This window comes from Carassius auratus, chromosome 21 (genome assembly GCF_003368295.1).
Source record: "Carassius auratus strain Wakin chromosome 21, ASM336829v1, whole genome shotgun sequence".
Classification (NCBI taxonomy): domain Eukaryota; kingdom Metazoa; phylum Chordata; class Actinopteri; order Cypriniformes; family Cyprinidae; genus Carassius; species Carassius auratus.
In genome coordinates this window covers 1642692-1710900 of record NC_039263.1, presented here as the reverse complement: position 1 = coordinate 1710900, position 68209 = coordinate 1642692, and the positions used below count along the sequence as shown (strand labels likewise).

Below are 68209 nucleotides of genomic sequence, written 5' to 3'. Positions count from 1 at the left end.
TTTTGACTTAGAAATGCATGACTGTTGCCAGAGAAACGCTATAGTGCATCCAGAACTGAGTGAGAAAGAGAAAGAAATTGGAGGAAGAGAAGAAAGGAAGAACAGAATGAGGTAGCTGGGTCACTGAGCCAATGTCATTTGTGACGCATGCGAGCAAACCTACTGCCTGCCCGCCTCTGAGTTAAGAAGTAAATGGGGTTCAATAGTCTAGTGTAAATGCTTAATTACATCTATCACTAGTCATTCAAGACTAAACCTCATGGTCCTTACAGAGACGTGGATCAAACCAGACCAGTTACTCCTGCAGCACTCTCCAATAAGTTCTCATTTCCCCAAACTCCCCTTCTGGCTGGAAGAGGTGGAGTACTGCTCTGTTTATCTCTAATGACTGGAAATGTGCTCCTTTACTTCTCTAAGTATTAGCATATTTGTCTAACTCTTACATGCTCTTTAAAACATTTTCCTCCCTCCTTTTTCCTCCTTCTCTCCTTTCTTCAGCAGCTATAAATGCTCAAAACCTTGCTATATTCTTCATTAATAAAATTAAAACCATCAGTTTCAAAATTTTACGCACCACAATCTCTCAACCACATCTTACCAGCAAGCATACACTTGTTCACATTTTCAGACTCATCCTTTCTAATCATCCTACAACTTGTCCGCTTGATCCTATTCCATCTCATCTCATTCAAGCCATTTCTCCTGCAGTTGTACCTGCACTCACTCATATCATTAACACATCCCTCGACACTGGTGTTTTCCCCTCAACATTTAGACAGGATCATATAACCCCACTACTTAAGAAAGCCACCTTTAACCCATCTCTTTCAGAGAACTACAGACTGGTTTCCCTTCTTCCTTTCATTGCAAAAACAATTGAATGAGCTGTTTTCAACCAAGTCTCTGCCTTTCTCACACAGAACAACTTCCTTGACAGCAACTAGTCTGGTTTCAGAAGTGGAAATTCAACCGAGACTGCCTTCCCACTAGATCCTCCTGTCAACCCTATTGTCAAAGGGCATCTCAGGACCAAACTCTAACATCTAACTACTGGGGTGCCTCAGGGCTCAGTTCTTGGACCACTTCTCTTCTTTGTCTACATTAGGTTCTGTCATTCAGAAACATGGCTTTTCATACCACTGCTATGCTGATGACACTCAACTCTACCTCTCATTCCATCCTGATGATACGACGGTAGCTGCTTGCATCTCAGCTCGTCGTATAGACCTTTCTTGCTGGATGAAGGACCATCGCAACTCAACCTTGCCAAGACAGAACAGCAACGTTTCATCACAATTTTAACTTTAGGCACATCATTTAGGCACATCAACCATAACTCCTTCAAAAACTGTCAGAAACCTTAGAGATATAATTGACGATCAGCTGACTTTTTCAGACCACCAGTCCTGCAGATTTTGCATTATTCAACATCAAGAAGACCAGGGCATTTCTTTCGGAACATGCTGCACAATCCTTGTTCCACCAGGCTGGAATATTGCAATGCTCTCTTGGCAGGTCTTCCATCCAGTTCTATCAAACCTTTACAGTAAATCCTGAACGTGGCAGCAAGATACATTTTTTATGAACCAAAAAATAATGCACATCACACCTCTGTTTATAAATTTGCACTGGCTACCAACAGCTGTTTGTATAAAATTCAAAGCATTGATGTTTGCCTACAAAACCACCAATTGCTCTGCTCTTGCGTTCTGCAAGTGAACGTCACTTTATCGTGCCATCTCAAAGAGGCTCAAAGTCACTTTCACTGAACTGAACTGAGCCTGCTCTATTTTTTCTTTTCTATCGGTTTTCTTTTTATTGTATGATTTAAAAAAAAACCTTGCTACATGTTTTGCATTAAGCTAACTGAGACTTTTATAGCACTTGCCTATCATTGCTCTTTTGATGATTTTTATTGCTTCCATTGTCCTCATTTGTAAGAAGCTTTGGATTAAAGTGTCTGCTAAATATCTAAATGTAAATGTACATTTATTAAGGTGATGCACAACAGACGAAGAGGTGCAGTTTCTAATGTTTATTTTGATAGTAAAATCAATAACAGAATTAGACTATCATGGTTACAAGCAGAACTGTGGTACCAACTCCTGGCTGATACAATACAGTGACATAATTAAGGATACTAGAAAAGAAATGAAATCAAATAATAAGAGTCACAATAACACAAACAGACACATTTTGAAGATCAATCACAACTGCTTTTAAGCCTACTTCACATCTGTACACTAACAAGGCTTGATAAACCAAGCTGTTCTCCAACTAGTTGTGCCATAGGAAAAAAAAGAAAGAAATAACAGTGAAAGAAAATGTTCTATGTATGTCGAAACCCAGCACAACACTGAAACATAAATAGAACAACTGTCAAGATATTGTATTTGAACAGGCATATATGTGAACTACAAATATAGACATTGCTAATAGGATCAAGTAACTGTTAGTTTCAGTAGGATACACTTCTGCAGAGTTTTGCTTAAGAATATCAACAAGAGATCTATGACAGAGCACTTAGCAATGAAATACAGCCTTCCTACTGTGACTAGAACCACAAAATAAAAATAAAAATAAAAAAAGGAAATACTTTACACTTGGGGAGTACACACACAGTACTAGCTACTTAAGAATCCCATGCTAAATTATCAAGTAGAATACCATACAACATTAGAAGCACAAATTCACGTATCGTGTATTTTTGTTTTCAAATAATTGACAATCATTGTAAATTGAATGTTGTATGCATTTTCGAAACCAAAAAGAATCGAAACAAAAAGGTTTCAGTGGCCCTGGGTTAAATTTTCGCAAACCCGCTTCCAATGTTGAAGGTCAATTTAGTCGCTTGATGGAAATTTGGCAAACGGTCAGAAGGGAATGTAAATCACTGCAGTGTAGAAAAATATGTGATCGGACAGGTGCGAGTGTTCCTCCACTACCTTTTTGATAACGTTGGATTCAGAATAGTGATTGGAGTGAGTCCGGTGCACTTCAGTGCAAGAGATCTGGGTCCAACAGTCCAAGTGACCCTACTAGCTCTCCATATCTTCCTCAATAGAAATAAAAATAAACAAACAAGCAAACAGACAATCAAAATAAGCTATCACCGCTACATTAGCACGGCCCTTTTCCCACCCCAACCACTGGTTCAGTCCAAGTCCAACATGAGTGCCCGGTGTGGGGTCAGGTCTTGGCACAGGTGTTGCAGTGGCTTGAGCAGATGTCGTAAGAGCAACTTTATTTCGGAACGGTTTCTAGCATAAGATCGGGGAAGGAGAAGAGTACACGGACCTGACAGCGCATGCCAAGTCACAGCTCTGAGAGTGTTCAAGTACGTATTTTGAAATTCAGCACCATGGGTGGTGAGACAGGACTCCTACCCAATGTCCAAGTTTTTTTGAACCCAATAAAACGAAGAGCTTCTTCCCCCACCCCCATCGCTGTAAAAGGAAGCCATACAGCGGAAACCACCAAAAGAAGACTCAACTTTTCTCTGAGGGAGTGATTGAGTGCAAGGAAAGCATCCCGACTGGGCGAACAGGGACGTCCGTTATCGGTTCGCTGGTCCACCAAGACTTGCCGACCGAATTCCGTCTCAGGACGATCTAGGCCGAGCAATGCGCACCTCTTTTTGTGTCATGGAAAAAACTTGTTTCTGTTCATTGGAGAACAACTGCTGAAGGCAATTTCAGTTCGTTGGTGAGTGACTCTGCTCCAGGTCATAGCCGGCGATCTGAGGAACAGTAGAACCAGAAGAATCGGGAGGCACAATAATCTTAAGCATTGGTGAAAGGACACAATGTTGACAAGGTTTGACATTGTCTTTCCAAAGCTTTTCGTCCTTCTTAACGGCTTCGGCAGAATCCACCACTGCGTATGTCCAACGTATATATAAAAGTTACAATGTATCATGTACAAATGGATTTACCTGCTTCTACCAAGGTCAAAACAAAGGCAGAGTCACAATTCCAACCAATAACATGAACAGAAGAAATCTCAAATGGTTTATATGTGATATAAACATTTAAAAAAAAAATGAGTCTATGATTGCAGCACTCTTTGGATAGTCTCTCAAACAAAACATATGGGACACAGTCTACGTTTAATCATATTGAACTCCACTGAAGGAAGACTACATTCATCTTTCAATGAAAAAACTGTATGAGGGCAAAGCAGCAACAGTTTCTCATCTGAAGCAAGCTTACTGCTCGACACAGCAGAAAAAAAAACAAAAAAAGAATAAGAGAGAATTTCAGAGGAAACTTGTGATTTCATTCTTGGCATAAAGGGGAAAATCTTGTTTCTGTAGAAAATGTCAATAGATCAAGTTTGGGTTTTCATGTCTGAATAAGGCACCTGATTTTGCAGGCATCATTTCAAAAATAACATCAGAAATTCTGTAAAACCAAGTGCAATGTGGGTCTTTTCAGCTGCGAGCTGGAGTGCAATGGAGATGATTTACACCGAAGTATCAAAATGTATTTTCCCCACTTGTGCTCATTGGTTTGAATTAAGACAGTGAGACCATTCTTACGTCTGTTGCAAAAGCTCCATGAATATCAATTTAGCAAGGTTAGCATGCACGATAGTCATGTGTATATACAAACATATCCATGGTTTCAAATATCATATCTAAAGGGATCGAGTGAAGCATACAGGTTTGTAAATGGAACATTAACAAACAGCTGGTATGCATGATATGTTGGAATGCATCTTCTGCAGCTAAACCCATCTAAAAAGCTTGAAGGTCTTTTCTACTTTTGAAGAACACACAAGTTGAAACGATTACCACAAGATACAGAGTAACAAAATGCACAGAATGGTAAAATTATTCATCATCAAGGTCCATTAAACAACAGCATAAAAGGAAATTGAACATACAAAAAAAAAAAAACATTCAACAGGTTAAATACATTGGAAAGAGCATGTTTATTTAGCAACAATAAGACAGGCCGCCTTCCGTGAAATGCTTATCAAATGCTTTGTCAGCTTATTCACCTTGTTGTTTACCATCGATAACCACTTTTACAATTCCAGATTCAATTATTAAAAAAATACAAGTAATGTAATCTTAAGCATCATCCTGTCTTTCTACAGAGTGAAACCTGCATAGTGCACCAATAAGAGTAATCTTTCTTTTATATAACAAACACATATCTACACAAACCATTACAAAGGAAAGGTGTAAATGCTAGTTTGAATGCTCTTGAGTATATACTGTAGCCATTTTAGAAGGATCCAAAGTATCCATTGAGATCGAACTGTGTTTGATGAATCCGCGATATAAATATAGTGGCATAAGATCCATCTCTCGATAAATAATCGTTTACAATATAAAAGTCATTGCTCATAGCTTGAATGTAACAGGGAATGATACTCTATACTACTTACAACATGATTTAGCAGCTTCGGTCCAAAATTATTGAATCATCAACAAAATGCAGACAATAAAAACAATCAATCAATCAAAGAATCGATGTAATAGCTAGCCTAATCTTTTTTTCAGGATATTTTCAGCATCTCACGATATGGGTGATAAAAATTTTTAAAAAAACCCAAGCAAACAAAAAAAAAAAGCACGCAAATTATTCAAAAACAGAAGGCTACAATATTTCCCTTTGAAAAAGTAATATGTTGCTAAATAACTGCAAAATATACTGTATTAAATGCGGCATAAACAATGAATTATATTTACTTTTTGTGAACTGGTATTTTTTTGTTTTCGATGCATATATCATTGTTTTTAGAGGCAGAAATAATTATAACATAATTATAATTAATTCTTATGTGACAGCCCATTGTGAATGTTAATATCGAATCACACTATGAAGCAAAAGAAACACACTTATACAAAAGTGAGTGTGAATACGTGTATGTGTGCTTTAAATATCTTTCTTTATATAAAAACAGAATAAGCAAAAAGAAAAGGAAGAAAGATCAAATACTGGCTTTTTCTTTTCCTTAACTGTTTGAATGCCACAGAGTCCCCAGGTTAAAACACTAAACTGCACAGCTCACAACATCATGTTGAATGCGAGAGCTTGCGACAGCACACTATGATAACTACCAAACGCTCGCAAAACAGCAGGTCGTCGACAGAAGGACAACATGCATTTCATTCTCCGTATGCTCATTGTCACTTGCCATCAAGCTTATTTTACAGCTTTGCCACTCTGCAAAGCTTTGAGCTGTAGATGGCACAAAAAAGGCCGGTCTTTGTCGCCATAACAAATGGCTTTGCTGTCTTTAAAGAATGGATGGGTTCTTAAAGACAAAAAAAAAAAAAACTTAATCCAATTGATTCCCCACGGCAAATGGAACTGCCTTACAGTACAGCGATATTTCTATTTCTATATATATATATATATATATATATATATATATATATATATATATATATATATATATATATATATATATATATTTTTTTTTTTTTTCTGCTGAGCTACTTTTTCATATAACTCAGATTTCCCCCAGCAAGTAAAAAATTACTTTAAAAAAATCCACGACAACAATACCTGTCTCTGGCCAGAGAGAATGTCAACACTGTACAACGACCTGAAGAAAAATCCAAAATAGAATTTGTATTTTCCATAGGAAATGTCTACCGAAGGCAAATGAAGATCTCACTACTCAATGAGAAACATACGAACGTCTGTCTCCATTCAAGACCTCTCTGTCACACTGCCCTGGTCAAGATGGCAAAAGTCAAGTACACACCGCAGCATTCAAACGAGGTCGGTTTAGCAGCAAATGGGAGGGGGAAAGCTTTTTTTGTTTGTTTTTTTGTGTCTAGACAAAGTGCTTTTGCATTCTTACATGTAATATACATTTATAGATATATACTGTATATATTTTCCACATTTAGAATAAATTTGAATTCGTGTCTATGTACAAACAAAAAGTAGAAAAAAAAATTCAACAATGGACGGTATATAGAATCTTTACTATGCTACTAAAAGCAAAGAAACATAGCTTTACAAAACTCTTAGTTTAGATTTTAAAGGAAAAAATATTCTCCCTTCTTTGATCAAGCATCAAGAACAAAGTCACTTTTAAAAGGCCTTTAGCAAACTATTAACAATTCCACTTGGAAGAGATTTTACAGAACGAACAAACTCGCAGCAGCTTGAGATTTTGGTGGCAAGGAAATCTCACGAAAACACAGGTCACAACTCAAATAAGAACTTTTCTTTTTCATAATGAAAATGGAGCCGGACTATTTAAGTTTTTATGACATTATTTTCATCACAGTTAAGCACCTTTCCTCTTCAATTCTCATTGAAGTAATTCTCATTTTACTTAACGTAATCGTAAAGTACAATTGTAAGCATACATCACGGTAATGCGGTTTTTAATTGTTTGAACTATGGTATTGAGAATTTGAGTGTAAAGTGCATTTTTTTTATAGGCTTCACTTTATGCAAAATATAATTTATAATTTTTTTCTTCTTTTGATACTGGGGTTAAAAATTACCTGGGCTTTTATTGTAAGATTGTTACAGTCAATTAAGTATAGATAAGGTATACATAAGATTGTGTTAAATGCAATTTTAAATTAAGATATTGACCAACAATCTATCGTTAAACGGTTTGCAAAGGATCATCTGATTTCCTTTAGCAAGATAAGTGCTTTCAAAAGAGAGATCTGTGGATAGCACAGAAAGGAAATATAAAGGCAATCTCTACAAAAATATATACGCAATTAATTTTTTCTTTCAACAATAGTAAGAAGACAAGCATAGAAATGTTTCATTAACATTAATGATTAACATCGTATTTCAGAAGGTAGCATCTTTAATGTATGCACAGATTAATGCGTATTCAAACTCTAAACAAGACAATGACATGTATCATTTTTGTATATGCACTCTCCTCTACAACTATAGAAAGAATAGTAAACCTTTTGGTTTCGTGATAATATCTTCTATGGGCAAAATAGAAGCATCTCCATTAAATTTATAGCTCTTCTTTTAAATACGCGACAAAACTTCCATCGGGGGAAACCAAATGGTGGTAGAAATATTTATGAGAACAAAAGGAACAGTACAAAATTTTACGAGGATGCAAATGAACGCTTCTTTCTGCAAAGATTTGGACCCAAGCAAATTTCACAGTTCATTAGAAATCCCTGACCCTACCATTTTTCCTACATTCAATACGGTGTTAGCTAAGCTGTGCAAAACCTTACTTAGACTGGCTAGTTGCCATTTTTAAGTTGCATGTGTCTTTGGTACAAAAAACAAAACAATCAAAATATAGTGTGCAAATATCATATATATATTTTTTTTTTTATATTTGAATATTTCTTATATTACGACACGGCCCACCCCCCGAAGTACCCCAAAAAATTGGCCAGAGCCATCTTATGATACAAAGCACAGACTCTGTGGCATATATCTATATTCTCCACGTTCCTATGTACATTCAGAGTATTTCTGCAAAATGGTCCATTTGCGCTCTCTATCGAGTTTTATTTTTCCTCAACTCCACGATTACAAGGCACAATGAATCTTACTTGTATAAAGTACAAATATAAACAAAACCCAATCTGGGATTCAGCTTTTTAAGCCTCTTTCGCTGAGAATTTGCAAAACAACATCAAAGGCGTAGAAAGGAAAAGATTTCACCAGTGGATAATAATCAATCAATCTGCATATTTACAATAAGGGATTTAACTGACCATATGCTCAAGTCAAAGAAAGAAGAAGGAAAAAAAAAACTCACACACTCTCTTTCTCTCTTACCAACCTGAGACGATCGCAGATCTGTGGGAAAGGGCGTCTGAGGCCCGCTTCCTCACATGCTACTCTCTTGAAACATCCCTGTTCTACATATATACACCAAACATCAGTAACTTTGTGTTAAATATCAGTATTTGTATTCCTTCGCGTTTGCCTTGTTGTAGTTGTTGCATCTCAATTGATCATCACAACAATTGCTTCAAACAGGAATTCCCCCGGACACTTAATAAGTGTATAAAGTAGGCCTAACAAGGGTCAAATCGTACACGCCATGTTCAAAAACTTGCAAAGTCTGCATTTACACCTTTTTGACTGCCAAATCAAAGGAACTAATGCCTTCGTAGTTTCTCTGCAGAGTGTGCCTCTGCTTCCCAAAACTCTCAATGGGCATCTGACAGATTTAGCTGGACGCAAGAGAAAAAATTGCTACAGCAAGAACTGGTGCTCATTTAGCTATGTTCTCTCTCTTTTTCTCATTTGTTGGAGGTATCTCGTATATTGGCTTTTAATATTTGCAAAATGGCGGCCTGTTAAACAATACCACCAGCCACATGCACACATGGTAGGAAATGGACTACTGAGTGCAAAGGTTAACTACTAGTTGCATTTCCATTGGTGCGCACAAGGTGAATATACACATACGTATGCACGGACAAGCGGTATCGTATGCATGTATTCACTTTAAATGTGAGGATGCGTCTCCAAGTGAAATGGGCATGCAGAGTGTCGGGCCGTTACAGTGTGGGACAAGAATGGCGTGGATGGCTTCGCCAGTCGGCATGACTCTACACCTTCGACGTGGGAACACGCAACCCCACCAGCCCTCCGGTGGGATCTCCTTTCCCAGTGTTCTCCAGGATCTGATTCACAAAGTCTGAAGTCTGGCCGGCCACTGGTGGCTGCACTGTATAAACAAAACAGAGCGTTTTAAGAAAGCCATATTTATGGTGTCAAATGGTTAATCAGGATTAATCACATCGCAAAGTAAAAGTTTTTGTTTACATAATATATGTTTGTGTACTGTGTATATTTTTAATGTAAATGCACATATATATATTTTGAAAATATTTCATGTATATATTTTAGTGCGGTCACATAATTATAATCACGATTAATCGCATCCTAAATACGTTTTTGTTTATAGAAATAATAAATAAATTAAATAATTTTTATTTTGGGGTGAACTAGCCCTTTAAATGGATATACAAGATTACTGGGCTGTTTACTTCCCAATCTTTTGGGGAAACCTTGCTGAGATCATGAGCTTCCAACATGTTGAAAAAAATATCATCTTATGTTCTTTTAAAGTTGTTTTCGTAGCTTATATAACAGTAGGATGAGGTCATGTCATGTGGTGATGTGCTGATTGTGATGTGCTAACAAAAATGTATTCAGAAAACAGTTTCAATACAACAGAGGTCACAGCACGGAGCAAAACAATGAAAAGGCTCTTTAAATTCTTGAAGACACAAGAACACAAGGATAGCTTGATCACGCTTATAAAGCAAGTAGATTTCTTGCAACTCAGCTTTTTGAGGAGAAACTTGCTTGTATAAGATTACACATAATTAGCATTTGCAGTGTTAATTCTAAAAGCACATTTACAAGTATTAATAATAATGCAATGTAGAAAAATTTCTTACCTATGGTATCCTCAATGAGTTTATCCAGCTTCTCTGTCATGCTTTTTCCTTTGTCATGTGAGATATCCTGTACTCTGCTGACAATCTCTTCTTTGATTGCATTGATCACAAACAGCAAACGATCTGAAAAAGAAGATATTCATATCTTTGTCTCATTCTCTGCATATTTGGCAAATCTGCTTGGTTATGCACTATCTTTCAAAAGTACACTCTGTCTGGTCAAGATAGAGACATTCTCCAATACACAATATCAAGCACTTCTTTTCATATTTAATTTCCATATCTAAACAATGTACCATATTCAGTTCCAAGGCCCCATAACTTGACTTTGTTGGCTTCATACTGCGCTTTTTTTTTCAGCCTGCAGGCCCTAAGGAAGACAAAAAACACAACGAAGAATCAAGAAGAGTATTTTGCTAAAAAATACATTTTGGTGTGCTGTATTTCAGCATTTTAAATCCATAACAGCACACAATGTAGCTTAACTAGGCTAACTGTAAAGGTACTACTTTATAGGACTTTAAGGGAAAACGCTGGGATGGGAGCTTTAATAAAAATGAAAGCAGTAGTAGTTCAAGTAATAAGCAATATGGCTTTACCTGGATGCAAGTTTGTTTTTCTCCTTACGAGACCGAGGCCGAGCGGTTAAGGGTAACTCACTAACCGGCGTCAGGTCACTAATGACTTTATTGAGTTTCCGGAGTTCATTGCCAATCTGAAGCAGCTTTCGAGGATTTGGAGTAAGATCTTCCACATCCGTCCGCCGCGACTTCTTCAGTGTGTATTTTCCTAAACAATTCAGACAAACATTCATGTTAATAAGAACCCGATTCTGAAAAGTTGTACAAATTGTGAGTAAAAAAGGAATGGAATAATTTACAAATCTCATAAACTTATATTTTATTCACAAAAGAATATAAATTAAAATAAAATAACAATTTTATAAAATTTATGCATTTAGCAGACGCTTTTATCCAAAGCGACTTACAGTGCATTCTGTCTATCAATTTTTACATTTCATGTGTTCCCGGGGAATCGAACCCCCAATCTTGCGCTTGCTTGCTAGCGCAGTGCTCTACCAGTTGAGCTACAGGAACACTATAAATGATATAAATATATATATAACAAATAGATAATAATATAGATAACATATCAAATGTTTTAATGGAGTTAGTGAAATAAATAAACTTTTTGATGATATTCTAATTATATGACCAGCACCTGTATTAGACTAGAATGAAACACCATTCCTATTCCTAAACTTGAGCAACTTGTCTCCTCATTCCCCAGACGTTTGCAGATTGTTATAAAAAGAAGAGGGGATGTCACACAGTGGTAAACGTGGCCTTGTCCCAACTTTTTTGAGATGTGTTGATGCCATGAAATTGAAAATCAACTTATTTTTCCCTTAAAATTATACATTTATTCAGTTTAAACATTTGATATGTCATCTATGTTGTATTCTGAATATAATAGTGAAATTTGAAACTAATCGTTGCATTCTGTTTTTTTTTTTCACAATTTGTACAGTGTCCCAACTGTTTTGGAATCGAGTTTGTATTATCAGGCTTAAAGGAAGATTTTAAAAGATCTTTAATGTCTTTAATAAATAGTTAGGAAAACCTACTTCTCTCCCTATGAATTTTCTAAATTTCATAAAAGCGATCCGCTGTAATTATCTGTAACATAAACTGAACAGCCCCTTCTTTGTTCACAGATTTTATATAATGGACAGTGAATGTCTCACCATGGTGCAAGCCATTCTTTTGGTACATGTTGCTGGGAAGCGTGTCTCTGTCCCATTCGGATGGTTTCAGCATGCGCTCCTGTTTAGATGGGATGAGCTGCTCGCTGTACTCCCAGAAGTATCGACGCTTTCCCCTCTTTCTGGAAATTCCAGCCGTCAGGCCTTTGACATCATCAGCCATGTCAATGTCACATCCTGTTGAAAAGATAGGATAGTAATGAGTGAAGAAAGAAATGGACAATGATCTATTCCTATCCTGCATTAAAACAAACTTAACCATTATGATCTCATAAGTGCACAATCATGATTCTCAGTTCAACCATAACAAGTCTCAAGGGCTCATTCAAGATATTAGCAGCGTCACAGTTTCAAATTAGGGGAGTTTTCATTAGAGATGCAAAAACAGTACTAAATATGAGTTCCGATACTTCTGTTTTGGTATTTACTGTTATGTATACTAGTATTTGAGTAACATTATAATTTTGAAGTACAGTGCAGTTAGACTGATGATTATTATTTTCATCAAATATTAACTTAAACAGATATACAGCAGATTATAGCAGCATAACGCAATAAGTAAAATGTTGCATTGTTTACCAACAACTTTTGCAACACTTCCATGTCCTTTAGATCAACTTAAAAAAAAGCAGTTTTTCATTTCAGGCTTCATTTATGCCGACTAGCTAACAAAAAATTGCAAGAGAAAAAAAAAATGTCCATTGAGTGGCATTTCCAATTCTTGTTTTTAACAGATGGAAATGTGGGTCTCTTCAGTTTCCAACAGGATGGGTGGAGGAGGACATGCTTACAGTTTGACACAAATTATCATACTTCAAAGATCCCTATCTAAATGTGTTCTGTCATCTTAACTGGCTTCACTAGGTCTGCACTATTTGACAAATTCAAACCTGAAATCGCAAACTGCTGCAATTTATCATATGCACTAGTCTTTTTTTTACAAAAGTAAAATATTCATAATGTAATTTAATAAATAAATAACTATGTTTACTTTGCTATCTAAATGAGGACATTCCATAGACATCAAATATTGTCAAAGGAAACACAAAAACCAACGAGCAATTACGGTTAAAATGATCATTTTCGATGTGCTCTATGTATGCGAGTTGATCAGTGTTCATATCTGAAAAAAAGCCTAAATTAAATCGGTTCATTTTATAAAGTGATCCTGTCTGTTCAAAAGATTTGGATTAAATCACACAATCTGTATGCATTACAATCTTTAATGGATTTATTTTCATTTCTGGATGAACCATCCCTTTAAAGGAAAGAATGAAGGTAACCAAGTTTCTGGTTCCCATTGTCTAAAATCTCTAAAATTATTAGCTCCATAATGCCACTCCCAAAAATAAAAAGATAGATAGATTTTTTTTTTTTTTTTTTTGGCTGGCATCACAATCACACTGATTGTCATTTATGTCTTATTTTATATAACAAAGTATTGAATAAGATTGCCTGTTACTTTCACTTCCCCTTGATTATTTGCACACAACCTTACAATGCACTTTCCAAATCCCTAAAATGAACTGGATTTCCCAATGCTACTGTAGAGCAATGACATTCTAGAAGAATTAATGTTACATATTCTCTCTTCCTGCTCACTCAGTAGAAGGCCCATTTGTGCTAAATGTACTGTGCACTCACTTGGTGGCAATGAATTTTGGACCTCTGAAAGTCTGAATATACAGCGCAGCATGTATCGATATAAGTATCATTATCAATGCATCTGGCTACAACAGAATCAACTAAAACATAGTTTCCCACCTGGCTCTGAGAATGCATCACTAACGTAGTCGTCTTTGTCACCCTCATAGTCCTCATCGTCGTCCTCCTCCTCCTCATCTTCCTCTTCATTCTCCGAGAGCTCATGTTCACTGCCAAACCCTTCATCATGGTCTTCATCATCTAGATCCAATCCCTCCTCCTCTTCTTCCTCTTCTTCGCCTTCTTCCTCCTCTTCTTCCTCCTCTTCCATGTCAGCAGTCGCCTCCCCTGCCAGCCTGGCCCTGGTTAAAAATAAAGAGTAGTTGTGCTCTTCCTCCTTTTTGTCAGCGGCAGACGCGTCGGATCCAAGGGCATTCACGGTGAGCAAGGTTTCACTTTCGGCAGTTGCAGGGAAGTGCAGTGTGTGTGGCACGGTCTTCAGGGTCCCTATTTCTGCACCAGGACAAGTCGGTACCTCACGTTTAGGTGTCTCCACTCTCTTTTCGCAGCTAATGGAGGATGCCGTGTTTGCAACAACGACGGCTGGATCCTCGCTGATCTGCGAAGCTGATGACTCATGCTCCTGGATAAGGGGAGAGGCAGAAATGCTAATCTGGGTGGAGCTCTCTACTATAGGCTTTCGTGGTAAGCTGATGCGTACCCTGGCTTTGCGCACATAATCCATGTTGTCCAGAAGTGCGGGAGAGGCTTTGCTAGGGCCTTGAAGCTGGGCCTTGGCCATTGTGTCAGTGCTGGAGGCAACAGGCCAGGTAGCTTTCTGGGATCCCTCAGGAAAGTCTGGCAGAAGGTTGCGACTAGATGAGGCGCTGTTTGCAGAGCTGCTGAGTTTGTTGGTCTTTTTGGCCATGGTGGGAGGTGGAAACAAAAGCTGCTTTTGACCCACCAGCAAATCCGGATGGTAAAGAGTGTCACAAACTGGCTGCGAGTCCTCACTGTTGAGCTGGGCCAGCGTCGGCGTCCGGCTTATCACCTCCTCATCCTGGTAAGGGCTAGAAAAGTCATCAAGGCCCAAGAAATCAACTTCCTTTGTGCCCCAGATATCACAACTGGTGAGGCGAGTGTATTTCGTCAAGTCCTCCCAGTATGTGTCCCACTGCTCAAAGTTTGAGCTATAAGCAGGGTCGTTGTCTGCTAGCTCAGGTAGATGATCCATGCTGTCTAAGTCTTTGCAGTCTCCGACTGTGAAAATATCTCCTCTAGGGCTCTGGCGACAAGTCATGTCACGATCCTGCAAACATTCAAAAATATAACTCAACTTTGTAGCAATTGTCATTAACATAACCCTGCGTAATCGCATTCCAACTTTTACATGGTCTAAACTTTACCTTGAGTTTGTAATTAAAGGGTTAGTTCACCCAAAAAATGAAAATTAGCCCATGATTTACATACCTTCAAGACATCCTAGGTATATATGACTTTCTTCTTTCAAACGAATCCAGTCAGAGTTATATAACAAAATGTCTTTGATCTTCCAATCCTTAGAATGGCACTCAGCGGGTGTTACAGTTCTTCAGTCCAAAAGAAGTGAAATCAAGTGCATCCATCCATAGTAAAACATGAATAAGACCACCTGTGGCAAATCGATGCGTTCTTGTAAGAACATATCCGTATTTAAAATGTTATAACCACTTTTCTGTAGCTTGCTCTAACTGTTGTACACAGAAGCTGTTCTGGGCAGATGACATAGGACATATGCGTAGCGCATGTGCCGGTGAAAATACGCTAGACTCACCAAAACCAATATTTGTTTACAAGAGCAAAGAAAAACCTCCTTTTGGCTTATATCAAAATCATCTGACATTTTTCTCTACAAATCCTCATTTTGTACTTCTAATTTGAGCCAAGTGTTTTGTTTCGTTCTCTCCTCTCTGTTTCTGCATTTGTCACTTCTCACCTGTGCAAATGCCCATACGTCCTACGTCTTTCCGCCCGGAATGAACGCATGTACGACAGTTACAGGAAAGGACAGAAAAATGTTTATAAATTTGTAAATATGTACATTTTTATTAAAGCAATGCATGGATTTGCTTCAGAAGGCCTCCATTAACCCACCCCTGGAGCTGTGTGAGGCGTGTTTTTTACTATGGATGTATTCGTTTAATATCACTACTTTTGGACTGATGAACTGTAACACCCACCGAGTGCCATTCTAAAGCTTGGAATAGCAAAGCCATTTTTTAATACAACTCTGACGGGATTTGTCTGAAAGAAGAAAGCCATATACACCTAGGATGACTTAAGGGTGACTAAATCATGGGCTAAGTTTAATTTTTGGGAGAACTTACCCTTTAGTTCTGAGTTGTCAGTTTTCAAGATTTTACACTGCTTATTTGTAAGCCCTGTGGTAATGTTCTTATTTTCATATTTATGAGGTTAGTAACTTTTACTTGACAAGTACAATATGAAGCCTGGTTTAATGACTGCTTGTCCATTTGTGGAAGATATTAGATTTCTCATATCACGGTTATTGTGGCCATAAGAATTCACGATGTCGATATATCGTGATATCTATAGAAACCTTGGGGGGAAAAAAGATATCAGTCATATCATTTTTTTTTTACTTTGTTTATTGAGTTTTCTTTTTCACCCAACGAACATAAGGATACTGATAAACGCAGGGCACAAGACTCTGGCTTTCTCCGTCTTCTTTGAAGCTCCTATGAAATAACAAGAGAGAGAGTACTGTCATGTTCAACAATATGATGAATAAATATCAATGGTAACATTTTACAATAAGATGTCATTTGTTAACATTATTGTATTAACTAATATGAATGAACATATTAAAAACATATTTATAAAAATGTATAAATCTTTGGTAATGTTAATAAAAATAGAGTCATTCATTGTTCATATTAGTTCACAGTGCATTGATGTTTACAAACATAACTTATGATTTTAATAATCCATAAGTAAATGCTGAAATTAGCATGAACTAAAATTAATAAATGTTGTGGAAATATTGTTAATTCTAAATGTTAAATAATGTAATTAACACATTAACTAATGAACTTTATTGAAGAATGACCGCAGATGAGGCATTAAGTGCATGGCTCTGCGACCATGTTAATATTTTACAAGTTTAATGTAGCAATTTGGTTGCTCAGTTTTTCGAGATCAGTTTTAATCGTATAACAGTTAACAGATTTGAACAAAGAAATAAAGTGTTACTAGCCACAGACCATATTGATTGCAAATACAAAAAAAGACAAGAAAATGTGTTACTTATTAATACAATACCCTTTACTTTAAGGGTTAGTTTACCCAAAAATCTAAATTATGTCATTAATGACTCACCCTCATGTCGTTCCAAACCCGTAAGACCTCCGTTCATCTTTGGAACACAGTTTAAGATATTTTAGATTTCTTAAAATATTTTTCTTTCAGTCCCTCCATTGAAACTGTGTGTACGGTCTACTGTCCATGTCCAGAAAGGTAAGAATAACATAATCGAAGTAGTCCATGTGACATCAGAGGGTCAGTTAGAATTTGTTGAAGCATCGAAAATACATTTTGGTCCAAAAATAGCAAAAACTATGACTTTATTTAGCATTGTCTTCTCTTCCGTGTCTGTTGTGAGATCGTTCAAAACACTGCAGTGTATGATATCTGGTTTGCAAACGAATCATTCGATGTAACCGATCTGAACTGAATCGTTTGAAACAGTTTGCGTCTCCAATACGCATTAATCCACAAATGACTTAAGATGTTAACTTTTTTTAATGTGGCTGACACTCACTCTGAGTTAAAATAAACCAATATGCCGGAGTTATTCATGTACTCAAACAGTACACTGACTGAACTGTTGTGAGAACTGAAGATGAACACAGAGCCGAGCCAGATAACGAATGAACGATTGACTCGTTCTCGAGTCAAGAACCATTTCTTTTGGACGCGTCCGATTCGAGAACCGATGAACTGATGATACTGCGCATGTGTTGTGTGATTCAGTGTTAAGCAGAATGACACCCAACATGTCTGAACCAAACTGTTTTTTCTGGTGATTGATTCTGAACTGAGCCCAGGTTAACCGAAGGTTTGAATGAAGGGCAATCATCGCCAATGACGTCATTACGTCGAGCGCAAATGAACCGGTGAACCGTTTTCTTAAACCGGTTATTTGAACTGTCCGAAAAAACTACTGGCGATCCGAAAACCGATGCTACTGGTTCTTGACTCGTGAACGAATCAATCTTTTGTATGTTATCTGGCTCGACTCGGTGTTCATCTTCAGTTCTCTCTTCACAGCAGTTCAGTCAGTGTACTGTTTGAGTAAATGAATTACTCCGGGATAATGCTTTATTTTAACTCAGAGAGAGTGTCAGCCACATTAAAAAAGTTAACAGCTTAAGTCATATGCGGATTAATACATATTGGAGACGCGAACAGTTTCAAATGTTTCAGTTCGATTTGGTGAACTGGTTCAAGAAGATCCGGTTACATCGAATGATTCGTTCGCGAACCGGATATCACTAAACTGCAGTGTTTTGAACGATCTCACAACAGACCCAGAAGAGAATACAATGCTGAATAAATTCGTAGTTTTAGCTATTTTTTGACCAAAATGTATTTTCGATGTTTCAAAAAAACTCTAACTTACCCTCTGATGTCACATGGACTACTTTGATGATGTTTTTCTTACCTTTCTGGACATGGACAGTATACCATACACACAGTTTCTATGGAGGGACAGAAAGCTCTCGGACTAATTAAAAATATCTCAAACTGTGTTCAAAAGATGAACAGATGTCTCACAGGTTTGGAACAACATAAGGGGGAGTCATTAGTGACATAATTTTGATTTTTGGGTGAACTAACCCTTTAACTCTCTGGTGCTCCTCATTTTGGAGTCACACTTGTGCTCTTAACGGTCAAAAGTTTCCGGAAACCTGTAATGTAACCTCTTATTTTTTTTCAATAAAACCATTCTAATTCATTTTTGTTTAATAATATTTTTTCTTTTGCATTTTGAAAGGGTTATGTGGTAATAATGAATATATGTGCAGTTTTTTGCAATTGAAAATAAAGTTGTTGTTTTTTTAAATAAATGTTTTCCCAAATATATTATTATTAATGCAGTATTTCAGGTTAAAATAGAGACTCAGCCATTCAACCCCCGATTTTGGAAGGCAGATAAACACAATCTGGTTATAAAAAAAAAAAATAAAAAAAAGAGTTTACTGTAATGGCATGTGTAACTTGGTGCCTGTATAGCTCTCTATCGAGCAGCTTGTGAATTGCCTAGTTGTTTTTAAACAACTGATTCAACATTTTTATTAGGTGTAAGAGTAAAACATACATTTAAACAATCTCAAAGTCTATTTCTTATCAAGTTTGCGATTTTTTGTTAAAAATAAGAGTCGAAGTGTTGGTTTTTGTATAATGATTACAATCAAACTAACCATTGTGTTACAAATAGAGAAAACAAGGAAGCATTTTTTTACCATTTTTTTTTTATTCAGAATTGAAATGCAACAGAAAAATTCAATTAATTCAATTTAAACACTTTATGTAAACAATTTTAAATGAACATTTATTTTTTGTAAAAGTAAAAAAGGAAACTACTATACTAACTATATACAATATTGTTTTATAATACTATATTTATAATTATATATTAAATATTATAAATAATATAATACATGCTAACTATAAACTGTACAGTAGATAACTGCTCTATGGATTGTAACAGAGGTCACAGATTAGAATCCAGTGACTTTTGCAAATGGAATTTTCACATTTCTTGAAAACAAAAGTGGTCTTTACATCCCTTGGGAGGCATCTTCGGCATCTTTTTTTCTCCATGGGGTCAGCCGTGGAGGGACCTGCTCTGGAGGTGTCAGCCATGGAGGGACTTGCTCTGGAGGGGCGAGTCGTGGGGGGACCTGCTCTGGAAGGGCGAGCCGTGGATGGACCTGCTCTGGAAGGGCGAGCCGTGGAGGGACACGCTCTGGAAGGGCGAGCGTGGAGGGACCTGCTCTGGAAGGGCGAGCCGTAGAGGGACCTGCTCTGGAAGGGCGAGCCGTGGTGGGACCTGCTCTGGAAGGGCGAGCCGTGGTGGGACCTGCTCTGGAAGGGCGAGCCGTGGATGGACCTGCTCTGGAAGGGCAAGCCGTGGAGGGACACGCTCTGGAAGGGCGAGCCGTGGAGGGACCTGCTCTGGAAGGGCGAGCCGTGGAGGGACACGCTCTGGAAGGGCGAGCCGTGGAGGGACCTGCTCTGGAAGGGCAAGCCGTAGAGGGACCTGCTCTGGAAGGGCGAGCCGTGGAGAGGTCAGCTGTGAAGGAACCTGCGAGCTGTGGAGAGGTCAGCTGTGAAGGAACCTGCTCTGGAAAGGCAAGCTGTGGAGGGGTCAGCCATGGAAGGACCTGCTCTGGAGGGGTCAGCCATGAAGGTACCTGCTCTGGAGGGGTCAGCCGTGGAGTGGTCAGCCATAGAGGGACACGCTCTGGAAAGGCGAGCCGTAGAGGGACCTGCTCTGGAAGGGCGAGCCGTAGAGGGACCTGCTCTGGAAGGGCGAGCCGTAGAGAGGTCAGCTGTGAAGGAACCTGCTCTGGAAAGGCAAGCTGTGGAGGGGTCAGACATTGAAGGACCTGCTCTGGAGGGGTCAGCCATGAAGGTACCTGCTCTGGAGGGGCCAGCCGTGGAGTGGTCAGCCATAGAGGGACCTGCTCTGGAAGAGAGAGACATGGAAGGGTTTGCAGTGGAGGGGCAGCTCTGGAAGGGCGAGCTGTGGAGGGGTCAGCCGTGAAGGAACCTCCTCTGGAAGGGACAGCCGTGGAGGAGTTTTCCCTGGAGGGACCTGCTGTGAAGGACCAGCTGCTTCATCTTCTTCCTGCAGTTTTCTCAGGAGAAGCAGACAGGCTGGTGTGCGTGTGCCATACTGCCTTGATTTTACATAAGGGGACACAAGCGCTCTCCATAACTCCTCCAGAAAAAACCTCCTCTTGTAGTTTGGGGCACTTTGTTTCCCTCCACAGCACGAATACATTATAGGCAGACACATCAAGCATATTATAGAATAGTGCCATCAGACAGCCATCAGTTTTCGTCCCACATGAATATGTTGCAACAGTTTGGGATATTGCACAAACACATACACAAAAATGTATTATATCTACTGTCAACTAGTGACAGTTCAATTCACTTTATATGCTAATTAGCTTAGACAATAACAATAATAAATGCAAAGTAGCAAATACCTTGTCAAGAGTGCCCACTCCACTTTTGGCTTTGTTGTAATCGAGAATCCTCTCACTTGCTTATTCTTGCCTCTTTGTGGATGGTGCTCATGACAAGCTCATTTTAATTTTTTTTAGCACAGAATGGCACAATGGTATGCATCTCTGTGAAAGCATATTTCGAGGAAAATTTAACCCTGTCTTTTGCCTTTGTCAAGGCATTCGGAAGCTCCAATGCTTGTTCCTGAGCATTGTTCCAAACATTCTTAATTTTTTTGAAGGATCTCTCTGCCAAAAGCATGTGATGAAAAAAAAAAATGTTGCATGTGACAATATGTCCTTGCAGGCCATGTATCATTTCCATTACTACTCGCTTGCCCAGGTTTCTCTCAGGTTGTGCTCCTGCAGGTTTGCCTGTGTGCACCTACATATTCCAGCAGTAGCTTGTTTTGGCATCACAGGTAGCCCAGATCCTGATGCCATATTTTCCAGGCTTACTTGAGATGTACTTTTTGAAAGAGCACCCGCATGAATGCAATCAGGCAGTCATCCACATTCACACTGAGATCAGGATTGTACATCAGAGGCAGTGTCTCCACCCATTTTTCCAGATGTCTCTGATAGGTGCAAACTTGTCAGTTTGTCTTCTCACATGTCTTGTTATTTTGTCATCAAATCTGACAACCCCTGACAGTTTGTGAAACATTTTCAATGGCATGGTGGCCTGAAAAATCGCCCTCCTCATCTCACCATCCCATAAGCTCCTTATTGTCTCATATTATCCAAATTTGCTATGTTACAGTTAATTTGTGTATGTGTGTATGGACGTGTGTGTGAGAGAGAGAGAGAGACAGTCAAAAAACATTCCATGGATTGTCAAGGGTTGTGAGGAGTTGCTCATGTTGTCGGAAACTGGGAGCTCTCACTTGCATGTCGCTGTACATTGCTTTAATTGTGTGAGGTGTAAATGGGTGTTTATGAATGGGTGTGTTTTTTAGGCCCCGTCCACACGGAGACGCGTTTCTGTGAATACGCACAAATTTTTTATCGGATAGGCGTTTCGTCCACACGGATCCGGCGTTTTCGCAAGGTGAACCCGCTATTTAAACCGGGCCCCAGAGTGGATAAATTTGAAAACGGCGTCTTTGCGTTTTCGTCTGGACGGCTAATCCGTATATTTTCTGAAACGATGACGTCATCAGCCCACCTCTCCCCCCTAGTCAGACACCTCTACTTCACGTAACAGCAACAAAAACATGAACAAACACTGAACGATTGTCTTTTTATTAACTAACATTAACACTGATTAATAAATGTATTGTTCTTTTGTGTACCACGCGCAAGGTTTATGAGCATAGTCCAAGTCTTCTTCTCTGTTTTTAGTATATCTCTGTGGCAGAATTACAGCGCCACATACTGGTCTGGCATGTATACTACATCATTTTGCATTTTACATCATGTGTGTGTGTGTGTGTGTGTGTAGGTGGAAGTGGCTATATCACACATTTAATGTTTTAGAGTGTCATCCCTTTACTGCTGTGTACTTTATTTCAGCATTGTGGCCGATCTGTAGATTGTACACAGAAAAATTATCTGAATGTTTGTGTGTTTGTCGATTTCCCATCAATTTCCTATGGTCGGTCATTTTGACCAAAGAGCACAAGTGTGACTATTTTTTTAAAGACAAGCCTTCTCGAATAGCCGTGCCCTCAATTATTTTTTTGTTTTTTTCACATTCCAAATGCCATAAAGTTTGGTACCATCCCGATGAGGCTGTGATTTTTTTTTAATTCAAAACTGTGATTGAAGAGCACCAGAGGGTTAAATATATGAACACAGAAAACCGCCTTTTAACAGGTTAATATAACATTTCCCATTCTATGACTAGTAAAATAATGGCAACTTACTCTGATGAACACGGCTCTCCTCGGAGCAGCTGTGAGCACTGTGATTTCTTCTTGTTTGACAGGTGTCAGCGTTAAGGCACAATAGTGCCACACATTCAACCGGGTAATGCTCAACCAGGTAATGGCGATGGAGTATTTAAATGTTGTATTATCATAAGAGAACTGTTCATTTTATGTATTGTGGTATATCAACACACACTAAATTAATATGATATCGATAATTGTTAGGGTTGTGTATTGCCAAGAATCTGGCGATACGATACATATCACGATACAAGGGTTATGATATAATATGTTGAGATACTGCAAGCAAGGCGATATAAGGATACTTCTTATTTTAGAAATAGGATATATTTCTAGGAAAGCAGTCATTAAGGACACACCACCTTATGCAAACTGTAGCAATAAATAAATAAATAAATAATTATTTACCCAGAACACAATGGGATCTGCATTTGTAATAATCAGTCCCAGTAACATTCAACTTACTGAACCACTTTTTGTGCAGTATGAGTAAAGAAGGTAAATATAAAGGTCTTAATAATTACATCTGCTTAATATCAACGAAAAATAAAGTGCTTACAGGATTCCTAAAGGATATTGAACCTTTCCACTTGGATTTCAAAGGTTTTTCAGTTTGTATTTATGTTCTGAGTGGAATTGCCGAAACCGCGACACATGCACCTCACAAACTTTACAAAAAGCCCCCGAAATTAGAGAAAGCTAGACCCTTAGCGCCCCCCTCGCTCCACGTGAGCCTCTTCACACGGGAGAAGGCAAGCGGTTGAACTAAGAAGGCGCCCGTTCCACATTCCCTCAGTGGACATTACCACAAGAGCCCAAATGACGGCACAATTAAGCTTTGAACACTGAAACAGGAATTGGGACAATTCGTTCATCCGCCATTACTAGCAGCGAACTATATTAATGCTAACATTAGTTGCGTGCCCTCATGCTAGTATTTCCTGTCACTCAGGATTTGTTCAGAGACGAAGACTGCCATCTAGTGGTCAGTATATAAACTCAAAACTCTAAAGTTTTATTTTATTTTTTTATATCTCGATATTCCGCTTTTGAGATTCAATACAGTATTGTCAAACAAAATATTATGAAACTCACCTGAATCAATATTTTCTCACACCCCTAATAATTGTTGCTTTGATTATCACATTATCGTCAATTTCAGCATATCGCGACACCCCTACTGTCAGTTTGTCCCTTTTATACGTGACCCAATGTGTAATCATTGCAGTAGATGAACTAAATGTAATACAATTTTCAGCGTTCCGGGCCCATTATAAGGGGCCTCAGCAAATGTCCAAGTGGGCCCCAAGAAGACTTGGGTGATTTCTAGACCTGGTAAAGTCATGCAAATTAATTATTTAAAACATCATGGTCAATTCCATAAAGAATATAAATTTTCTTGTTATGATCAGCTCTAAAATATGGCATCAGGCAGAAATTGTGTATAATTTACATGATTACGTCATGGCCACATTTTAAATAAGTGTGGTCACCATTTCATTCCCTCGTTTTAATTTGGTGAAATACAGCTACAATTTAACAAAGGAACAAATTAGTTATACATATCTTGTTTTTCTGTGTGCATATGTTCTGTAGTGTGAAAATCCTCTAGGTATAAATAAACCTAAATGAGTTATACTATGTGTATGAACTCACCAGTTCATACATGAAATCAGGGTCAGAACTGTTAGCCAACAGGTCTGTGCTGGTCAGTGCCTGGTCAGTAAAAGAGCAGTTTTGATAGGCATCCCCAAAGGGAGGATCCATTCCGCTAATGCTGGGCTGTAAGAAGAAAGCAAGAGAAGCATCCCATGACACCTATTTCAAAATACCTCAACGGGCACCCAAATTTGAATGAAATTTGGTCCATACCTGAGGCATTGCAGAGCACAGATCTTCAGTTCCTTGACGGAAACTTTTCTGCCACCTCCTTGGTCTCAGTCGCCCTATCTTTTCGTCAATCTTTGGAGGATATTTGATTTTAAACATAAAAAAGTAATTGTTTTTTAATACAGAGGCTTTAGCAGCACATTTAAGTGGGGCTGAGTTGTCCTTCTCTCTTGACTGTTATCTGTAGAAAGAAAACAGAACAGGAGAGCAGTTAGCTAGCACAAACGTTACAATAACACACACCATCTTCACAAACATCAGTGCACAAAACAGGACACTCGACCTGCACACTCTGGTAGAGCAAGTCTATAAACAAAATGTCACTTACAAGCTGTGAACTGGCAGAGACTATGAAACCCTAACAGGAAACAGCTGTCAAAAACAACTTTGAGCTGACATTAGAACAGCCACAGACAGGTTCATCTCATAGACACCAATGCATTTTTGCATCTGCAAACATCCGTAGAAAGAATGGGGTTTTCCTAAAAAGGTCCAGCTATGGTCGAAAAAGTTATGGAGGTTACCTGAGATCAATGGAGGAAAAGAAGGGAGCCCTAAATCGTGTTGGTCTGTGATAGTGCAAGAGCATCGAACACAAGGGCTATTTTTAAAACAACTCCGTCGGAACCCTTTCCCCTCGACAGACAGACAGCCATAGGCGGCGAGACCTGAAACGCTGGACACTCTTTGCATAACCAATCAACAATAATATGTCAGCGCATGTGAGGCTTGTGTTGGCCAGCTTCCGCGCTGAGCAAAACAATCCTGTCTGTCTTGTGCTTGATGACATCATTTCCTCCTGGTGCACAGAGCAAGTCAAATAAGCGCCTTATCACTCTTTAGCTTTGTGCACGCCAGGGTTTGCATACAGCCCACAGAACCAGAGTGAGAAATAAAAACACACCTCCCTTCAGCGCACCACTATTCTACTGTTTATTCACCAATAGCCTACTAAAATGATCTTTAATTTTAATCTCGGAGTGGTGCAAAACTTTGACTGGTTGTTAGGGCGCTCTGGTTGGGTTCAGCACATTGCTAAGAGGCATCTAGGGTGTTTTGGGTGGTTTCTAAGAAGTTGCTAGGGTTGTTTCTTACTGGCCAAGCCTCTTCAACAGGCCACACAATTTGAAGTATTGTTTTTGCCAACCCAAAAGAAGAGATCACAATTAAAGAACTGTACAACGACAACAGTGAGAGCTCCCAGTTTCCGACAACATGAGCGACATTAACCACTGACAACAGGATGTGGGAGTTTAACTTATAAATTTAACTTCATGCAAATGATCACCAACTCTTTGGAACAAATAGTACAAAATGGAGTAGAGCTCATAGGCTGACATCTCCTGCAGGATACGAGAGTTTGATTCAAGCAGTCATAACCCTTGTTTATAAGAGATTACGCACCACAGTAATTTAAATACAAACAGTCATTATCATTAACATTCATTATCATTTTTTATGGTCACCAGTTAATACTAATCAGGCCCTTAACTGAATACTCATAAAACCCACTCTCTTTGTCAGTGGAATATTGTGTTACAGTTTGTAGGTCAAACCAGAAGTTAGCATTAGCTTGGTTTCCTCCACCAAAACCCAACATGATTTTTCCATTGGCTTTTGGATGATTGCATGAAATAAGCTCTGTGACCAACAAGTGTTTATAGTTCTTAAAGCTGCAACACAATACTTGACTTTTGCCCAGATTTTTGGTCCAATTACAGGCTGGACATGTTGACCTTGGTAGCCAAAATTCAGAGCAAGTCTGCTGATTTGAGTTTAGTGCATTACGGCCACTCAGATTTAAAAAATCCTATAGTGTATTCCAGCCTTTACATGTTGTGTTATTGATTCTCATCATCACAACTGATTACAACTTTTATGAATAATAAAAACTAAATGCAATTTTCAAACATACAATAGTTAAACGTAGGGTATATACAAACTACACCAGTCACATGACTTCAACTTCACCAACATTAAGCTTCAGAAAACTCTGATACGGTATTTAAAAAACATTCTCCCTGAAATTTGTGTTAGAATATTAAGAGCACCATTATAAACATGATACGTCTGTAAATGTGAACTAGTAAATAGATGAGTTTACTGTTTGACTTTTAATGTCCAAGACCTCTGTAGTCCAGTGTAGCTTTTGCAAGACAAATCAACGCTTATAACAATTAAAATGCATAAACTATTAACAAAACACTGTTTTGTTTATGTTGCAGAATAAAACATAAAAATAAATTTTGTTAACCACATTATTGCAGGCTTTTACCCCCCAAGAAATTATTAAAAGTTCAGGACAATGAAACCATAGGTGCTAAATTTCTAACTTATTTCTGGGTTTTGGCAAACAAAAAAACATCATCTCAGAAACGCTTTATAGCTTTGCGGTAAAAGAAAGATAGGATTCTGTGAGGGAACAGAATCTTTGGATTGCTGAATTCCAGGAATAAGAATAAAAGGAACTTAAACACCGCAAAAGTTACAGTGAACTGACAGGTTCCTGTGACAAACCTACTGTCAGTATGAACATAAGTGTATACTACTGATTTGCATATACCACTCCTACAACTACCAACATGTAGACTATATTGGTCAAAACTGGGGCTGGGCTGTTAATGGACATTATTGAGCAATTCTGTCAGGAAGAGTGATAAGACATCTGCATTTGGAAACCGAAATGAGGAAGAGGCACATGCTCTCTGTATGAGCAATCCTGCCAAAATGTATGTCCACCTGTTGTTATAACTCATCTCAGCACGATCGCTATAAGGAGGGCAATGTGGAGGAACGTCTACCCAGCAGACCTACATTCATAGTACAGTATATCACTGAAGAGATCAGGATTTACACGTTATTTCCCAATATTAATTCTGATATGCTAGCCTAAAAAGACAAAATAGCAACACGTTTTATGATGTGAAAATACAGAAGGACAGATCATGGAACTGAGAGAAAGAGAAACGGAGCAGCTGATACTGATTATCTTGTGTAGTAAACAAGCATTGTTCTCATGAACACAAGTCCCTGAGCGGCTGAAATGAAAGGTCTCTCAATAGGATCGGACTATAGCTCAGAGGAAACATGATACCAGTGCTTTTGAAATGATGGTTTTGCACTGAATACCCTTGCCAGAAAATACCATTTTAAAATGTCAACTGATGGAGTATGAGGTTAGCCAATCAAATCCCAGTTTGAATGGGCAAAACTTCACCTCAGTGGGCAATATCACAAAATAAAAATTTAAATAGCATTGATTTAAAAGAAAAGAGGATGATTTCCATCACTGCAATATATGTAACCCTGGACCATAAAACCAGTCATAAGTAGAGGTCGACCAATATATCAGGCCGATATTTGTAATTTTTTAATATATCGGCATCGGCCAATATCCGTGTTTAGTAGCGCCGATTTAAAGTCAGGCACGTCGGCGGGCAGCCCAGTGTTATTGGCGCGGTGGAAAGTGCTGCTGCTGGATTCTGTGGGGATTCATGTGAAGCACCCCAAGACAAAACTTTTGGAAGATTCAACAACTGCCCTGGGAGATAAAGGGAGTCAGAGAATTTCACTCTGTAAATGGGGTGAAGAAGTTGTCAGCTCTTACAAACACTGCCGCGTGATTGAGGGCTCCGTTACTCCGCCCCGCTCACAGACAGCACCGCGCTCTGAGAGACAGCTGTCCTGGAGCTGCCCCAGAATGGTGAATGACATGTGTTCGGAAGCATGGTTTGATGCAGACAATAACCAGTTTTCCATCCAACTCATTTGTATTTAGGGATGCCAATATTCGATAATTTCCATGATCGATCGTCGTTTAAATTAACGATCAATCAATGCTGCAAAATGCGTCTGCAGCGGTATTATTATTATGTGCAAAAGCCACTTGGTAAAAAAGCTTTCTCATCCGAATTAAAGGGGTTTTAGTCTGAATAAAATGCTAGTAGCAGGACTGTAAAATGAATAGATGTGATTATGATCATTTGATAAAATTGAGAGAGCGCGCCATACATTGGAGATCATCTTTGCTGACTGTTTCTCGTCGAGGAGACCACTGAATGTGCCTCGTTAAATGGTTTCGTGGTGCTAGTTGTTGTATTTTAAAACGCAACTGCAATGTTTTCAAATGACACTATAGTAGTGGTGCAACGGATCATCATTGATCCTTGATCCGTTCAGATCAATATCTTCGGTTCAGCATAAACGTGACCCGCGGATAGACTTATGAAAAAAAATAAAAAAAAAAGTTGCGCATGTTCAGTCCACCCTCAGCGGTCATGGCGAGCGGAGGAACGGAGGAGCTTGAACGCCCCGCGCATTTTGGCTTCCCTGTCAGATATAATGATGAAGGAAAGAGGTTAGAGTGAAAAGATTGTGCCAGATCTTTATGAACAGGAGAAGAAAAAAAATTGTGGATAAACTATCCCGAGCATCCTCTGTTGCGCTCACGACAGACGGGTGGACGTCCAGGGGGACGGAGAGATATGTGACGATAACTGCTCACTTCATCACAGCAGACTGGGAGATGAGAAATCCGGCTTTTATGTTAAAAAGAAGATATTATGCCATGTGCACTTTGTTGATTTCATATATTTTAATTTAATAATTGAATGTTAAAATTTTTTTTTTTTTAAACGTATGTTTATTTGTCTTGGCCTTTTTTTTTTTTTTTTGCTGACCCGAAAAATGATCCGATGCATACGAGGTACGAGCGAGCGCGGGTTTGACTAGATGTATTTGGAGGTTATTGCTCACGTCTCGTTCTGCACATATCCAAATGTTTCCATATTCGCAATGTATCTGAATGTTAAACTATATATATTTTTTTTTTTTTTATGTAAACTAGACGGAAAATATCATCCTCTTCACATGAGCAAAAACGTCCTTGGCATAACAGCAGAGTGGACCGGTATAATACGGTCTATTTAAACGGACCAGTGTAACCTTTTATATGTTTGGTTGACTGTACTTTATTTTAATAATGAAGAGACTGCGATGTAATTTTGAAATTAGAATGCACTTTAGATGTTCTGTGTCATTTATACCAAACACATGTTGCTGGTTGGTAGTGTGTTTGCAGCACTAATATTTGAATTTATTTAAATATATATTTGTGTTTACATTTATGTTCCAACAAACTTGAAAAATTCTACTTGATAAATGCTCAAAAACTTTTATGTAAATGATTGACATGTATATAATTTAATACTTGGTCAGTTTATTAATTTGTTTGGTTAACTTTGGATAAATTTTTTATTTTAATACCGTGCAGTACACAAAATTACGATTCGAGAGATGGTTCAAGTCAGTGCTCAATAAATGATGATAAGTTTAGAAATTTTGTGCATCCACTTATTATTAGTGTGACATTTTAGCATGCAAATGAAGGGGAAAACTTCAAGATATCGGCCCTAAACATCGGCATCGTCGTCGGCTATAGAAAAAACCATATCGGTCGATCTCTAATCATAAGGGTCAATTTTTTAAATAATTAAGCTTTACATTGATGTATGGTTTGTTAGGATCAGACGATATTTGGCCAAGATACAACTATTTGAAAATCTGGAATCTGAGGGTTCAAAAAAAAAAAGAATAATTGGAGAAAATTGTCCTAATTGAGTTCTTAGCAATGCATATTACTAATAAAAAATGTAGTTTTGCCAGTAGGAAATTTACCAAATATCTTCATGGAACACTATCTTTACTTAATATCCTAATTAGGGGTGCACGATATATATCGGCCGATGATTAATGCGCATCTTATCAGTAAAGACAGTTATATAATCAGCGGTAAATTCCATCAGGTGCGTGATTTCACATAGAGCCGTTGTTCACTTGATAAACTGTGCAAATCAACATTCATTATCAGCTTGGATTTGCGCAGCTTGTCAGTTAACAACGGCTCTGTGTAGTAACAACCAGCTTTATTGACGAGATGCGCATTAATCATCAGCCAATATATATTGTGCACCCCTAATTAGGTCTGGACAATTATGGGCTAAAATCAAAACCTCGATTAATTGAACATTTTACCTCAATTACGATTAATGAATGATTATTTTTTTCTGTTTTGTTTTATTGCCCTCATAGTTCACTGACAAGGTTTGTACTGTAAATATGATTGACTATTAAAGGCGAGATATTTTTCCTATTAAAAGAGCGATCTGACATCATAGCTCACTATCAGCAGTTATTTTATCTATGTTCGTAACATTTCTTACAGATTGCTCAGTGTAAGAGATAAATAAAGATCAGATAAAGATAAATTATCACAGTACCAGTACGAGTGATTGCGTGTGTGAATTAGTCATACCGTCTATTATTGTGAAGCTGTGGGTTGTAAATAGCCTAGTTCCTTCAAAAGTAGAAAAATATGCTAAAATAAGTTTTGAGATTCTAAGCTGCTGTAACGATCACTTTTATGGTAATCGTAGAGGGTGTCTGAGCTTGAACTGATAGGTGGGGAAAGGAGTTACCCGCTCTACCGATCTCTGAGTTTAATCTTTTCTTTTGTGACTGGAGTTAGATGTTTGTATACTTCTTTTCTTTTCCTCACTTGACTCCCCATGTATGCGGACGAGTGTGTGATGTTTAAGTACTTTTATTAAACAGGATAAAAAAAACTAAATAACCGGCATGGGAAAATTATGTCGGTTAGAGGTTCTGAATTTCGGTTTTGATTATTTTTTGATTAATCGTCCAGCCCTACACCTAATCCTAATGATTTTGGGCATAAAATAAAAATCTATTATTTTGACCCATGCAATGCATTGTTGATTATTGCTACAAATATACCATAGCGACTTATGACTGGTTTCGTGGGCCAGGGTCACATATACTCGTATATATAATTGTATAATGCACACTATTCATCCTAAATTTGGGGTTGTTAAAGGAATAGTTCAGGTCATCCTTAAAAATATTCTTGTTTGCCGTAACCTGACCGACCCTGTCAATTTAGGACCGACTCAAATTTGTGTACATTTGCGTGAAGACCGACCAATTTTTTTTTTTACTCTTCAAACAACTAATACAAAAGCAATAAAATAATATTAATTATATTTTAGTAAGTATTGTAAATATATAAATTGCCTAGGCCTACATACAAATGAAGGCTACGTTCTTTCTTTAAAAAAACCTGTGACGTCATCTATGTTTACACGGATGTCACACTATAGCCTGTGCATTCGCTTCATCAGTTCGTCTCCTTTCATTCACTGTCAGAGCCAATGGTTTGCGCTTGGTAATGATGGCTGCGGCTGCAGTGAACAAAATGTCCGCGGTCACTGTTCAAACGTCATACAGGTTCGGGCACCATAATACATCTAAAACATTCATTAAAACAGCTTGACACCGCTTTAACTTGGCACGAATTTCTGGAAAAACTGTGCCCAGATCTTTTCCCATTCCTTCTCCTGTCTAGTCTAAAACCGTGACCGTGTCGACTGTCATTTTATGCTCGAAAATCTATTGCACAAATCAACCCACACAAGTTTCGAAAATGAAAATAGGAAATTGATTTTAACGACCTTCTCTCGGAGCGCGTCCAGTTTTTTTTTTTTGGAACACGCGTCACATAGCAGCTGCACACATGTACATATACACACATGTATAACAGCAAATAATACTTCTGCACAATGTTTCTATTTTTACAACAGAAATGTGAATTCTGCCGGTATTCAGACAGCAGCTGTCAATTAATCCATCACTGCGGGTCTCAGATTCACGCCCCACCCGCTCAGCCCCGCCCTCGGTTCGTCAGGTTCACGCCCCACCCTCGGTTCGTCCCCTCTATCTCCACACTTTTCATAATTTTTCAAATATTGCCAGTGGGTGGAGTCAGGCTCTGACCAGGGGTTCAGTTACACTTTAAAGAAGGCTCTTATACTCAAGGCGGTGTTTATTTGCCAAAAATAAAGTTAAAGCAATACTGTGGTTAAATGTTATTACAATTTGCAATAACTGCTTTCTATTTTAACTAGGGCTGCACGATTAATCGAATGTGATTGTCATGCGTTTCTGTGATTAGCAGTAAATAACCATTCCCTGCTTTCAAATGGAGTGGCACTTACTACACAGAGCCGTAAGTTCTCAGACAAGCTATGCAATATCGCGTTCATAATCGCAGTTGAATCGCATGTGGTTATGAACGCGATATTGCGTAGCTTGTCGGCAAACTACTGCTAATCACGGAACTGGCTTTACTAACAAGACATGCATGACGATCGCATGCGATTAATCGTGCAGCCCTAATTTTAACATTTTTTAATCTAATACATCCTTGTGATAGCAAAGCTACATTTTCAGCGGCCATTATGCCAAATCGTTAGTTTCCCAGAATCATTCAGAAATCACTGATTTGCTGCACAAGAAGCATTTTAATTATCATCAATGCTGAAAACAGTTCTGCTGCCTAATTTTTTTGACTGGTAGTGTATAAACAAGTAGCAAGGTTAGATTCATGAACGGATTCATAAAATTGTTCTGAATGATTCATTCATGAATCGGACTGAATACGAACACGTCCAACAGGTAAGGACCCAGCATAGACACTGACCATCTCTATTGAACTCAAATTGTTTGCCGAGAACTAACAACTGATCTTAGCAAACATTTGGCTGCCAAGGTGGCAAAGCAGTTAATTTCATAGTTATTAAAACTATTTACATTGTTCATACAACTTTCACTGAATGCTCATTAGCCCTAACTATTATGCACTTTAATCAGTATGACACAAATCAAAGCAACATTGACCTCAGATATTATAAAACACACCTGTAAAGTAAACCAGATCAGATAATACATAATGGATGATATATGAGCCCATCCATGTACTTGTAGTGTCTCTTGATTTCAAAATCATCCCTTTTGAGGGGTTAATTGCACGAAGTGTCGTGACATACTTCTAATTTAAAATAATGTGGTTCACTTGTTTTCGTTCAAGTATGTTTACAATCTACAGCAGTCACCTAGTTCCTAAAAAAGCCAAACACAGCGGCGTGTAAACGTACAGTTCAAACCAAGCATAGGACACATCACTGTGGGTCAAAGTAGACTAGTAAAGAGTTTATTACCAGTGCTCCTTGAGTGAAACAACTACACTTCAAATACAGCAACGCTCCATTGTGTCGACATCCTCCTGACGCACTAAATCATTGTTTATAAACAAAAAATGTTTTTGTATGCATATATATATATATATATATATATATATGTGTGTGTGTGTGTGTGTGTGTGTGTGTGTGTGTGTGTGTGTGTGTGTTAGTTGCACTAAATGCTTTTACCAGAAATGCAGCAATTGTACCAAACAGAACAGTGGAGTAGTTGTGAAATGTTTGAAACTACCAAAGAGGTTTTAAATGAAAGCAATCAATATTAAAAAGAAAGTATGGTATATTTTATCATGACAACTATCAACAATATTCATATTCTGTCCATTTAAAAGTTGTTTATAAAACTGAAACTTAACAATTTTTTTGCAGCGTGCACTTAAGTCACCACTTTGCTATGCTCAAGCTGAAGAATCTTAAGCGTAGGCGTGCTGTGATTAAACTGGTGGCCTTTGCGTTAAAGCTACAAAACAGAATGGCTAATACACAGGAAGTAAAACAAGAGTATATTACAATTCATATTTACCTTAGACATGTCTTATTAGCGCCAAGGTCTGTCTGCACCTTAATAGGACAGTCTGAGTTAATTACAAACAAGCTTGCATTTTGCAGTCCAGCCTTCAAGTGGACAGACTTACTCTGCAAATGTCAGAGGTCTCTGCATGCGGAGATGGCAGAAGTAGTAAACACCAGCCTCTCAGTCAAGGACAACTGAAGCAATTTTAAAAAACAGCTGAAATGGTGCATATATTCAGCAAAATGCTCCTTGCATTATTGTTTTCTGGTTGACTAATGAACAAGCTTTGTGCATTGAATGGCTTTCTCGAAATAAATGTTACAGGTAACGGACTCACCATGAGTTTACTGCAACACATTAATATCATGTTAATATCAACCATGTTAATGTGCAAAACGCTGAAGTTGTTTTGATCATCTGATCACTTGTTTCAGAAAACACTGTGTAAATACTGCATAAAATGTGCAATAAATGTATAGGAATATAATAAATAATAAAAGTACATTTTGACGTGAACTAGTTTTTTTTTTATCTAATTTCACAATTGGCATCTGAGAAGTTCAAGGCTGGGTAAAACACATAATTGATCACGTATTCAAATTAGGATGAACCTTTACAGAATAAACAAAATACAAGCTGCATTTCAGAGTTGACTGTTCGACTTTTAGCAGTTTAATATTTCATGAGAATTAAAGTTGTCTATCAAAATTATTCACTTTTCTGTCTATTCATCAAGCTTCACGTGCGTTTGTAATAATAAACTGCGAATATAACCTTGCAGAAGTAATGTCATGTGACCACCCCTGCACTGTTTACATGAAGACAGAATGTCCTAGAAGCTCACATTTTCACACTTCAGAGACCTCGCCGGTTAGTCGCATCTAAAACGAATGGCACTTAAACGCTTAGCGTAATTTGATCGTTATGGTCAATAACATTCTTTATTCTGACCTACTAACACTTAACAACACATTGAACTCACCATGGCCCCGTTCAAAAACAAAAAGCTTCAACCTACCCCGTCGCGTATCTGCGCCAACACCCACATAGTGGCGCTTTCTGATTGGCTGTATGCAAATTTTATAGCCCGCCTCCGCGACCAAACAATTGAACCTACAGGATGTCAATCAAGCACAATTACACATAAACGTCCCGCCTCGTAGCGTTTGGTTGAGTCGAGGAGAAACAAACAATATTGCAGGCCTTCCTCGTGTCACGTAAACAGATGAAATACAAAACATTATCTCCTCATAAACTTTTAATTTACACAAACACTAAATTTTGAAGTTTTCACAACGCAGCTGGCAAATGAACACAATTTCGCGATAAAATGACTCGTTAAGACGGATAACAAATTGCGTTTTAAAGCGTTCGAGCTTCTTTTGATGCACAATCAAAACTATTTTAAATCGTATCGTTAACGTTAGTTATCTATCTGCTAAAGGCTGACTAGATATTGCAGAGACTATCGTGTTTCCATTTGACTTTGCATCATGCTGATGGGGGCGTGCACCTTACAGACTTCATGCCAGTTAATTCTAAGGCATCGTAAAATCATCAGTGAATACAAAGAAAAAAAACTTGATCACCACATACATGTATCAGATCACCTCATTGTAATATATTTCTGATAAACAGATATACACAACTTTCAAACAATGGTACAAAATGTTCCTGAACGCTTTAAGTCCATGACAGGGATTTCAGAAAACCAACCTAATAATTGATGTCCGGAAAGTTTCTCTTAAAACAATAATTTTCGATTCTAAGAACCTATACTTAATACATTTGATGTATACAATCAGCTTATTTATCTCCAAAAAGTGCAGTGATGGGGTCCAAGCAATGTTCAAGAAGATCTCGAGTACTTGAAAGCTAACAAACATCTTACTCAGCAGCAATGACTGGCCAGATAAGCAACCACGAGACAAATATATTGATCTAAAAGAACACACCGTCACCTCAAGCTGCAAAAACACTCAGCACATCGCTGTATCAAGCGAGGGGAACAGTCGAGGACAGGTTAGGGTTTAAAGAGGAACTATTTCGCTGCTTTCACACTATGGCCTCCGTGTCCCTCCCCTCTGCTAGCGAAACTTAGCCAGAGAGCTAACTCCAAGTGACAATGTTTTTATTATCCTTAAACAACAATCCTCACACACTTCACAGCGCTGTCATAGTCAGAAAGATGACTCACCTTTAAGCTACCCATTTACTAGTACAAAAAAGGCTGTAATTCCGATTTTATCCGTCTTTCGGAAAACTTAATGTCAATTGTTTTCAATTCACGCCGTCTTCCTCTCTGTTTTTTTTGTGTGTGTGTGTGTGTGTGTTCTTCCTGACGGGTTTCTAGAATGCTCGTGACTGAATTGTCACGTGATCTCCAGTCGGCCAATCAAAACGAGCGCTCGTTCTTGACCCAAAACAAGCTATTTAAAGGGTTAGTTCACCCAAAAATGAAAATTATGTCAATATTGACTCAAGTCAAGTCACCTTTATTTATATAGCCTTTTAAACAAAAAACATTGTGTCAAAGCAACTGACCAATATTAATTAGGAAAACAGTGCACTGTAAAACATCATAGCCCAAATAAGTTATATGAACTTACTTTTTCTCTTTAACTTAATTTACAATCAGAATCCAAAATCGTAGCCAATCAGGCTTGAGTTAAGTTAACCTGGAATATCACAAATTTGAGGTAAAAAAAAAAACAACAACAAAAAAAAACAATACAACAGAATTATCACAGATCACAATCTCATAAACACACTATCTCTCTGGCAAGACACTCAAAAATTTAATCAAACAACAATAACGAGGCAAACAGCAAACTATGGGGTCACAAATGCGATGGCACAATCATGGCCCCGATTGAGTGTTTGGGGCAGTACTTATATCTGGATCAGTTGAAGAGGAGAACCAATCTCAGCCTCCAATAAATTATCTCCAGGAACCGCCCATCTGAAACAAACATACACATAGAACACAAGAGGGCAGAATGGAAACAACCAACAAACAACTTTGGCTCATAACAGTCATTTTAAGTTTTGGATATTGAACTTAAGTTTATACGTTATAAAAAATGAATCTCAAAGTAATATGTTGTCTTGACTACTGAGTTTTGTCTGGCTTGTAAAAGTTCATTTTACTCGTATCTGTAAGTTCTATGTTGGGGGAGGGGCGATACACGGAGACCGCAAAATATAAAGAGAAGTCATCACCATTTTGAGACAGTGCAGCTGCATGGAGACCTTACATGAATTTGTGTCGAGAAACAAAGAATGCGAGGAAGGTGAATTTTTGTTTTTTCATTTGTAATGATAAATGAATAATGTTGCGATTTATTGCATGTTAGCAAATTTGACTGTGCTTCGCGAATGTAATACGACACCATAACAAGTTTTCCCTCATGCGATTCATAATATTACTGCTTTAACTGTATTTTTTATCAAATAAATAGAGCATAACAGATTTCTTTCAAAAACATAAAAAAAACTAATTATTCCATTATTTTACTGTGTATTGTTGCAACATTGACAAAATTAGGCTGATAATTTATTTTATGCCTTAAATAGAAATTAATGTATTAAGTTTGCAAATAATGAAACATGTCTTTGTTAGCATTCACTATCGCATCACGTAGCCATATCCATTACATAATCCATAATATGTTAATTTTAGGGCGGGCGTACACGTTGCGATTTTTGTACACGTTGCGATCGTATGAGTTCGCATGCAATTTTTTTCAATCGTGTGGAAATCGTGTATGCTCATATGGTCGTGGCTCGTATCATGCGCGAGGAATTACGAGCCGAGCAGAGTGGCTTACGAGCACTTCCCGACCTCCCGATCATTTTTAAACATGTTTAAAAAGTTTGTGAGCTATCGGTTTGAATTTGTGATGTGTGTGGTTGAACGAGCCGATTTGTTGATCTAGCTGAAGTTGAAATCACGGAAAAATGCATGTTTAAAATTTCAGTTAAACACCTTTTAGTATTTTTTTAAGCCATTTTGGCTTAAGAGGGCACAGGAATTGTCCTCATAAAACCATGTTTACATTGTAATACCTATGTCAGATATTTATAAACCATATACAAGAACACAGACACACACACACACACACACTAGGGTGACCAGACGTCCCGGTTTCCTGTTGCTGAAAAAGAACCTGTATGTGTAGGAAACAGTCACGGCTCGTATCAATATTTCATATGCAGTTATGAGAGAGGGAGAGCAGTTATATTAGGCATGTTCAACTTGAAGCACCGTTGCACAGAATGTAGGGCTGGGAATCCATTCCAAAAATAATGGATTCATCGATTCCGAGGCGTTGGGAATCGAGAGTCGATTCCAATGGTTGGAATCTATTCTATCAAGGGGAATCGACTCCTCATTCAGAGTCTTTACAGATTTATGTACAATGTCTGCAGGTTATTGGTCAAGTGATCATTACCGTCATTAAGTATGTAAACAGGAAATCAAAGTAAATTTTTGGCTATATAAAATTCCTGGCCAGGACGTGTCCTGCGAAAACGGCATGATTGGCCACCCTACTCGTGACGTGTGGGTGGACATACAATCTTCCGATCATCCGAATTCATACCGTGTACGCCTGCCTTTAAAGGCCAGTTCAAATCCAGACTAAATTTCAGTAGCTTTGGTATATAATGTGCTTGAGATGTCCCAGTGATTCCATCGGAGGAAAGGGCCTTTGTTTGCTTGTGAAGAGTTCCGTCAGTAGGAATCTTCCCAAGGCCCCAGGCTGCACACCAAGCCTTTCACTAAATAATAGCAATAATAAAAGGTGATTTGTACTTCTAGTGTAATGTTCTACACGTCTGAAATGGTTCTGTTGCTTAGTGTCGGTCCAAATAAGGGGATCAACTGGGCCAGCTGTGAAAGAACAAGAACAGTGATGTCAGAATAAATCCAAATGCGCTCTCAACTTTTTTTTTTTTTTTTGGCCAAACTCTGCATTCTTTGGGATCCTGAGAGAATGAATGGCCCACTTTGTCATGGTAACACATTGTACACAAACAAAAAAGAAAGGACAAGATGTACAATGCGATTATTATTGAGTTTCAATGCAAAAACGAAAAAACTATCCTTCAGGGTATTTTAGTCATTCACAGAGAAAGAGCACATATTTCCGAATGATAAATCAATAAATATACAGGTGTAAACTGGAAACAAACGGAAATGACTTTTCATGCTACGGAAAGTTCCATAGTCTTATACCACTCACAGTACTGTTTCACAGTTTCCACTTAATTAATAAGCAGCAAAAACATTTCCAACACTGGTAATAAGAATGATTAATAACCAGTTATAAGTTAACTGAGCACCAAATCATGATAATTTGATAATTCAGCTTTTTAAATAAGAAAGATAAATGTTTCATGGTGAATCTTACTAAAACATAAAAAAAGTCCAAAATATGAATGAATAAATAAATACTATATTTAAAAACTGCATACTTATGAAGGGCACTATATATAAACACACACACACAGACACACACACACTCCACAAGTATTGGAACAGTAAAGAAAAAAAAGTTATGTTTGCTGTGGAGTCAAGAAATCTGTAAATATGATTTAAAGATGAATATGACACAAACTACAGAATGTCACATTTTATTATTGGGTAATAACACAAAGATGTTTAACCAGCTAAGAAATCTTTTAGAGTTTCACCTCCCTTTCACAGGTCACAAGACCTCACAGGTCTTTCTAAGTGTTCAGCTGTGACCTGTTGCATTAATTCTTCAGATATTAAAAGCAGGGAATGTGTCTTATCAGTTGTATCAATTGCTTCTGCATTCTAAGTCTTGCATTCAACGATGGCATACACAAACCAGGATGAAGACGAGGAAGCCGACTCTGAAAGAAAAGCAAGCAATTTGGATGCTAAAAGAAAAGAGGAAGTCAATTAGAACTATAGGAAAAACAAAGGGTATGGAGAAGAGTTCGGAAACTACCGGCGACATCAGCAACCAATGACGACTTGATCGACTGAGAAAAACAAAAGTAGTTGAGGACAGACAAATCATAAAAGCTGTGAAAATGAACCCTTAAATACATGTCTGTAAAATCACAAACAACCTCCAGAAAGCTGGGGTGGACTGAAATACAGTTCACATGAAAATTTGACTCAGAATTACAGAAGCTACACTGCAAGATGCAAACCTCTGATCAGCATCAAAAATAGAAAGCAAGATTCTTCACAAATGTGAGCCACAGTGGAGTTTTGGAACGGAGTTGATGGACCGATGAGACAAAGATTAATCTTTATCTAAGTGATGGAAAACCAAAAGTGTGGAGAAAAAAAGGGAGGAAATGATCCTAAGCATACAAGCTCATCTGTGAAGCTTGGTGGAGGTGGTGTCATGGCATGGGAATGCATGGCTGTCTCCAGAACAGGACCTCTTCATTTTAATGATGGCTTAATCTATGATGTAGTAACAGAATGAATTTGGAACTCTACAAAATCATCTTGGCTACCAATATTAAAAGAAAATGCCACCAAACCTATTAAAAAGCACTTAATTTTGGATCAGGACAATGACCCAAAAAACCCTCCCAGTTCAGTAAAGGACTTTATCAAGGCAAAGAAATGTAAAGTCTTAGATTGCCCAAAACAATCTCCAGATATAAATCCGATTGAACATTCATTTCACCAGCTGAAGAGGAGACTAAAGACTGAGACTCCCCAAAACAAGCAACAGTTGGAATTGACCGCATTAAAGACTGGGGAAAATCATTTTAAAGACCAAGAGTCTGGTGATGTCTATGAGGTGCAGACTCACTGCTCTGATTCCATGCAAGGGATCTGCAACTAAATATTAGCTTTTAATCTTGTACATCTGCCTTAAATTCAACTGTTCCAATACTAATGCTCACTTCAAATAGTGGGATGAATTCTAAAAGTGCTGTTGTTTTTATTTGGTAAAACGTATGGCAAAAGAACTAATAATAAAATGTGACATTCTGTAGTTTCATCGCATATTCATATTTTAGTCAGATTTGCAAATGTCTTGACTCCACAGCAGAGAAAGCAATTTGGTCTTAACTGTTCCAATATTTATGGTGATTACTGTATATTTGTATATATATATTAGTGGTGGGCATAGATTATGTTTTCTAATCTAGATTAATCTAGATTAAAATGGCTCAGTTGAATTCTGCAAAAGGCATTCAGAATACGTGTGCTGCCCAAACGAAATAATGACAACAAGTAAGTCTTTGAGAACAGGTTGCTCAAGACAGATGGTGCATTAGACCAGGGGCTCATCTCCTGTTTCCAAAATGCATCACAAACTGCTTGAGAAAGCTGTAAACAAATTCAACATTGCACAAGGTGCAAACAACCTTACGCATGTTTCTCACATACTCCGTCTGCAGTGCGTATGCATTTCATATTTTTTACGCACCCATGTTAACAGATTCCAGCGTTCACGCGGTTGTGGTCCGTCAGTGCGTTCCAGGAGCGCTGCGTCTGCAGCAGTGCAGCGATCGTTCACGTACCGAGTTGTGGACTGCAAACGCGTCCTGTGTGAAAGCACAATGAGTCCGTTCTGCTTCAGCACCACATACGTAACGTACACGGACTGCAGACGGAGTATGTGTGAAACAGGTGTGCATCTTGTCGAGGTTTCCATTGGGAAGCTTCTTAAAAAAAAAATCCCCTGAAGCAAACCCGGCAGCTTTAGCTGCATCCATGTTAGCATGTCCACGTTTGATGTGGTAATTTCACAGTAGGCATACACACAGGGTCGAAGACTCGTTCTCTCCCCCTACAGTGCAATTAGTTTAGGCATACATCTGCACTTAAATATCAAGGTGAAAGTCATCATAGCTCGCCTAGTATAGACCCAGCTCTCAACCCAACTTTAAGAATAGATTAACAGCGATATTTATTTTATCGCTCGATAAGAGTCTCACGATAACGCAGCACGTTAAACGTCGATAACGGCCCACCACTAATATATATATATATATATATATATATATATATATATATATATACTGTACTTTATTTTACAAGTAAACAAGCTTTTATATATTGTATTGTATTGTATTCACGAGTACCATCATAAAAATTCTGAATGAATTAATAGTGGGGGAAAAAATCTAAATGTTTTACGGTAATGAGATTTTGGGAGGGAAATTACTTTAGTTTAGTTGCAAAAAAGAAAAAAATGTACAACAACAACCACGAAAGCGGAAAAATGTTTCATTGCAAAATACAAAATGCTTTTTTTTTTTTTTTTAAATAGTGAGATAAAGAACACTGGTCAAATATCAAGTGAGCACTTTTAAACCATGTCTATTTATAGAATATTTTCCCTGCAACTCTAAAGAGGATCAGTGGTTTGGAGAAAGGATAGAACCTAAGTTTACCAAAGACCTGAATCTACTCTGGTTACAGCTATTCTCAGGTGCTCTGTGGACACAATAGCACAGTTACAAGCAGATATGCTTCTGAAATGGGCTCAATATTATGAGCGTGTTATGCAAATAGATTCAGCAAACAATTGAAGTGGAAAAAAGCTTTTTCTGTTTGTCTATGCTGTTTCCTGGATCCGGTTGTGCTAGTTCTCTAATCAGTTAAGTTTGCAATGCTCACTTGCACTATAACTTTGATGCTTGGCTATTTACATCAGCGCACTGTGAATATCAGAGTGGTCTAGTACCCAATACAACAAAAAAGTGAATTACAGTTGACTGAAAAAAATTATTCATTGAATTTTCAAAAAATTTTGAAAAATTTTTGGAGCTTTTATTCGTTCGTAATGTACGTTTTTTTTTTTTTTTTTTTTTATGACCAAGTAAGTCACAAGTAATGACAAGCAGCCAGCGGCAGACAGTGAGTTGATCATAGCCTATGTTTGCTCAATTTAGCTTTCTTAAATCATCATGACTTCCCTAAAAAAAAAATCTATAGATATAAACCAGTTCAAGCATATCACAGTGTTAGTTTACATTTTTAACCTATAGCCTAGAAATGTGCACTATTAGACGCATAATCATGTGTGCTTAGAGCTAAAGCGCGTTTTTTACAGGATATGGAGGCGCCTTCATTTTTGCTCATAATTGTAAGAGTAATAAATCACTTGGAACCATAAAGGGTCTACTTTTATTTGTGTGTACTCACAACAGCAACAAAACATTGTGTTTTTATCAAATAAAGGATACACTGGCCTACAGGATGCGCTTTTCTGCAATTTTGGCTAAGAGTGCTTCACAAAGATAGACTGAAACTCAAATACTTGCCTCACAGACTTGCTAAACACACAAGACCTTTTTTTCCTACAAACTTAAAGCAGAGAGACCAGAAAGAAGAGAAATCTTCACTTCTTGTAACAGCGCCCTCTTCTGTTATTGCTGACATTAGCAGTATGTTTCATGTTATGTTTTGTTTTTTGTATATAATTACTACTGAACTGTATCAGATACATGTAGTATGGGATACTTTTACAAAGTTTTGTGGCACACAGACTAAAGAACATTACCTACAATTAAATAAAATGTGTAACTCCCCATAAATGTTAAATCTGAATGTATATGATTACATACATATTATATATATTACATACATACATCACTGTAAAAAATGACTGCGATTTTAACGGTGAAGAACTGTGAAAATGCTACAGTACAAACCTGTTTACTGGTTAACGGTAATTTCCTGTAAACTTTACAGGGAAAAACCGTAAACATACGTTCCCAGAATTCTCTGCGTTGCATTTCAAATTTTGTTTGAATTTGATGTTTTTTCTTTGAAATAACTATGTTTCTTCTTAATTTTTTCTCATCTGTTATGTTTATTAGGTTTGTATGTTACATAAAATGTTGTTTAATGTGTCTCACCATGATGGTGTTTAGTGCTTGTGTGAATGACACCATGCACCTTCGATGTATCTTATTATTTAAAAGCTGCTTGTTTCACCACATGACTTTCTCATCACCACCTGCTTTTGGTGGTTACCAGTGTAATACAAAGGTACAAAACAGATTTCAGTACTTCAATAAGTTCATATATTAATATTATATCAGTTAAATTATGGTATTAAACTGTAAATATAAAGTAAAACCGTTAAACCTACAACAGTGTAACTGTATTTTTTACGGTATAAAACAGTTAAACCAAAAACGGTTTTACCGTACTTTTTACGGTATAATTCTGGCAACCACAGCTGCCGTTTTTTTACAGTATATTTTACAGAATATTTTTAACAGTGTACATATTGTATGTATATATATATATATATATATATAAAATCATTGGAATGAAGTAGGCTATTATATAATGATCCACATTGCCTAATGTATTGAATAATTTTACAAATGTTTTTCACAGTTTATCCTCTGAACTTTTCATCCTTGAAAAAAAGAATAATAAAAAAAAACTATATCACTGTTTCAACAAGAATATTGAGCAGCACAACTGCACAATATTATCGGACCAATATCGGAATCGGCAAATAATGTAAATATCGGCATCAGCAAATAATGCAGATATGTCTTACCTAAAAGAGGAATGCATCAACTCACATGTGCTCACTTGCAATTAGATCATTCTTGAAGCAAAGTTTTCCTGAATGGTGATTGAATTCACTGTTTTGGATCGCTACATTTAATCTGAGAATGCACGTACAGAATGTGTTAGATGTAAACCGTAACAGCAGGTGCAGCGTCAGCCTCCCCCAGGTCCTAAAGCCCTCAGTAAGGAGTTTCAATTCCGTAAAAAGTCTTGACATTTGACAAGTATGGTAACTCGTACTCGGAATTGGTGCTCTGCATTTAACCCATCCAAGAGCACACACACACATCAGTGTGGGAAGCAATTCAGGGTTCAGTGACTTGCTCAAGGGCACTTCAGTCATGGGTATTGTGGGTGGAAGAACTCCCTACAATACATACAACTCCTGCTGGCACTGAGACTCGAACCTGCCAAACCTGCAACCTTCAGGTCACAAGTCCAACTCTAACCATTATGCCACAAGTGCCCCTAGGGGGCGCTGTTGGTCTAATTCTAATAAAATTAAAGCAAAATACACAAATATTATTTAGACCGTTTCTGATTAAATAAAGCAGTAATTGATGCCATAAAATCTGCAGTATATTCTCATTTACAGGTCAGAAGCTATAACTTACATGACAAAAAATCACCAACATGACACTTAAATTAAAAATGTCATAAATACTGATTTATTCATGAATGTGTTACTTTTTTTTTTTTTAACAAATTATGAGCTCTAAAAGATTTTCAGAATTTGTAAAACTCTTAGACCATTTAGAAATGTTACATCTTAAAATAAAATGTTAAGGTTACCACTGCATCTTTCGGAAAAAAATGCAGTGATTAATATACAGTTTATTTATAGTTATTTTCATATATAGGTATATAGCAAATTTTCAGCATCCTGTCATTATAAAATAATTTTAGAATTATTTAATTATAACAAATAAGTTCTTGTTAAGAACTTTGTAGAAAATTACAATTAATTATATATCGTTGTACATTATAGGAATAAATTATATTTTAAATTACAGTAGAAAACCAGTGTTGTGTGTGTGTGATGGTCTAGAAAATAGAATAATAATATTTAAAAATATAGCTTTTTTTATTTTACATAAATGTAGCCTTGGCGAGCTTAAAGGGGGGGTGAAATGCTATTTCATGCATACTGAGTTTTTTACACTGTTAAAGAGTTGGATTCCCATGCTAAACATGGACAAAGTTTCAAAAATTAAGTTGTACGTTTGAAGGAGTATTACTGTTCCAAAAATACTCCTTCCGGTTTGTCACAAGTTTCGGAAAGTTTTTTTCGAGTATGTCTCTGTGTGACGTTAGATGGAGCGGAATTTCCTTATATGGGTCCTAGGGCACGTCTGCCAGAAGAGCGCGCGCTCCTGTATAGCAGAGCACTGAGAGGCTGAGCACATTAACTGATCAGAGCGAGAGCGTCGGGAAATGTCACAAAAGAAGTGTATTTTTGGTTGCCAGGGCAAGACAACCCTGCACAGATAACCAAAAAAAAAAAAACAGCATTAAGGGACCAGTGGATGGAGTTTATTTTTTCAGAGCATCAACAGAGTTGTGCAAGTGTTTTTGTTTGTTCCCACAAACATGGCCCAGTTTGACGACGGATTTGCGTATCGTTTATTTCTTAAGGATGATGCAATCCCAACGAAAAAGGGTCACGATCATGTGTTGGAACCACAGGCGGTGAGTAAAACTGCTTCAAATATCTCTGCCTTCTTGTTAGTGTGTCCCCTCCCATGCCGAGACCCGGGTTCGAGCCCCGCTCGGAGCGAGTCGTTGCTGCTGCTGCTCTCGTTTAGTTTCAGCCTCGGGATCTGATTCTGGATCATAAATATACGCTGAATCTGACTGTAAGCCATGGTTTGTTTTGGTTGGTTTTGTCCTCACGGTGTCACAGCTTCCAAATGCTCTCAGCAGTCAGCAAAAGCCTATTCGCGCTCGTGATTCTTTAGCTCCGCCCACACGTCACGCCTCCAGCCACTCATGTTTTTCCTGGAAAAATCGGTACAGACTATCTTTCTCTTATGAATATAATAAAACTAAAGACTTTTGGAGTTATGAAGGATGCAGTACTACTCTATAGGTACTCAAGATTAACAGGATATTGAGTGAAAACGAGCATTTCACCCCCCCTTTAAGAGGCTTCTTTGAAAAAATAAAATCATACAAATGTAAATTTTATATATATATAATATATATATATATATATATATATATATATATATATGTGTGTGTGCGTGTACAATTTTTCAGGACCACACAATTAGAATTGTGTAGAAATAACAGATTTGAGGCAGAATTCAGAATTATTATTTAGAGATGACCATAAGCCATTATTTATTGAAATGTGAAAGTCAATTCGTCATAATAATTCGTTTCCAAAGTTAAAAATCCTGCTAATACTTTTCCTCGCCCGGTGACATTACACATACATAGCATGTAAAACACAAGATCAATTGGAAACCATAAGATTTCTTCAGCAAACTGAAAAAAAATCCTAAACAAATGGAGAATTACTCTCACGTCTTTCCACGCAACGATTTCACTTCATCACATAAGCTCATGACAAGTGAGCTCACAGACGCACCAAGCTGGTCAGCAATGGAGAAATCGTCCCACACATTACCGCCGCCTGATACAGATCACACAACATCTGGCACACAAGCAGACATGCAACCTTTCAGCATCTTGCATCAAAAAAGAAAACTAAGACATAAGCCGCGTTGTGCTGAATCTAAAACATGCTGTTGCTTACTTAGTCTCTAAGTAGGTTTGACAAATATAATCCCTGTTATCATACTTCACAGTGTCTTCATAATGACGTACAGTACGAGCTGCGTCACAATTCTGTCTTTACTTTGTGCATGAGGTCCTTCTGGTCAATCATTTCCAGCTGTCTGTTCCAGCGGTGGTAGGCCAACAGTGCTATATTCTTAGCTGCCACCGAGCTCATCTCCATCGCACTCCCAGCCCATTCCATTCCATTCAGGAAGTACAAGTTCTCATGCAGCACCACCGGAGGCAAGCCCTGGGTGCTTCCGTAGTGAGGGTACGCCAACCAATCTGTGACCTGCACGGAGTAGTAGGACTTAAAAAGTGTCTTCAGTTCGCTCTTCTCCAGAGGTTTTGGGGAAAAGACCTTGTAGACGCCGGCCTCTTGAGGCTGCTTCCGGCGGAAGCCAGAGGTTATGTTGACCGGGCAGACGCTGGCGGCGCTGTTGAAGAAAAGTCCCGGAGTGTCTGTGGTCAGGATGCTGGAAAATGGGAAGAGCTTTGGGTCGGGGAAGCCGAAGTAAGAGCAGTTTAGGTAGCCGTGGATGATGGAGGCCACCGTTTGGTGATAGGAGCCCGCTATTTCTGGAAGTTGTGGCTCAAAGCCCTGGAATGAGATGCCTGAGTTGAAGTTTTGCTGGAGAGGCGTCGCTACTACTACAATGTCATAGAGCTCTGATGACTTTTCAGTTTCAGAGTCGTAGGTGAGCTCGTATTGTTGGTAATCTCCTGAGGAAATAAAATATTGTTAAGTGTTCATTCTGCTTTTTTTACTTAATGTAAAGTATATTACTATATCAATTAGGGCTGGACGATTATTGGAAAAGGAATTAGAACCAAAATTCAGAACCTCTGATGTGACAATTGTCCCATTTTGGTTAATTTGGTTTTTTAATCTTATTCATACTTTCCCCTTAAAAACATACCACCGTAGTAGGCGTGATTGTTGCGCTTGCGTCTTTTACAGCATCTCACATTATTCTTTTCTACTTTTCACATTGCATTAAACTAATATTCATTTATAAGAGATACAAGTTATTTGCTACTTTTCACGTGACAATATTTTAAATGTATTGTGTTTGTAAGAGATTCTGATTTATTTATACTTTTGACATGGCAATATTCATTTGTTTGCAAATAATTATGCACTATTTCATAAGAAAAACAAAATCCCACGTTTAATAGTTGATTATATTTACAGTACAAACCTTTAATGAACTATGAGGGCAAAGAAGAAAAAAAAAGTTCAATAATCCTTAAAGTGTTCAATTAATCAAGGTTTTGATTTTAGGTCATACCCCCAGCCCTAACATCAGTCCATAAGATCACCAGCAAGACAGCACTGTTCAGTGACAAACCAACTCTAAATCTTTACTTGTCAGTAAGATTTGGTTATATGATCTATTAATTAATTCAAATACACATTAAAATAAGGTCACAATATCGCCTATGATAAACATAGTTTAATTTCGAAATTAAAATTAATTTTGATATTTTGGGGTCGTTTGGTATTTATGCAACAATGACAAAGTTTGATAAAATGTTGATAAAAAAATATTTAAAAAAGATATACGGTTATAAAATATCAAAATTATATTTATGAATAGGGTTGCAAAAAGGTGGAATATTTCCAGTAAATTTTAGAAATATTTCAGAAATTTTGGAAACTTTGCAGGAGTTTTTGGAATATTCCAGGGATTTTTGGAAATTTTCCACCCTTTCGAAACCCTATTCATGAATTAATGATATATTTACAAATATATTCAAAAATGTTGACACACATGTTTCAGGTCTAAAGAAAACAACATACATTTCTTCTTGATGATTATTAAATTGTCATTAAAACATCAAAACCATTTGAATCCAACATGTACACGAAGAGTTTATTTCTAAGAACTTAGCGTATACATTTGAAGTTAGATTCTTAAAGGAATAGTTCTGCCAAAAATGTAAATCTGAGAAGCACATCCATTCTTTCTTCATCAGATTGGGAAAAATGTAGCATTCATCACTTGCTCAACAATGGATCCTCAGCAGTGAATGGGTGCCGTCAGAGAGTCCAAACAGCTGATAAAAACATCACAATAATCCACAAGTAGTGAAAACTGTGTTTGTAAGAAACAAATCCATCATTAAAGCAACTTCTGACCCAAATATGAGTCCATACCCTCGTCTTCTCACATAAAAACCACAGATATATTTGTTTTCGCTTGCAAAGGGTGCTTGATCTATGCAAATTTCAACAGGGTCCGGCTGCAGACTTGCACTTGCACTTTCAGACTTGCACTCTCAGCATTTTTCTTAAACTACTGTCTACAGATCTTTTATATCACTGTCTTTGTCCATTAAGCTACATTATGTGTTTTATTGATAATGATTTTCGGTTGCACTTTATTTTACAGTACGTGTACCAACATGTACGTATAGTGTACTTTCAGTGTATTTATCTAAGAAAGTTCTGGTAATAGAAGGTAACTACATGGGGTAGGGTTAAGTTTAGGTTCAGGGTTAGTACCTAGTTATTACATAGTTATTGTAATTACTATAATAAGTACATAGTATGTACATGAGGAACAGGACTGTAAAATAAAGTGCTACCTGATTTTCTATAGGAGGAAAATGTTAAACGTACAATTTAACGCACTGCGTTCTGTACTCGTCTGCTTGCCTGTATACGGAGTTGATGCTTTTAAAATCACTTAATGCATTTCATAATGCACGTTCATATTTGCTGGTCTTTATATACTTTGAGTCAACAACAAGACATATAGACTAGACCTATTGAATTGTCTTCTTCATCTTAGTCCGTTATTACACCACATTAAACGTTCTGCTGCATGGGAGGACAAAGTTTGCGCATTGTGTTCATAGCCATCTGCTTGCCTTGTAGTACATTAAATAATAACTATATATTGAAATTGGTCTTTTAATTGAACTTCATGTAACTTCATAAATTAAGACATGTTAAGTGTTTATGTTTTTCTACAGGAGGAAAACTTTTAGCGAGAGACTTTGCACATGCGTTCATATTCTGCTGTTCTGTTGCCCGGATTTGCCGGTCTTATCTTTTTCTTGCGGGACCCTGTACGTTATAGTACTAAATTAGTTTTAATCGTTTAATCACCACCCCAGCGTCTCGTCTCCATTGGCAACACGCACGATTTGAGTCGACTACAGGTGATTTTGCAGGTAGCGGAGAGTGCAAGTGGAGATTGTAATTTAGCTTCTTTTTTCTTGTCTTATCCACCTGGCTACTGTTGTAAAATGTTGAGATTTTCAAACAAAAAGTAATCAATAAATAGAACAAAATTTAAATATATAAGACCGCAAGTGACATTGCTAGCGGAAGCGCAAGTGTCTGAGAGCAAGTGCAAGTCTGCAGCTGGACCCTTCTCACATATTATGTCGTATTTTAGTCAAAAGCAAAAGTCTGAAGTTAAAAAAAGAACATCTTGATGAATTTGTTTCTTCCAAACATGCAGCTTCTCCCTTCACAAGATGTTAACTGACGGGAGTCGTGCGGATTACTTGTGGATTAATATCATGATGTTTTTATCAGCCGTTTGGACTCTCATTCTGACGGCACCCATTCACTGCAGAGCATCCAGTGGTGGGCAAGTGAAGAAATGCAACATTTCTGATGAAGAAAGAAACCTGTCTGCATAAAGGATGGCCTTTTCAGCAAACATTCATTTTTGGGTGTTTTTTCTTGTTCTTTACTGCTAAACACTTTTATTTGTCAGTGACCCATAACAATCAGAGACCACTGGGACCAGGTGACAGGTGCTGGGACTACTATCAACGAAGGAGAAGATGTTTTGTTTAACTGATGGTTTCGTAGAATACCTGTTGATCGGAGGGTAATGGCTGTAACAGAACTTGGCATGAGATTGGCTCTTGCTAGTTTAAGCAGACCCGAGCAAACCAGCTTGTTTCCTCCCTCCACAGCCCAGAGATTGGCCTGTGCCCCAGCCAGAGACACAGCACCTGTCAAAGAGGAGCAGACGACTCAGAACAGACACGAAACCAGCTGCTGAGAAGACAACTATGACGGCCAGATCAATTTATGAGTATTATACTACTATGTGCTTTGTTTCAGGATGATTCTGAGCTTTCTCTTCTCCTTTTAGCCTCATAACACAAAACAAGGTGTCAAATCAGGAAAACTCGATTCTTTCTTTTTGTTCTCTTTAAATAAAACTCTGTCCAAAACACATTCATTGAAACCAATCAACAAAACCTTCAGGGTTTTTCTTTTTTCTTTTTTCTTTTATTATTATTTTTTTACACAAAGTCACAAAATTATTAATAAAATTAAACTATTATAAAATATACGCTACCATTTAAAATATTATTTTCATGTTTTTTGAAAGAAGTCTTTATTGTTGTTCTTGTTGTTAAAAATACTGTACAGTAAAAACATATCTTATTACAATTTCAATTAAAATTGTATTAGCTGTGAAATATTAGCTATTTTAAATCATTCTAATGTTGATTTAGTGCTCAAGGCACATTTCTTCTTATTATCAATGTTAAACCGATTTATCTGTTTTAGATTTTTGTGGAAACCCTGGTATATATATATATATGTGTGTGTGTGTGTGTGTGTGTGTGTATACTTCAAGATTCTTTGATGAATAGAAAGTTCAGAATATCATATTTAATTTGATATAAGTAGCGATTCTACAACAACAAAACTGTCTGACCACAAACTTCTGTCTTTGGTGCAAAAACCTATTATTAAAATATTAAAAAAGAAAACAAAATTAAAATATTTTGTTTCAATTTAATGTTTTAGCAGGATCACTTTACATACTATATATAACTATAATTGTGATTACTATCCTATACTAGGTGATTATTAGTCAGTGAATAATTTCATAAGTAGTTCATCAGTGGGAAGATAGAAAATAAAAACTGAAACTAAAAGAATTAGGGGTTATTTTTAGAATATAGAAGTGTATAATAGTGCAAAGCTTCGTGTATCATTCTAATAACCTATCAAGGATGTGCTGTGCATACCAACAAACGCAGGGATGCTGATGTTCTGGCCGTAGTTGACCCTCATGATCGGGGCAATGACTTCATCAATGAAGCGCTGGGAGACGCCCAGCTCCAACAGAGACTCCGAAAGTGAGCGGCGGGTCATGTTGATGAATCCTGAACCCCCGAGAGAGTGCAGCAGCTCTTCTACTGAACTGAAGGCATAGCCATGGGCCTGGTATTTATAGATTCTGGCAGAAAAATTAACAGGAGATCGTGTTAAAGCAAATGAGCAGAAAAGAGGATGAAGGTTCCCCAATTCCAGCATCTACACACAAATTTTTGTCATGCTGATCAGAATATAAAAAGACTATTTGGATGCATCTGGCATAGCTATGGATCATTCACATAGATTTCCTCGCTTTCCTTCATTTGGGACGTTCTCAAAACATGCTGGATAACAGAGACCATCAGGTTTAGTGCGAAGCTGTGGAGCCTTCGTTCCTCAGTGTCAGAAAACCGGATGTTTCAGCCTTCACCTCACCTCATGAACTTCTCCATGATCTCCTCCACCCACATCTGCAGGCGGATGAAGCTGATCCCATAGCGCCACCACAAGCGAAACAAGTCCAGCAGATACCAATCTGTCTCCTCCAAAATAAACTCGTCTCCATTGAACACTGCTGTTTTCCCAGCCACACTCTTTCTGTACTTCAGCCCTGTGGACGGGTGACATGAGAGACTGCATAAAGCACTGAGGAAAACAAACCCCATTACTCTAAATATGAGAATTATAAGAAGTCTCTGCCAAGACTATTGCTCATAACTAGCATTAATTCAGTCAGTGGTTACAAAATGATATATTTCAGCAATATGAATGAATGCAGCTCACCCAGTTGCTGGACAAAGTCTTGCATGTGTAGGTTGAGGGAATGAATGATGGATCCCCCGGACTCGTAGTCCTGGTGGTTCACTGTGACTGTAGCCAGACGACCCCCGACTGACCCTTTCTCAAACACATCTATTCTCACTTCCGGTCCGAAATGTTGCCTTAGGAAGTGAGCTGTAGCGGTTCCTCCGATTCCAGCTCCAACAACAGCTGCAAAACGACATCAGACCTCGTTATCATGGGCTCTTTTCTTTACAATGACTTTTATTGCAGAGTAATTCATAGAATGTACATTTGGCCTAACGTTACCTATTTTAGAAGGTGGAGCACCATCGATTTTCGCAAAATCCGAATCCGCCAGTACATGCACGAAAGAAAGAAGAACAAATAGATAGTGATTCATGTTTGTTTATAAGAGACGAAACTCCTTTCATGGACAGAGGATGCACGCGCTGTCGGGCTGAATGGATGCAGGAACCTTTGTGCAGTTCTTCTCAACTCTTGGCGGTTGTGATACTAAAAATAAATACGCAAAATATCTAATGATTTAGATCAAGTTCGTTTCGACAGAAGAGTAAAAGATATTTGCGTTAATAATTGCTTGCTATTCGGCTACCGCACGACAACAAGAGCGCATGATCTTGCATGCGCACGCTTTTCACCAATCAGAGCGAAAGATATTCTCTTCTGGCCAATCAGAGCAGTTGAAACTTATACTCGACCAATCGGAGTAGGAGAAACCTTCTTTCTTCCGGGATGCAATGAATCCTGATAATGGAACGGGTTTCTTAAAAACTACTGGTCAAGTGTAATTTTTATTGAAAGTTAAAAGCGATTTCGGCGACTTGCCGTCAATCACACGACCTATTTTTAAAACACAAGACATTTTAAAATAAGCAATATGACTGACTGATGGATAGTGTTTCCGTATGGGTAAAATGGGGCTGGCCGCTCCCCTGACTGACACTACGTTAATATCATATGGACAGTAGGACATTTGTGTGAAATCAAAAATTGGCCTAACTTAAATTACGCTATGCTTAAAAAAAAAAAAAAAAAATTGCCGGCAACTTGTATGTAAAATGTCTTAAAATTACAACTAAGCTGAAAAGGGAAACACTTTTATTAAACAATTCAATTAAATTATGTTCAATTAATATAAATACAATGCCATTAAAATATACTAATGTTAAATAATTAAATTAAATAACTGAACAGAGAAATTTATTTTTGAAATAAATATCATGGAATGTATTTATTTATTTGTTTATCTTTAAAATAATAATAATAATAATAATACTTAAAGGGATAGTTCACCCAAAACTGAAAATTCTGTCAATAATTACTAAACCTCATATCATTACAAACCCGTAAGACCTTCGTTCATCTTTGGAACACAATTTAAGAAATTTCTGATGAAATCCGAGAGCTTCAGACCCTCCCATAGACAACAAGGGTCCTTTCATGGTCAAGACACAGAAAAGTACCAAGATGATCAACAGAGTAGTCCATGGGACATCAGTGGTTCAACTGTAATGTTATGACGCTACAATGGTTGAAAGGGTTTTCAAAACAAAACCTGCCCAATTGCTATTCAAAACTGGCCCAAAACTAGCCCAATTGTATTTAGAGGGGGTCCCCCTATAAAAATTGCATTCCAAGTTTTTTTGGTGGGGTTCCCCTGGTAAAATGAGCATTTCAGGGGCTAATTATCACGTTATTGGGGTCACTTCAACCTGCGGTTGCGTCATGCTACTGCCATGAACACACATCCACAAGTGACGCAGTATACAAGAAAATGTGTCATAAAGTAGTTATTTTTGTTTTGTTTGTGCAAAAAAGTATTCTCGTAGCGTTGTAACATTACAGTTGCACCACTGATATCACATGGACTTTTGTAGATAATCTTTGAACTTTTCTTGATCGTGTAAGGACCCTTGTTGTTTATGGGAGGGTCAGAGAGATCTCGGATTTCATCAAAAAATATCTTAAATTTTGTTCCAAAGATGAACGAAGGTCTTATGGGTTTGGAACAACTCAAGGGTGAAAAATTTATGAGAGATTTTTCATTTTTCGGGTGAACTATCCCCTTTAAACTAAGTGTTTCTGTTAGATGGCCATCAACGGGAGTGTTAGTTGTTAGTTAATTCTGGGTCAAATAGAAATTCCCTTTTAGCCACCTGCTTTCTTAGAGGCTATGTTTTTTCCTGCTAATTTCCCAAACAAAGATTATGCTCAAGATTAAAAGGGATTTTCATAGAAAGTCATAATGACCGGTGCCAGGAACAGACTTGATACATGTCCAGGAAATATTGATGTGGCCATACCCTGTAGACTTAGAATAGATTACAGTTTTAAACAACAGCTTTAAAAAAAAAATGCCTGAACTGTGGGTACAATTTAAACAACTAAATGTATTTTTGCAGCATTTCAAACATTGCCTTAAAATGCTACAGTAAATAAAGATTATTATTATTATTATTATTATTATTATTATTATTATTATTATTATTATTATTATTATCTACACATTCCAGGCATTACATTTTTTCCTTAAATTTCATGTATCAAACCAAAATTCTTAAATTCATGTATGTATATGTATAATATTCCTGAAACAAAGGAGGAAAAACAGCATGAACTATGACACCATAAGTAATACAGTTTTATATACTATAAAGGCAGTTTATACATCCTAAACTGCTATTAATCTTGGATTTGACACGTTTGCACTTTTAAAGGGCAGTGTTTATTTATACGCCGTCTTCTCGTCACGAGTGGCCCATGACTTCAGGTCATCTGGAGCCTGTGATGATCTGACTCACTTCCTCTGTCATGTGAGGAGAGAGAGAGAAACTCTGTGGCGCAACATGGGGCCACTGACATGATATGCAAGCACACCGAAAAATCATGATGGCTGATGTCATAAGATACTATAAAAACATCTAAAGAAAAGTCAGTCCAGGATTTGCAAAATGGTTTCTGACGCTTACCGTCATGTTGTGCTGTTGTAACGGTAAAGAAACACAGTAAATGGCCGGCCTACTTTCAATGGAAATGTCTTTAGAAATCATTGGTTATTGTTGAAAAATAACAACACAGGGCATTCTCGTATACGGGCAAGGAAATGCGTTAAAGCACGAAAACCAAAATGATCTCCAGAGCAGGAGGTCTGACATTCGGCGGTGTTTTTGGTACCCTTGGAAACTAGGCTGAAAAGGACTCTCGTATGTATAAGGAAAGTGAAAAAAAAGTTAATCTAATAACAGCCATATGACGGTTAGCAAAGACGAGATCTCGCACTCTTGATTGGCAAACCGAACAGGGTTAGGATTTCCCCGTCTCAACCCACGGACTTTACAGAGCGGAAATGGTGCGTTAAATACTTAACCAACATTTCCTCCTGCACTGGCGGTTGGGGTTTTCTCAACACCAACGTCGCTCACACGTAGCCTAGTCTGCAATAACAGCCTATTGATGGAAAAACAATGTTATTCGATCAACTTTATCCATTAAACACGATTGCAGCAGCATGTGCTTCTGGTGGTGTGACGTGGGTCTATTATCATGGGTTGTGTGTTGTGCAATTATGGCTATCTTTGCACTTTGAGCAAAATGGATAGCAGTGGGACTTTCCCATGACTATGTGTGTAGTGTGGAACAAACGCCCATGCAAATGAGCGAGCTAATCGATCGGTTTATATAGGGATGCGCCGAGCGAGTAGGCGGCAGAAGAGCTTTTCTGCATGTGTCTTATCATTCGCTGCAGGTGCATGAGAGACATGATTCAGCATCCTCATCTGGTACTGGTACCGAAATGACTCACCAACAACAGATGATGTGGACCTGTCGAGAAAAGAGGGGAAAACTAAAGAGGTGAGTGATAAAAAGCAGATAAATGACAGATGTGCATGTGGGTTGAAGAAGTAAATGGAGCTGAAGAAGTAAAAAAAAAAGAGAAAGTGTCACGAGTAATTCCATGGGAAAGGTATTATCGTTGCATTTCATGCACTTAAGATTAAAAAAAAGTGAAATGTTTTGGAGGAATTTTACAAATGTATAATTTATGATGCCAGTTCTTTTATGTCGAATAAATGTTGAAGTAAAACACATCATTTAGTGACATGTAGCATAGGGAAGCAATTTGTGAGGTATTTTTTCAGTAGTTTTATATATACTATAGTTCAAAGTTATAGTTTTTTTTAAAAGAACTATTATATGTTATTATGCAAGGGTGCATTAATTAATCCGAAGAGTTAGTAAAGACTATTATCATGTTACAAAAGATTACTATTTAAAATAAAAAGGTGTTCTTTATCCTCAAAAACTTAAAAAATTCTTACACAGTTTTACATTGTTAGATGGGATTCTTGTGTGCCACTTTAAGAATAGACAATAATACAAGCTGTTAACAATAATATAAATCATATTACAACATTTGTTTGTCATAAAACATTATTTTGAGAAACTGTAATGATAACATTCACACACGAGGAATAAAAGTCAGCATGAAGTTGTCTAGAAACAAATTTCAACCGACTGTAAACATTATTTAAACTATACTTTATCATAGGGATTCATCTTAGTTTTATTTGTTTCTTGCAAGGCAGTTGAACTGAACTTGACAAATGTTAGTAGGATGCATCTGAGCATGCAGTACTTTCAACACAATGTTCTTGAACAAACACAGAATAGCTGGAGTCATGATGAGGAACGAGGAAACCCTAGACAAAAATCCTGCTACACGGGAGTCGAAGTAGTTGTGTTACACACTTTACCATCTAAAAAACACTAATCTTATCACATATGAGAAATTATCTACTTTTGTTGGGTGATTTTTATTGACATTGTACCACTACTTTATGTTTAGTTCTCTGCTTAGGTCAAATAAAATCACCCGCTTGAAGCATTTGCAGTAGATCTGAATGGAGCTCCTAGCTTTGAGAACTGAATTCCAAGGGTGTCTGTTGTATATTCAGCCCACGGAGTTCAGTTCTTAAGTTTGGATGCTCACGGCATCAGCGCTGACCTACGACCTGAACCAAAACGCCTGCTTCTGGACTGGAAGGTACTGATGCAGTTTATTATGCAAGGTTTATTATTATTATTTTTTTAACCGTCCTCTTCTTTCAGATTAGAGATGACTGCTTTTTTATTCTTAATGAATTAGTTACTAGTCTGAATTATTCATCAACTTTGTATTAAGTGGATTCTATCTGGTTGTGGATAATCATGTCATGAATTTAATAGAAAACTAGTGCCCAGATTTTTAAGTGAAGAACTTGTTTGGTGAAAATACTCCATTGTATATTTTTATACTTTGTTGATGTCGAGACAGAATGATAGCATGAAAACTGTATTTTTCTTGTGATAAAGAAAATAATTCAGCACAAATTACAGTTATATTAAATATTAGTTTTTTATTGTAATACTGATTAACGTTTGTTGTGAAATGTTGTGGGGGAAAAAAAGTATATCAGTATGATTTTTATATCAGTATGCATTTTTATTCTAATTTTACACGTTATTATTCGTTATTAACTTTCAGTACTTCGTTAAAACTGGATCATTAAAATACTTTGAAGTTTAATTTTTTTTTTAGTCAGCGGCAAAATTGAGATTTTCATCAAATTTTCCTACATTTTATTACCAAGTTGCTTTAAGAGTTGATAACCAAATTAACATATGCTTTTTTATTTTATGTTTTATACTCTTATCTGATGGCCAGTTGTTAAATCACACTCAGTTCTTGGCATATTTAAAATAAAACCTCCAAATGTCCTGTATTGTCAAGGATGGCCTGACAGGACTAAAAATTATGTATTTATGATTAAATAGTAATTGTTTTTAGATATTTAATCAAAATAGTACATTTAAAAATGAATAAACTGCTAAAAAAAAACTAGTTTACAGCGTTCTTGTAAATGATGTCAATATTCTTAGTAATCCATTTTCTATTGTGATTGCAGGCAGTGAATGATTCATTCAAGTTTCTTTATTTCTTTATTTTCTTTTTATTCTTTTTATTTTTGACCTTGTAACTTTTATTCAAAATCATAGATTTCTCTCTGCTGAATCAACTACAAGCTCGCATTCAGACCTGCCTCCATCAAGGTACAGGGATAGTTCACCCAAAAAAAAATATATATTTTTTTTTTCATCATTTACTCATTCTCAAGTTGACCCAAACCTGTATGAGTTTCTTTCTGCTGTTGAAAAAAAAAGAATGTATTTTATCTAGGATTATTATTATTTTATTTATTGATTTATTTTTGAAGGAGAAGAATGTCAGTTTAAAAAAGATGATGTTCTTCTATTTGGAACAATTTAAGGGGGAGTACATGATGACAGATTTATTATTTGTATTTTAGGTAAACTAAACAACAGAGTATAGAACACCCTATATTTTTCTTTTTCAATAATCCACTGAACTCAGATAAGTCACAATACAGAAAAAAGGTCCTTTCGGTATTTCTGTTACATCACAACTTTAAACTCATGCAGTTTGTTTTACTACTTGTTTTTGTATAGTTAGTGATTAGGCTCTTTTGATTTGGGCCTTTAATCATCCACTCAGAACACAACATTAGAAAAAACAGAACACTTTAGCAACCAAATAACAGCACATTAAAAGTGGCCAGAACCCTTACGCAAATGCAGAGTAACAGGATAAAAACGCCCGGGACACTTTAGAAACCACACAGCAACGCGCTACAAATAGAAAGCCCATAGAAATGAACTGGCGGTCACCCAAAACACGTTAGGATTGTGGTAGCAAGTTCTAAACAGCCATCCTCAAAGTTTTCATTTGAATCAATAATTGCCTGAAAAAGAACGCATAGATCTCCCTCTTAGAGTCTCATACAAGGGTTAGTTAACGAAAAATAAAACCATAAAAAATATGTTACTTGAAATAAGATTTATTTTCTTTCAGCTAAACTGAAATAAGTAAATAAAAATGGTATTGAAACTCTTTTTGCTTGTAAATTTCACAAATAATTATAAAGAAACACCATCAAACATGAAGTTTTGAAGTAGTAAAGTTTTGAAGTAGTCTGAAATTGTATTTTCTTTATACACACTCCAAAAATCATAATTTTATTTAGCCTATCATTTAAAAAATATTATTTTACAGTGCACAAAAAAAAAAACGCTTTTTTGAAGTTGCAAAAAAAAAAAAAAAAAAAAAAAACAGTACATTTTACAGGGGAGAAAAAAAACTATTTCAGTTGTTCTATAAGACAAAATATACTAAATATACCACATCCAATACATACTACATAACTAAAATGGAAATAAATATTTCTAATATATATTTATATATATATATATATATATATATATATATATATATATATATATATATATATATATGACTGAAAATGACAAAAATGACAACATTTTCAATTAAAATTAAATATAAAACAACAATTAAAGGGGGGGTGAAATGCTCGTTTTCACTCAATCTCCTGTTAATCTTGAGTACCTATAGAGTAGTACTGCATCCTTCATAACTCCAAAAAGTCTTTAGTTTTATTATATTCATAAGAGAAAGATAGTCTGTACCGATTATTCCCGGAAAAACACAACCGGCTGGAGGCGTGATGTGTGGGCGGAGCTAAAGAATCACGAGCGTGAGTAGGCTTTTGCGTTGAGAGCGTTTGGAAGCTGTGACACGGTGAGGACAAAACCAACCAAAACAAACCATGGCTAACAGTCAGATTCAGCGTATATTTATGATCCAGAATCAGCAGCAATAACGACGTCTCTATGTGGTATGTACGGAAACTGTATATATTTGCTTAGCGGTTTTGGAAAATGACTAAGTTCCACTTTGTCGTCTTTTTTTTTTTTTTTTTTTTTTAACTGTACATGTGGAAAGTGCAGTTTGATGACAACATCGCATGTTGTTTACTTGATGTGCTTACGCGCCGATAGCTAAGTTAACAACTCAGAGATATTTTAAGCAGTTTTACTCACCGCCTGCGGTTCCAACACACGATCGTGACCCTTTTTCGTTGGGATTGCATTATCCTTAAGAAATAAACGATGTGCAAATCCGGCGTCAAACTGGGCCTTGTTTGTAAAACAAGCATCTTCGAAATGCAGGGAACAAACACAAACACTTGCACAACTCCGTTGATGCTCTGTAAAAATAAACTCCATCCACTGGTCCCTTAATACTGTTTTCCTTTTGGTAATCTGTGCAGGGTTGTCTTGCCCTGGCAACCAAAAACACTCCTCCTTTTGTGACATTTCGCAACGCTCTCGCTCTGATCAGTGATTGTCTGTGCTCAGCCTCTCAGTGCTGTGCTATACGGGGGCGCGCGCTCTTCCGGCAGAAGTTCCCTTAGGATCCATATAAGGAAATTCTGCTCCATCTAACGTCACACAGAGCCATACTCGAAAAAAACTTTCCGAAACTTGTGACAAACCGGAAGGAGTATTTTTGGAACAGAAATACTCCTTCAAACGTACAACTTAATTTTTGAAACTTTGTCCATGTTTAGCATGGGACAAACATGAATGAATGCTTTGTGTATTTACAATCTATCAAGTTTATTTAAAAAGTAACAAATCCATGATATAATAAATTTTTAAATTGCCTGATTTTCAAGAAGTTTTCTTCCTCTCTCTCTCTCTCTCTCACACACACACACACACACACACACACACACTGAAATGCATTGTGGGCGTCCATTGGAAAAATCAATGTGTGTGTTCAGCTCATTATGTTGTGGCAGTGCAGAGAGGAGAATCTGGCGCTGTGAGTGTTAGCCTTTTCATATGCTTATCCACACAGATGGCCTCTTTTCCGCATACCCAGGGACCCGCTATTGATTAAGCTTCTGCTATAAAAAAGGACATAATTACATATGAGACTCTGAAGGAAACCAGACACGGAAGCTCAGCTATATGCTATCCTCTAAATGTCTCTATCAATCAGCTGAGATGTGAAGTTTTGGCTTGCATTTCTAAGCTTACATGTCACACACACTGCATTCTGTCCCAAAGAGGAAATAAGACAAGCGTGAATCGCTGCTTCCTGGCAGTGACCTCATCAAAGGTCATGTTTACATTTCCCTTGTGCAACTCAACTATTCTGAGATACACACACAGGGAGGTTTTATCAGAATACATACGATAAACAGAACTATTTGCTTCCTTTAACCCAAGAGAATGGTGTAAACCAGCTTCAACTTAATGTGAACTCTTTTATAATAATCAACAAGAACATACAGTAAGTGCAATTGTGTGCTCCAGTTAGACTGGGCTGTCTTTGAGTATGCTGCTGTATAAATATCTAAATTATTTAGAGATTGTGGGCAGTTAAAAATTCATATGACATATTACGGTACTTTGGGTCACACTATGTTACAGTATTCTACAGTGTACAGTAATGAGTATTAGCAATGTACACACTAGAGAAGTACTTTGTGCTGCTTATACCTATGACAAACTATTTGTGTTAAGGTGATTTTTTAGTCTTTTTTACTGCTCAGCTTCACTGTTTTTCCATATATATTAACTTTTGATGACCAAAAACTGACACATACACGTTCACATTTATTTATCTATATTGTTCTGTCATTTAAAATGTCACTTGTTGTTATTTGTTAACTGTTTACCTTAAAGTCTTGCTGTCTTTTTAATGTGAATAAATGGATTTATCTGGCATATTTCGAGTCCACTGTGTTGTATGTAAGGATGCGGATGGAAAACTGAAAGGTTGTAGGTTTTAATCCCACCAGGCTTGAACTTCTCATAGGTCACATGACCTATTTATACTACACATGCATACTTGCACAGACTTTTCTAAATGTAGGGCTATGTCCTTCAACAAATGCAATGCCCACTCTAATGGTACGGGATTTCTTTTATACTTTCTGTGAGATCTTTTTGCCAGCAGGTGCAGATAAGTCATCCAACATCATTAAATGTGTCCACACTTCATGTGCACTTTGAGAACTTACATTGGCCACTGTGTCCCATTTGTCATTTTAGCTTTCAGAAGGGATTGCTATGCACCCTTGATGCGCATAACGTCACGAAAGTGTGGACTCAGAGGAAGACCGTGAGGGCTTAGGGTGGCATTTGGGAAAGGGACGCAGGCCTACCATTCAGTACAAGCCTAAGTGCATCATCTGGGTGTTTGAAGTGCACTCACTGATTTATTCAGGAAGAAAACTACACCTTGACTTTATTGCTCAGAGATGCACAATGGTTTACAATTCTGACTTCAACTTCTTTTTGTTGGAAACTGTGGGAGCGCAGGGCACAAACTAACGTAGGGTTAGTTGTAACACACATGGTTTAATATTTCTAGCATAATAATATTTACAATATCTATGCTGTTCTATGACATCAGCGATATAATTTACACAATTTACTTTAATGCACTGTAGAAATTCAAAGAATTGAAAGAAACCACAGGTGAATAAAGATTGAAAGTCAATGTTTAATATTCAGAAATTATTATTTCAAGAATTGTAAAGCATTTTGGCTCATTTATGTGGGCCGTCCCAAGCGTGGTTGCAACATGTTCATTGTCAAACTCCAAAATTAGAATATTTCTAATCCTTAAACATACGCCATTATTTTATCTGAAAAAGTTAATAATTTTATTTTATTGACAAAATATTTTAGTTTGTCTTGTATATATATATATATATATATATATATATATATATATATATATATATATAAAATATATACTTTTTTTCATTAAAGATAAGATAACATTTTAAGCTGTAATATTGTCATGTTTTAATGTGCCCCTCAGTTGTTACAATGTGCCACACCCATGGGGCATGTTGTCACATTTCACTTCCATTTTTTGAGGGTAAATAAAGAAAAACATAGGCCTGTAATTCTGAAACAAAGCGACATATCCGTACTAGACTGTGGATAAATACACTCTGAACCCCATGTGGATTTACACAAACTGAGAAAGTTTTTAAAAAGTGTTAGTTTGAGCCAAGCTCCCCCTACAATCAATCAATAAATACAATTCCTGCTTGTAGGCTAAATAAGAACCGGACAATTCACTCAACAAAATAATTACATTATTTAAAATTCACTGACCACACAATTTACAGTTTAATATTGTAAGTTTCCAATATATAAGGAAATAAAAACATGATGAAAATCTAGCCAGCACACAGCACTAGGGCTGAGCTCAGCAGTAGCTCGGCTCTTCGGAGGGTTTCTTCTGGATGACGCGGTAAATTCGAAGCCGCCAGTAGGCGGACAGACGCAGGAGCTTTTTCAACAAACACCCCTCCCACCCTCCAGACTGGGGCAAAACAAGCCATCCTCCAGCGAGCGACGGGAGCAACACAGATGTCTTCTAACCGACAGACACCGACATAATGAACGCGGGATAGGGCCGTGTCCGTGAGCTGCACGAGGACAGTTAATAAGTAAATCCAGTCAAAAGATGAAATGCTTCTCCCGGTACCTGCCTTACATCTTCAGACCGCCGAGTAGCCTCCTCTCGTCCAGCTGTCACACCGAGGGTGAGTGAGTGAGTGAGGGGAGACGATGCCAGAACCAGAAGCAGATGTTTGTTAATGTTTTTGGGTCGTATTTCGTTTGAAACGGGGGCTGTGAAAACAGTCGTCTACCTAAGACAACGTTTCTACATTTCATCCATCTAGACAACATTTTGGGGCATCATAGGCACGTTCGCGTTTAATTACTGTATGATGCTCCATAGCGTTGTGCAGATTTCGAAACATGCTGCAAGTACTACATTTGTGGTAACTCTTTTGTGGTTTTACTCTATTTTACTCTATATGTTTCAGACTACTTACATAAACATGCATATAAATATCAGTTGTATATATGCATGTAACAACATAGCTATAACACAAGACAATACAACGATGTTTGAGAAAAACTTTCTTTATAAGTCTATATCATATTATATATTTACTGTACTGTACATGACGTTTCTAAAAATGACGTGTGATGAAGTAAGCTTATTCAGTCAAATAAATGTTACTCTTGAACATACTGTAACTAAAAGTATAACAATTATGCTTACCTTTACTTTATAAAACATCTATTAAAAAAATCACAGCAAAAAAGCCATACCACAACCTGAAGATGTACATTTTTAGACTTTAAAGGCCTTTTAAAAGTATGAACTATAAATCAGATGACAGACCAGGAGGCGTTTCTGCAAATTTTCAATCATGTTCATTATTTAGATGTCTTCATGTGACAAATATGATAAATAGGGTTAACATCTAAACTGAATAGGTTTCAGAACTATATTTAATAAAGAATATAGCGAATCAGTCAAGAAATTTAGCAGTTTTACATTTCACATTTACTTCAGAGAGTTACAGCCATCACGATATGACGATATGACATCACACTCTAGGGCTGTTGTTTTTAATAAATACAGAAGATAAGAAGTATTAACACACTGCAGGTCTGAATTCACTAAACTCAAACTTTTATAGACAGCAGAATGTCTTCCTTCTTGCATGAGCTTACTCTTCCAGTCTCCTGCATTCAGTTGTCAGTCAACTCATATATGGAAATATGAGGTACAAAGTTATGTACAGACATTATGAGAACCCAATTGAAACATACCTTTTTTGTTGGCATCCACAGCAGCTTTAAACCAGATGTTTTTCTTAATAACATTTACATTGAAATCAGATATACTCTTATCCAGAGGGACGTTGTACTGTATTACAGGTATTTTTGTATTTTATACATACATTTTATATTTTAATCTAAAGAGCTTCACATTAGTTTTTTTTTTTTTTAGGATATTTATTATAATATGTGTATTTTCAAAAATCTGTGAAGTACTGAAATATTTCATTTAATCTAATTACATTTAATCAGTTTGTATATAATCCAACATTATCTAATGCATGAGTAGGTTAATTTCAATTTGAGTTCAGCCGCCTATTTGAACAGTAACCTAGCATTTTCCTTTATAGCAGCACAAAATTGCATTTGCAAAGATGCAGTTTGGCCCATATTACCTTCATACCTCTTGTCTTAGCTGTATATAGGACTGAATGGACCTTAGGGGGAAATACCTTGCTGGTGCAGCACTAGAGTTACTAATATATGAAGATATCTCTATAGGGCCCTGAAACAGTAAGTCTTGAGTTATTTCATTACAAACCCATCTCCAGAACGCTCCTCCTGTAGCCAACATACTGGACATGTAATACCATACAACACCTGCAGCTACACGTCTTCTTCTCCCATGCTCCTCTTTCCACTCGCTCTCTTCCATTTGCCTTTGATTCCTCGTTTATCGGGAGGATGCAAACACTGGATTATCATGTGGTTCTCAGAGTCTTGTGAAAGATTTCCGTTGACTGTCTCTCTTCATGCATGGCTCTGTGCTTTCATCTCTTGCTGTCTCCATCTGTGTCTGCTGCTCAAGTCGGATCGATTGGATCTTAAAAGGTTACAGTCCCCTTGCTAGCAATGATGTATTACAATACTGTCTTATGCAGTCCTATGTTACCAGTTTCTGTTTTGAAGTCCATTCTGGTGCCAGGGAGTTTCCTTTTATGGGACAAGCTTCTGAGCTCCATTGGGAATTTTTACAGTTTAAGGCTACATTGTACTTTTGGCTTAATTAGAAATAAATAAATCCATGTTAATGTCAAAATTCAAATGCTTTTGCTGATCACATGCTGCACTACAATACTACGAGTGAAGCTTGTTTGTGTGTGTGCTATGAAGATAAATACATGAATTAAATACAATATAATGAAGAAATGTATTTAATAGTATAAGTGCTGTCAAACAATTAGTACACACATATGCATGTTAATATTTAAGAAAAATAGGTTCCGTTTATATATTAAATATATTTATCAGTAATATGAAAATAAATATACACATGTAAATATTTTCTAAATACAGTTTATACTGTCTGTGTGTCTATTTATATATATTCATAATAAATATACACAGTTCACACACATATTATGTAAACAAAAACTTGTATTTTGGATGCGATTAATTGCTTGACAGCACTAAATAGTAAATATATTAGTTAAATGCAGGGTTCAAACAAGAGATAAAAGGCAAGTTTTATAAAGTTAAGAGCAGAAAGGGCGCACGCACACACACACACACACACGCGCGCAAATCATATTTGAAAAACTTAATTATAAAATGTATATTCATTTACAACACATTAACAGCAGTAATAAGATATTCCTGTTGTCACTGCCTAGAGTTGTCATGGTAACATTCCAGGTGAAGATAATGAGGAAATTAAGTTGCCTTTCATTGCTCCTTTCACCAAGTGCGTTCCAGACGGCTTCATTATGACACACAAGTGCCCTTCTCCCTCCAAAGTCACCACTTCAAGGGCTCTGCTGTTCTAAGTGAGTACTGCATAAGGAAGCTCACTTCCTACTCGAATTCGCCTGATTTTTTCTTCATTCTCGGGGACCCAGAATCCCTCTGACAGTAAAAATACTGGGAGCTGTTTGTGTGTGAGAACA

General features: G+C 37.2%; 3 protein-coding genes across 5 annotated transcripts in view; 1 reads left to right on the top strand and 2 right to left on the bottom strand.

The window, feature by feature from the left end:
• Nucleotides 1-7790: 7790 nt before the first annotated feature.
• Nucleotides 7791-36864, bottom strand: LOC113038185 (CREB3 regulatory factor-like). Of its 3 annotated transcripts, none has more exons than XM_026195435.1 (9): nt 36710-36864; nt 24868-25066; nt 24652-24777; nt 13923-15111; nt 12141-12335; nt 10993-11182; nt 10690-10763; nt 10394-10516; nt 7791-9654 (listed from the first exon to the last, which is right to left on the bottom strand). In XM_026195435.1, exons 2-9 carry the CDS (start codon nt 24982-24984, stop codon nt 9536-9538), a joined length of 2133 nt encoding a protein of 710 aa, XP_026051220.1. In that variant the 5' UTR covers nt 24985-25066; nt 36710-36864; the 3' UTR covers nt 7791-9535. The 3 variants fall into 3 exon arrangements, with proteins under 3 accessions (XP_026051220.1, XP_026051221.1, XP_026051222.1); XM_026195436.1 differs by lacking the exon at nt 36710-36864 and adding an exon at nt 34522-36659; XM_026195437.1 differs by lacking the exons at nt 24652-24777; nt 24868-25066; nt 36710-36864 and adding an exon at nt 15273-15389.
• Nucleotides 36865-47370: 10506 nt separating this feature from the next.
• Nucleotides 47371-54382, bottom strand: pcyox1l (prenylcysteine oxidase 1 like). Its single transcript, XM_026195433.1, has 6 exons — nt 54018-54382; nt 53712-53918; nt 53364-53538; nt 52859-53070; nt 51683-51823; nt 47371-48565 (listed from the first exon to the last, which is right to left on the bottom strand). The coding sequence occupies exons 1-6, from the start codon at nt 54109-54111 to the stop codon at nt 47904-47906; spliced, it is 1491 nt and encodes a 496-aa protein (XP_026051218.1). The 5' UTR covers nt 54112-54382; the 3' UTR covers nt 47371-47903.
• Nucleotides 54383-64988: 10606 nt separating this feature from the next.
• LOC113038183 (serine/threonine-protein phosphatase 2A 55 kDa regulatory subunit B beta isoform-like) overlaps nt 64989-68209 on the top strand; it is a gene marked incomplete in the record, with an annotated part of 66463 nt that continues 63242 nt past the window's right edge. The window contains 1 exon segment of the mRNA XM_026195431.1: nt 64989-65227. Within this exon segment, the coding sequence (XP_026051216.1) occupies nt 65149-65227 (79 nt within the window).

What these genes read in the sequence shown, in the direction of transcription:
- LOC113038185 (XM_026195435.1), bottom strand. Translation starts at nt 24,984, where the DNA reads ATGTTTAAAATCAAATATCCTCCAAAGATTGACGAAAAGATAGGGCGA. An exon ending in TGATGCATTCTCAGAGCCAG is followed by an intron (nt 12,336 to 13,922) that starts GTGGGAAACTAT and finishes TCTTTTCAACAG; the next exon opens with GATGTGACATTGACATGGCT. An exon ending in ACTCATTGAGGATACCATAG is followed by an intron (nt 9,655 to 10,393) that starts GTAAGAAATTTT and finishes TTGTTTATACAG; the next exon opens with TGCAGCCACCAGTGGCCGGC.
- pcyox1l (XM_026195433.1), bottom strand. Translation starts at nt 54,111, where the DNA reads ATGAATCACTATCTATTTGTTCTTCTTTCTTTCGTGCATGTACTGGCG. An exon ending in TGCTCCACCTTCTAAAATAG is followed by an intron (nt 53,919 to 54,017) that starts GTAACGTTAGGC and finishes GTCGTTTTGCAG; the next exon opens with CTGTTGTTGGAGCTGGAATC. An exon ending in ATCATGGAGAAGTTCATGAG is followed by an intron (nt 53,071 to 53,363) that starts GTGAGGTGAAGG and finishes TTTTTCTGCCAG; the next exon opens with AATCTATAAATACCAGGCCC.